Below are 72,089 nucleotides of genomic sequence, written 5' to 3'. Positions count from 1 at the left end.
TTTAAGCAGCTGAAAAGGCTCTTCATTATTTACACACTTCCTTAGTCTCCTTATTTTAAAAAAAGTCCATATTAAAATGAGCTGATGGACTGTTCTTCCCAGAGGCAAGTGTTTTAAAATGTATTTCACTGCTAGAGGACACACACCAGTCTGGGCCCTGCTCTTCACCACATTTACCACTTTATTCACCAGACAGGTAAAGGTAAAAGTCAGCACGCACACACGTGCACACACACACACACTTCACCCCCAAGTTATTGGGCTGAAGTGAATGGGGGTGGGGTGAGGACCAGTCCATTCCTTAAAAACAGGGTAAGGGCACACGGCTGCCGTGCAGCTTCAACCCAGCCTCTACTGCAGCTAGTTGCACAGAGTGGTAGGGTTACTGGATGGGTCAGGTCATAAATCTGTGTCCACTCCCTTGGACCTAACACACATGACCATCTATGCAGACCTGCCTGTGGTTGGCTCAGGGGTGCTGTCTGCAGCACACAGCAGACTCTGGAGGACTTCCTAATGACAATAGTGGGGTTAATTATTTAAGGATAGCTTTTACACTTAGGGATGGTACCCGGTGGGTGGGGGGAGGCAGGGACAATGTAGAGCCAGTGTGTAATAATTCAGGCTTTTAGTATACAAGTGATCAAAATATCTTAACTGTGTTGAAAAGCTGTAGCCCCAGCTGGCTAGATTAAAGAAAGGTATGTGCGCTCCTCTGTTTGGATAATGAATTACTATTGATTTGCCTATAGGTCAGCATCTCTACAGTGGGCTATGGTGACATGTGTCCAGAAACTCACCTCGGGTGCCTGTTTGCTTTCCTCTGCATTGCTTTTGGAATAATTCTGAATGGAATGCCCATCTCCATCCTCTACAATAAATTCTCAGACTATTACAGCAAACTGAAGGCCTATGAATATACAGCTGTAAGGAAGGAAAGAGGCAAGATTAACTTTACACGAAGAGCCAGGAAGAAAATGTCCGAGTGCTATGGAGAAGGCCCAACCCATTATTTACCAAGGCCTAGATACAATTAATACTCCAGGGACTATAAAGGGACAGAGGAGCGCAAGGGGAAAGCCGAGAAAACACTATCACAACGGATCACCCAAGTCAAATAAAGATAAAGCCACAGCTCTAAAAGGAATAAGAAAATACTGAAAATGAATCTCAAGCTTTTGTCTTTTAAAAAAATTACAGATTTTACTACAGTTTCTTCTCAGCTTCTTTTTGCTTATGCTCATTATTACAGCAGCAATGCACCTGGTTTCTATGTGTGATGCCAGTATCGATGGCGCTCGCTGAATTAGCCAGTCAGAGACTCTAAGTTGTACAGCTGACTCAGGGCTGTAATGCCATGCCCGATACACATCCTACAATAATGACCCACCATGGCCAAACCAAAGGCAACTGAGTCTGTTCCCATGCAGTGGCTGCTACTCAGCAATAGGCAGGATGACTCTTGCCTCAAAAATTAAACAGCTGTAGAAGGGGGAAAAGGCAATATATTTGCTGTGCAGAAATAGGTTAGGTATTAGGTTTTTAAACATGGAGCGGACACAGATAGTATGTACCCGCTATAGCTACATCAGTTGCTTTCACATATAAACAATGTCTTGCTTAGGTTTTTGGACATTATTTGTGCTATAACACATAGTTCATGGTTCGATTTGCCAATATTATTTTGTAATGCAGCCTTGCAAAATTGTACTTGCTCAGAGCGAGTAACTTTAGGCGTGAGAAAAATGTTGACTTTATTCTTTTTGGTTTTGTTTTTTCCATTAATATCCTCCATAATGGCAAAGAACTGGTGAGTAAGTTTGGGTAAATGTTTGTGATAGATTTCCAAGCTCATTTTAATGCAAAAATCTGCTTAAGAATGAAGCTGTAAACTAAATGTATTTTATATGAACAACAGTGTTTAATGTGAATATCTTCTATTAGTGTGTTAAGAACAATATGGGTTAGTTGTGGTTCAGATCTAAGTTCAAATAAAGTTCTGAAAAACAGCCAAAATGGAGTGAGAGGAACATAAGAACGGCCATACTGGGTCAGACCAAAGGTCCATCTAGCCCAGTAGCCGGTCTTCTGACAGTGGCCAACGCTAGGTGCTTCCGCAGGAATGAACAGGTAATCATCAAGTGAGCCATCCATTGGTGCCCATTCCCAGCCTCTGGCAAACAGAGGCTAAGAACACCATCCCTGCCCATGAGAAGGGAAAGGACATGGTTAGCTAACAGGGCATGTTCATCCTCAGGATTTTATCAACAGGTCTTCCAGTAGTTTTGAAAATATAATAGTAAGACAAGAAGCATTTGAATTTGTTTCAATATTGATAAAATCATAATAAATGGAGATATGAGTATACATTGATCCTCTTGATAGAATTATGTACATACTGAGGATCTAATTCTGTCACCCCAGGTCACATTCAGTAGTATTTTATTCCATGAGAACATCATTTGAAATCAGTGGGATTATTTGCATAACAAGGTCTATCTAATGCCCAGTGGTTTGAGCATTGGCCTGCTAAACCCAGGGTTGTGAGTTCAATCCTTGAGGGGGCCACTTAGGGATCTGGGGCAAAAATTGGTCCTGCTAGTGAAGGCAGGGGGCTGGACACAATGACCTTTCAAGGTCCCTTCCAGTTCTAGGAGATTGGTATATCTCCATTTATTACCTTTATTAGTAAGCATAGCAGAGTCTGACTCTAAATTAGCTATAGCCAAAAATCAAGTGGTTTCATTGTTTTAGTTCACTGGGAACATAATTTTCTACATAAGAAAAGCAGGGGGGCGCTCTGCCTGCGGGAGGTCCGCAGACAAACCCCCGGAGGCAGCCTGCCTGCCGTGCTTGGGGCGGCAAAATCCCTAGAGTCGCCCCTGCTCATGTCCTCCCGGCCATTGTGTGTAAGCTCATCGATAAGGGCCAATTCGGTAGGTGAGCTCTGAGCACACTTTCTGGATCAGATTCAGGCTCCACGGGTAGAGCCCTGCAAATCCGCAGGTATCTGCTTTATATCCGTGAACTGTTTCTGCAGATACCACCAGTGCAGATGCGGCTTCAAATTTTGTATCCCTGCAGGGGTCTGATGGTAAGAGCCAGGCGGGCAGCTGTGAAGAACCATGGCGCAGATCCTCCACCTGCCCTCAGCAGAGGGCCTGTGGGAGGCAGGGACACAGGCCGGGGGCTGCTCGAGCTCTCCACCCAGGACAGGGGGAGGGGCCCCACCAGCTCCACACAGCTGCCCACCCACCCACCTCTTATCATGGCCAGGCTCTGGCTCTGAGTCTCTTCCCCACCCTGGCTGGAGCCCAGTAGGGGAGGGCTGCGCTGGCAGCTGTGGGGAGCCTGGATCCCTCCACTTGTCCTGGGTGGGGGGACAGGGACACAGGCTGGGACCTGCTCAGGCCCATCGCCCAGGCAGGTGGAGGATCCTCCACGGGCACAGCTCCCCACCCGGCTCTTATCATGGCCAGACTGTGGCACTGAGCCACCCCCCCGGAGCCGGGTTGGGGAAAGCCATGTGGGGAACCTGGGTCCCTTGCCCTAGGTGGGATGGGGCTGAGGAGCAGCAACACTAGGCGGGGAGGCTAGGGGCAGGGATAGGGGTCAGGGGCCGCTCCCCACCCCCACCCCCCACCCAAGGCAGGCGGGTCTACCACAGCTCCCTACAGCTGCCGGTGCATCTCTCCCTGACCAGGCTCCAGGGAGGGGGGATGCCTCAGAGCCTCAATCTGGCCCCGGTGTAGAGCCCTGCAAATCAGCGGCAATCCACATATGCAGATATCTGCAGATAATTTTTGCGGATCGAATGTGGATACACAGGCTAATTAGGCAGAGGAATTAGCACTTAGGCGCTTAAATCCTTGTGTGAATCTAGCCCTAGGTGCATACATATAAAAAGTCTTCATTATTCTTACCTCCTCTTCCACGTTCACAAAGGCTTCCATGTGTGTCCTCAGTGCACTAAGCTTACTAAAATGGAAGTCAAGTACTGAATGTCAAGGATCTTAAAATCATCCAGTGCAGCCTTGGTTATTTAGACACCATGAGGATAATAGTAGTTGGATAACCAAAGGAATGTTCAATGCACGTACTAGACATGAGAGGAAATACTAGGAGGGGCAGAGCATAAGACCTTAGCTAGAAGTCCTTGTTTTGTGGAACAGGGAGTTTGGGATAGTTAAGGGTTTTTTTCATGGCATTGTGAAATTAAAATTCTGTCCTCTTAATGTGCCATGTTTGAGTTTCTTGCATTTTAAGCAATTACAGATACTAATGAGCCCTTGAGGGAGACCAAATATACATTCTTTCTGTATGTTTCAATGCAGGTTTAGTGAAGATCTTGACTCCAGTATTCAAGGGAGCAGTCAGTGTTCAAGATGGACTGGTCTCATCTATTAGAACAATTAATTATTGTTTCCCCCTCTCCCTTATTTTAGCCCTGCAGGATTAAAAGGCAAGGCAGATCTCCCAAGTATCAGCCCCCAACATTAAGGATTAAAAGAAAGCCGCATTGGAAAGAGCTTTTGCGAAGATGCTTGTCTAAAAAGATCATCATGCTGTAGATACAATTAAGCATCTAAGTTTATTTTTCTAATGTAGAAATATAGCTGTTGAAGGGTCAACCAAAGAATAATAATTTAATGGGAATCTGGTACTATTCCCGTGCCTCCAAGGCAAGTAGTAATTTTTATCTTAAACTAGGCAGTTTTAGGTTTAAGAATCATAAAAAAAGTTCTCTAATAAAGTTCAAATTTTTAAAAAATGAATGGACTTTATTAAAACCCAAGATAATGGAAACTGCTTCTGCTCACTTCAGATGGCTTTAAAAAGATCTTTAGCTGTTTTGATAACTGAGTTTGTCCTATTATTTGGTACCCTAAAATATCTATTAAGATAAGTATGCTTATCTGTTATTTACATAACCTTTCTTAACTTCCTTATTCAATTGTAGAGAAATTGCACAGTTTATAATAGTCATTCAGGACTTTAGCATGGATTGGTAAATGAACAGTCAGAGGCACTAGGTTGTTGTTTTTTTAAATGTATTTTGGAACATGTAATTTAAAATAATTTAATAAAAATAGTTTGAGTAACCTAAAAATAATCCAGGTGTCCTTAGATAGGGGATTACCAAACACCTCATTATAAAGCTACGACAGTTGATGTTCAGTTCCACTCCATAAAGTGATTTTGTAAGAACAGCAGTGTGAGGTTCCATATTTACTGCCTCAGTAAATTTCACATCTAGTTTGCTCAGTTTACAAGCAAAAGAATTTTTTCCTCCCTTAACTGCTGCCCATGCAAACCCAGGCTGGGATCTGAAAGTCAAGTTGTGTTCTTTCCTTCCCATCCATCGTTACCAGTAATAAAGATTCTGCACACTAAGTTTTCTCTTCATTGTGTAACCCTATGGCTTCATTGGTTTTGGTAGGTGAAACTGGCTGGAATATGTTCATTGCTAATTGACCCGCGGCCACTGGGAGCTGCAGGCGGCTGTGCCTGCAGACTGTCAATGTAAACAAACTGTCTCGTGTCCTGCTAGTGGATTACCGTGACAGGCCTCAGGTTGCCCACCACTGCTTTAAGGCAACAGCATATGCTGGAAGCAGGTTGAAACCATAACTAAGAGCACTGCACGGTTAACGCCCGATTTTAGCCTACCCCACTAATGTCCATTCAGAAAACCTTATGACCTGGGTTTGGAGATGCTTTAAGCCAAGGGTTTGCACAACAAACATTTTGGTGGCCTCAGAGTGTGGCCCCCAACTCTTGCTGGTGGCCACTATGATAATTTTTCCTAAAACACTTAATTAACTTTAGAAAAAACAAACATATACATGTCCAAATCATTGTAATCTATCTATGTAGGGGTTTTTTGCAGACTCAATAATAAAAATAATGTACAGTTGTCTCTGTTAGTTACTAGATCTAAACAGAATAGAAATGTAGATTAGGTGCTTTGCATGGTCTTGTCTTATTGTTTCTTTTGCTTTTATTGGTTGCATTTTTGTTTTAGACTTGCTAGCTAGTAAGTCTGCTTCTGTAAAAAATGATATATTTATGTTTATTAATATCATTTTTCACAGCAACAGACTTGTTAGCTAGCTGAGAGGCAATGAAATGTGATATTTACAAACATCACTTTTCACAGCAGACTTACTCAGCCCAGGCAAGCTGGGGCACAAATTAAGGGCTTGTCTACACTACCCGCTGGATCAGCAGGCAGCGATCAATCCAGTGGGGTCGATTTATTGCATCTAGTATAGACGCAATAAATCGATCACTCAGTGCTCTCCCGTCGACTCCGGTACTCCACCAGAACGAAGAGCTCAAGCAGAGTTGATGGGAGAGCGTCACCTGTCAATTTACAGCAGTGAAGACACCATGGTAAGTAGATCTAAGTACGTCAACTTTAGCTACACTATTCATGTAGCTGAAGTTGCGTATCTTAGATCAACCCTGTGCGGTAGTGTAGACAACCCCTAAGCCTTGAATGAGGAGGTAGGGAGGGAGGCAGTGGGGTCAGGGGTGATGGGGTGGACGGGGGATGGAGCCCACCTGGCCCTGCGGCTGGGAGCCCAAGCCTGTGGATTGAGCCTGCCTGGAGCCTGCTGCCTGCCACCTCCAGAGCTGAAGCCAGAAGTCAGAGCCCCATCGTCCCCAGAAAGGCAGGGAACTCACACCAGCTGTCTGCTGCTCTGGTGTTTATGGCTCCGGGATGGGGGGGACGGGCAATGCTGTCCTTCCCCCGAATCACTGACTCTGCTTTAACTTAGACTGGAACACACATGTTGCAGTGACGGCACAGGAGAAAATCCCTCTAGTGCTGATAGACCTCCAAAATCCTTCCAACAATTCCCCAATGAAAGGCAGAGACATTCTCCTGCAATTGGCACAACTGACTGGGAAAGAATCATAGAGCATCTCAGCATAAAGAACCATGGGATATGCCCACAGCTATGTGAGTGTGGGCAGAAACAGTGAGGACACAGGAACCAGGCAGGACTTTGCAGTGGAGACACTCACCACTGGGCTAGGGCTAGCCCAGGTGCCAATCACTCAAGTTAACTGTGGAGTGTAGATATAACCAAAGAGTCAGATCCTGCAACAGAATCGATATGAGCATATCCCTGTGCCTGCCTGGAGCCCCACTGAAGTCAAGGGGACTCCATGCGGGGGCAAGAGTCTGCTCAGGTAGATCTAGTGCCTGGATCCTGTCCTCAGTGCTTAAAACATAGCAGCCTTTTAAAATATTTTTTTATATACTGGATAAACAAAAGAAAAAATGTTCTGACAGGTCAGGAAGATTTGCTTTATACAATATCTTATGATCATGTACACTTAGCTATAACACTGACTGTACTGGCATGGGGATGCTGTCCCCATCTTATTGCACAGGGCTAGGGCAGGAGTTCCTGGAGGATATTATTTAGGCAAAGTATTTTGTGTTGAGAACAGTGGACAACTGTCATCAAAAGCTTAATGGGCGAGAGTGTCTGATTTCCCTCTTCTGCCACTACGCCTGTCCTGCTAAAACAGAAGACAAATACATGAGCCGAGTAGAACTGCTTGCTTACTTTACTAATAAATACTTCAGTAATAAGACTATGTATCAACTTACAAGAGACACATTTACCAGCAGCAGCTCCACTTAAAGTCCCTGTTCTGTAGTTATTCAATCAGTGGTGACACTACTAAAAAGTAACGTTTTAACCTGCATTGTGAAGTCCGCAGCGTTACCACACTGAACTAGATGAACCCTCAGTCTAATTCTATATACATTACACCAGAGATGAATTTCCCCATTCTTTTTACTTGCATAAGACAATGTCAATACTAAATACTTCCCACTGCACAAACAGCACTGATTCTAGGCACCGGTCCCAGGGAACTTCAGGGATTTGTTTAATATTCAGCTTGCATGTTTCAAAAAGACCAGTGAATGTTTTTACAATTTCACTGCCATTTTTCCCCTTTAAGGCCAGGGCCCACACATTCCAAGTTTAAAAGGAAGTGTAGATAAAATAAGAAAGTGCCAAAACCCAATTAACAAAACAAAAAACACCACCATCACCACAACTGACCAGTGAATGAGGGCACAAGCTAAAGTTACTTTAACGGTAGGTTGGACGTACTAAGCTTTAGACCAGCTTCACTAATCTTCATCTTTTTGCTGATGGGATTAACAGGCAGCGAACAATGCACATTCTCAAAATCACAAACATGTGTTTCTCTGCTTTAAAACAAGATATGGCTGGAGCCAAATGGCAAGCTCAGGAGCTGTAATGGAATGGTGGATCAGAAAGCCAAAATGAGCTGGCTTTCTGGATAAATTCTTATTTCGCTGCATGGGGGCTATATGAATTTGTAAGTCTCCATGCTCTGGAACCAGTACAAAATCCTTTATGACAGTGTTGATTTAATGTAAAATCTCTTATCTGCTCTCCCAAGCACCCAGCATGCAAAATGCAGTGCTTTTAGCATCCATTGCTCAGACAAATTATGCCTCTCTGAACACTTTCGATGGCTACCTCGTCTTCTGCGTCAAGCTCAGCCTTCTCATCCTCCCCTTCAGAGTTCTGACCCGCTACATCTCTGCTCTCTTGTCCCCTTTGCTACCATTCTACCACATCACTCCCTTGCCTCTGTGCTGCCTTCCGTGCTGCTTTCTGTGCCTGAAATGACATCCCTGACCCAAAGCGCCAGGTGCCAACTCCTCTCCTCATTCAAACCCCTCCTTAAAGTTCACCTCATTCACAAAGCCCACCAATGCTAATGTCAATAACAATGCTGACAAGCAACCTAAAAACATGGCTCTCTAAACTAGAACCATCCCCTAGACCAGTGGTTTTCAAACTTTTTTCCTGCAGATCCAGCTGAAGAAAATTGTTGACACCCATGACCCAACGGAGCTGGGGATGAGGGGTTTGGGGTGTGGGAGGGCTCAGGGCTGGGATGCAGGGGTGAGGGCTGTGGAGTGGTGCCAGGAATGAGGGGTTCAGAGTGTGGGAGAGGGCTCTGGGCTGGAGGTGCAGGCTCTGGGGTGGGACTGGGGATGAGGATGAGGAGTTTGGGGTGCAGGAAGGGGTTCCAGGTTTGGGGGGGCTCAGGGCTGGGGTAGGGGATTGGGGCATGGACTTACCTCGGGTGGCTCCCAGTCAGCGGCGCAGCCGGGGTGCAGAGGCAGGCTTCCTGCCTGTCCTGGCACTGCAGACTGGGCTGCACTCCAGAAGCAGCCAGCAGCAGGTCCAGCTCTTGCTTGCAGACACCACCCCCCCATTTCCCATTGGCCGGGTGCTCGGGCGAGGGCAACACATGGACTTGTGCCCCCCCCCCCGACCTAGAAGCCGCTTCTGGGGCATGGAATGGTATTGAGAAAAGTAGGCACTAGCCTGCCTTAGCTGGGTAGCACTGCCGATGGGACTTTTAACGTCCCGGTCAATGGTGCTGACTAGAGCGACCCAGTGCCTGACATGTGGCGATCCAGTCCTGGGTCACGACCCTGCTCACTTTGGGTGTGATTTATGTTTTCGTTTGTTTAGGCTCTCAAGCTATTTCATATTAGGGACTACATTTTAAGATACAGACCCCTGCATGGACCTTGCCTATACTGGGAAAAACACCATGTTAAAATTAGGGCTGTCAAGGGATTAAAACAATTAATTGTGATTAATCGCATTGTTAAACAATAATAAAATAGCATTTATTTAAATATTTTGGATGTTTTCTACATTTTCAATTATATTGATTTCAATTACAACACAGAACACAAAGTGTACAATGCTCACTTTATATTTATTTTTTATTACAAATATTTGTGTTATAAAAAACAAAATAGTACTTTTCAATTCACCTCCTACAAGTAATGTAATACAATAACCTTATCATGAAAGTTGAACTTACAAATGTTGAATTATGTACAAAAAATAACTGCATTCAGAAATGAAACAAACAATGTAAAATTTCAAAGCCTACAAGTCCACTCAGTCCTACTTCTTGTTCAGTCAAATCGCTAAGACAAACAAGTTTTTTACATTTACAGGAGATATTGCTGCCTGCTTCTTGTTTACAAGGTCACCTGAAAGTGAGAACAGGCATTCCCATGGGACTTTTGTAGCCCGTATTGCAAGGTATTTATGTGCCAGATATTCTAAACATTCGTATGCTCCTTCATGCTTCAGCCACCATTCCAGAGGACATGCATCCATGCTCGTTAAAAAATGTGTTAATTAAATTTGTGATGGAACTCCTTGGGAGATAATTGTATGTCCCCTGCTCTGTTTTACCCACATTCTGCCATATATTTCATGTTATAGAAGTCTCGGATGATGACTCAGCACATTTTAAGAACATTTTCACTGCAGATTGACAAAATGCAAAGACGGTACCAATGTGAGATTTCTAAAGATAGCTACAGCACTTGACCCAAGGTTTAAGAATCTGAAGTGCCTTCCAAAATCTGAGAGGGATGAGGTGTGGATCATGCTTTCAGAAGTCTTAAAAGATCAACACTCCAATGTGGAAACTACAGAATCCGAACCACCAAAAAAGAAAAACAACCTTCTGCTGGTGGCATTTCTCACTTTCTGGTGATACTGTAAATAAGTGGGCAGCATTATCTCCTGTAAATGTAAACAAACTTGTTTGTCATAGCAATTTGGCTGAACAAGAAGTAGGACTGAGTGGACTTGTAGGCGCTGAAGTTTTACATTGTTTGGTTTTGAGAGCAGTTATGTAACAAACAAACAAAAAAATCTACATTTGTAAGTTGCACTTTCATGATAGATTGCACTACTGATTATAACTGAAATCAATATATTTGAAAATGAGTAGAAATACATCCAAAAATACTTAATAAATTTCAATTGGTATTCTATTAACAACGCGATTAAAACTGAGATTAATTGCGATTAATTTTTTAAATCGCGATTCATTTTTTGAGTTAATCACGTGAGTTAACTGTGATTATCAACAACCCTAATATAAAACTAAATATTTTCCCCACTATACTGTTTAAATCTGAATGTATAGTACTATAGTAAATGAAACAATGAATTCATACTAGTCTTTTGGGTAATGTTGATCAGTAGCTTGGCTCTTGAATCACTGAGGTCTGAGTATCACTGAACTAGAAGGAGAATCATTTTTCCTCTGGCTAGGTGTTTTAACACAAATAAGAGCTCTAAATTCCTGAAATATTCTTGTGAGTTATACATTTTCTACTGTATTAGAAAAACAATAGTTAACCGTACACACTGAATATTGGCAATATTGTAAGTTACATTATTTAACATATGTAATATGAGTGGCTTACCAGGTACAATATTTCAGAGAGGGAAGAACAAGGAAATACTATCAAAATCCTTTTTATACTCAAGGTCTTTTAATCACCATGTCTATCAATCTCCATCTCCACACAAAGGAGGTCCCACAGCAGATGAGGAAATTAACAACATGGTGTCTGTTAAATTAGTTTCACCAGGGATCAGGAAAAATTATTCCCCCCCCCATGTCAAATACTTTTTCTTTATAAGTAATTTATTATTTACATATTCCATATGACTAGTTCCTTAACCCTCAAAAAAGACTTTCATAACAGATGTGAAAATCTTCCTCCCCATCTCAGACAGTCATGAGGCCTGGTCTACACTGGGGGGTGGGGGTGGGGGGAGAATCGATCTAAGATACACAACTTCAGCTATGAGAATAGCGTAGCTGAAGTCGACGTATCTTAGATCGACTTAGAATCACTTATTCTACGTCCTCGCAGTGTGGGATCGACGGCCGCTGCGCCCCCGTCGACTTTGCTTCCACCTCTTGCAGAGCTGGAGTTCAGCAGTCAACGGGAGAGCCATCGGGGATCAATTTATCGCGTCTATACGACACATGATAAATCGATCCCCGATAGATCGATCACTACTCGCCAATCGGCGGGTAGTGTAGATGTACCCTCAGTTTTCAGAGGTGTTGTGTGACATTAACAGAAGTTTGACCTGTTTCTTTTGTGAAAACAGTAGAAATTTTAGCATAATCATAACATTTTATTGCAGTGCCCAGAGGCCCCTTCATGTTAGCTGCTGCAAACACATGGTAAGAGACAGTCCTTGTTCCAAAGAGCTTGCACTCCAACTTTACTTGGTAGCTGCCAGTAGACGTTCTAATAAAAACCAAACCCTCAAAAACAAAAACAAACTTCAAGCCATGTGGTCATATTTGCATGGGATACAAATGGAGGAATAACCTAATAGGAATTCAGGAGAAAGAATTGAGTGAAAGAATTGTGTTTCACAGAGAAACAAGATATGAGAAATATATAATCAAATTATGAATCAAATAACAGCAATCCGTTTTAGCGGCATTAGGATAATTTTGAGGCGGGGGAGAAAAATATAGGGGGATGTTCAGGCAGAGGTACTGGTATATGGAAGTGAAGAAAGTAAAGACCAGCCAGGATATTGTAAGCAAATATTCGTATACAACTTTGCAATTCAACCTACCAGCAGTTATCTTTAGTGGTATCTTATTTTCTCTAATGCCTGTAAGTTCTCTGTACAGAGAAATATTCATATATGCCAGAAACTTTTCTTTGATTGTGAGGCTGTTGAGGAAAGTAGCTAACGATCAATCTGACTGAAGGAGCCTTTTCTATTATTCCATCATTGCTATCATTAGCACTCCATCACAAATGCTGCTACATGTTTCCATCAGGTTTGTTATTTAGGGCAGTAACTAAGACTTTGGAAACACTTCATTGCAGTTTAAATTCATTATCTGACGCTAATTAAAATTATCTGTTTCACTGTCACAAGAGAAAATCCAGTTAGAGAAACTGATGAGTTGCAACAGTCCTTCAATAGCTGATCCTGGAGTGGATATGTGTCTACAAGTATGAACATTTTATGTTACTGCCAACTAGGTCTAATTGGGATTAACCTTTAAGTGTTTCCTACCATTTATAAGATTAAGTGGGATCAGAAAGAAGCATAGTCAGCACAGTACAGCCACATCAGTAGATATGAACTGAGATAATGGTGGAATCTCTTTGCTTTAATTGTGACATGCAAGTGTGCACTTCCAGGTTTAATTAACCTAATTATTGGGTAGGACTTGTGGTTTTTTTGTTTACATATTCACATCACAACAGAGTTCTTCACAAAGAAACTCCTCACTTAATATCATCCCAGTTAATGTTTCATTATGTTGCTGATCAATTAGAGAACATGCCAGTTTAAAACTGCGCAATGATCCCTTAAGTTGTTTGACAGCCGCCTGCTTTGTCCACTGATTGCAGAAAGAGCAGCCTGTTGGAGCTAGGTGGTGGGGGCTTGGAGCCAGGGTGGACTGACAGCCGTGCTATCAGCTCCCCTAAGTTCCCTGTGCAGCAGCCAGGTAGCAGGATACCAATTGCAGGCAGTTCTGCTGGCCAACCCCCACTGCCCTGTGCTGCTCCTGCCCTCTGCCTTGGAGCTGCTCCCGGGAGCCTCCTGCTTGCTGTGCTGGGTGGGGGAGAGGAAAAGGGGTGCTAATGTCAGGGTCTCCCCCTGCCCCCGCTCCTTTATCCCATTTCCACGGAGCAGGGCATGGGGGGGGGGGAAACACGACAGGGCTCAGGACAGAGGGAGCTTGCTGGCAGCAGCTGCTGTCTCAACTTGTTGATCTACTTAAAGTGGGGTCAGTGTACTTAAAGGAGGGTCAGTGTACATAAAGGGGCAATGCACATCTCTCTCACACACATACACATACGGTGTGTGTCTCTGTATCTTTCTGCCTTGCTGTCTCCCCTCCCTCCATTCGTGCTGCCTTGTAGAATGTGAGGCTATATTAACAATGTGTTAACCCTTGAGGGCTCAGCCGAGCGCTAGATCATTTAGCAGTAAGGCATTTCCTGGAAAATATCCCACCCTCTAACTCCATCACCTCAACCAAGCTTCACAATAATCATCATTTCCCTGGAACCTAACCCCCCGGTTTACATTAATTCTTACAGGGAAATTGGATGCGCTTAACATTATTTCACTTAAAGTCACATTTTTCAGGAACATAACTACAACGTTAAGCAAGGAGTTACTACATAGCGTGTTAATCTGTGAACAGGATAGTTGGAAAGCAAGAAAGATTTGCTTCTCATGAAGATTAAACAATATGTTTCATTTGTTTTAGGATGTGTGTATTAAACATAAAACTAGAAATTAATGCAGGGGTCGGCAACCTTTCAGAAGTGGTGTGCCGAGTCTTCATTTATTCACTCTAATTTAAGGTTTTGTGTGCCAGTAATACATTTTAACATTTTTAGAAGGTCTCTTTCTATAAATAAGGTACAAGTCGCTCTTTTACCAGAGAAATAATCTTTGTCTAGATCAGGGGTGGACTAACTTTTTGACCCAAGGGCCACATCTGGAAATAGAAATTGTATGGCGGGCCATGAATGCTCACAGAATTGGGGCTGGGGTGCGAGAGGGGGTGAGGGCTCTGGTTGGGGGTGCTGGCTCCAAGGTGGGGCCAGAAATGAGGAGTTCAGAGTGTGGGAGGGGACTCCGGGCTAGGGCAGAGGAGTATGGTGCAGGGGTTCAGGCTCCGGCTGGGGGTGCAGGCTCTGGCGTGGGGCTCAGGAGTTAGGGGTGCAGGAGGGTGCTCCAGGCTAGGAATGAGGGGTTCAGAGGACAGGAGGGAGATCAGGGCTGGGGCAGGAGATTGGGGAGCAGGGAGAGGCTCAGGGGTGCAGGCTCCGGGCGGAGCTTCTCTCAAACTAATTTGTCATGCATTTCAATTCAGTAACAGCTATACAATTTACAATCAATGTTATATTATTCATTATCTGAAACCAAAGGAAGTTATATTTTACCAGAAAACAATGGCTAAATATTTGCAGTTATAAATATAGCACATTTTTAATATACAGCCCTTCAACATTGCCGAAAGTTACAAGCCATTTCTGAGCCTGCACTACTGACTTATACGTTTAATATAAATACTTGCAGATACTATGTTACATTTCCTGAGTTATACGTTCATGTAATTAAAAGCTGCAATATTGCACAAGTATAGGAGGTTAAAAAAAAACCTGTCACAATGCAAATCTTAACCCTGAGTTTCCTCATTTTGGGGAGATTAAAACCTCAACAGTATTGCACTAACTATGGGCCCAGTGCTGCTCTCAGAAAAGTAAGTTACCATATTCCACAAATTTACTAGGAGCATGGATGGGCTCAAACACTAGGGCTTGGATCCTGCATGCCTTACTCTCAATGACTTCACTGAGACTGCTCACGAGAGCAAGTGCTCAAATACTAGCCAAGGATATATCCTATAAGGAAATGAATTAATCCTGTGCCAGATGTGATTACCCTGTGTTTTATGTCATATTTCTACATTCTGCTGTGCCAAAAGATTATATGCCTGTTGTGGTTGGCAGCACTGTACCTTTCTATTTTCTCAAGGCTAGTTAAAATTCATCAGCCAACAGTAATTGTAAGTAAATTAAATGTGTTCATTAAATTCATTTTTGTTTCCACTAAAAGGAGGAGACAAACAGAAAATTCCATTTGCTGAATACCTCAAATGTTAAGCTAAAAAAGCCTATGCTTAGTGGAGGAGTGAAGAAAAAGCATCTTGCTGGTAAGAAATCTGCATAACCCATTACAAATAACTATTGACCCCTTTCAGATCTATTTGAAAAGCCAAAGCAATTTTTGAGAACTACTATCAGGAGCTCTCTAACTGTGCGTGTCACATCCATCTCTGTTCAACAGGACAGGGCGGGATTTTGTTTTTGGTTTGTTTTTTTTTAAACAAGGCCAGCCAGATGGAGAAGATCATTATTAAGAACAGATGGATTTGTCCAGTAAATAAGAATATCTCCAGAAGAGATGTTTCAGTTTATACAGTAATTAGGTGATCACTTTTAAAAGAAGTAAATATAATTATTAGCAGTATAAATAGATTTTATACAAGATAATGGGAAAAACAAGCAGAGATTTAAATTTTTAGCTAGATGTTCAGATGTCTTTATAAGCTGTTATTAGTTTGCCGGAGCTTAAAATCCCCTGATGATGGATTCAGTGTCATTCAGGTTCTGAAACTAGAGACAACTGGATTTATGAGCAGAACAGCCAAATCATTTTAGAAACAGTTTAATTTACAAATACACTTTTACAAAGGATATTACAAAAATAATCAAACACTGTGCAAAACGTCCACTGACTTGTATTTGGTTACAATGACAGGAAACTGGTCTTTCTGAAACTCATTTAAATTAGGAAGTTAACGTCTCTAGCAGAGCCTCTATTCCTTTTACATTTTTATTGCATTTCAATTGCGGAATGAGGCTTTTTAGTCCTCCTTTGACTTTATTTGCCACTTCTTGATCTGTGCTTCGGAGAAGGCTACAAGAAAGGGGGAGAAAACATTATATTTCAAAGGTCAACTTTTAGGTCAAACAAAAATAATGTCGGACAGTACAAATAAAATCAGTAACTATTTAAAAAGAAACCCACTTCCGGCCAGGTACTGATTTTCTCTCTCTCACAAAGAGAGAGAGACACAAAAATATGGAAGCGATTCCACCAGGCAAACACAGCAAATGATGGCATAGCTCTATAGCGGATCTAGTTATCTCTACTTGATGCTCTGGGATTCCTATACTTCAGGACCATAGAACTTTACATGGTTTATTTTTATTCTGTTACTCTGGAAAGCCAGCTTCCTTGCTGAAAAGTAGCATTATTTCAGCAGTGATAAGGATGTATAACTAATAGGAATAGGATGAAAGAAAACATTTAGGATGATCATCAGGAAAAAAGCTTCCCAGCAGTGAGGTTAGTCTACAGAACTTCTTCACCTAGGTAAGCAGCAGTAGGATGCCCTGTTGCTTAGGACTTTACACTATGAGGAACAAGCATCCATTGGCGGGGAGATGGCCTGAATGACAACGGATCTTTAACATCTCCAACTTCTATGGTTTTTACCATGAACTTGCGATTAGCCAACTATAACCTCTTGTTAATTTGTTAGATTCTTACCAAGGATAAATAGACCAAGCTGCATGGAATGTGAAAAGAGGAATTAATAAAGCTTGTTTATATACAAATCTGTCTTCTCCCTATGACCTAAAATCCCGCTGAGGCTGATAGTACAAGAGGCAGGAAGCCATGCCACATCCAATAAAGAGCAGGTCTATTTTCAGTTACACTATTCTGAGATGTAATTATTTGACTATGGACTTATAAGTCCTACTGGGAATTTCTGTTAAGCTTTTAGTTATAACTAGAAGTTCTCTTACAATCTAAGGAGGAGCTTTGTTTCTTTAAAAAAAAAACCAACACAGAGATAGGCCATATGAATATGACCTATCTACAAGCACCACAAACTAGTAAGGAGCAAGAGAAGCAGGATACTGACAAAACATGCCAAGTATGTAGAAAATTAACACATTCTATAGGGTGAATAGCAAGGAGAAACTGGTATGGTTTACCTTTGGGACAAAGAGCATATTACAATGTAATCCACTCTGGACTGCTTCTTATAAGTTTCTAATTACAAATTTTATTTATCAACTGTTTATATGAGCCAAGTTTTGTATAGCAGTTTGCAAGCTTTTTGAATTAACACACTGAAAAGGAATTTCTGGTCCCCATATTGTTTAAAGAGAATAATTGCTGAATATTTGCAATTATGTACTCCAAAGGGGCAAAATATATGTTGTCTTCTTTGACTCATAAGACCTCTTACTGGCATAAAAAGCTATGTGTTTTGTCTATACAATATACAGGAATTCTAAAAGCTATGCCTTTTATTCTTGCCATCATTTGTTGATACACATTTTTTTCCATGAACTCTCAATACTGGATGTAATCCTTACGGCCAGGTTATAGGCATTCAAATACCATGGCGATGGTAGAAGTATAAGAACAATATCACTCATGTAGTGGTTCCATATCATTTTAATTCTGAGCGAGTTGCCGATAGGAAGTTGCACTCTATGTGCACAAGTGAACTGGATTCTGATCTTACACTAGCTAAACACTCATATAGCTCCATTTACACTTCAAGAGAGCTACGCCTAATTTACACCAGGAGACCTCTGATTCTCCATTATAAAATCCAGTTCATCAAGAGTGACAAAAATATCGGAAGTGTTCAGCACATGCTATGGTGATTAACAGAATGCACATCTGACCCACAAAATAGGGCAGCAATTTAAGCTTCTATAAATATCAAAACCAAGACCTTCAAGTGAATTGGATTGGTAAAGCAGAGATTTAGATAGGCATATGAATAGATGCTTCTATAAACCAACAAAAAATGAAGAAAAATCAACTTCTACAGGCAGAAAGGCACTTTTAAAACAGGAACAAATAGAAATCCTATAAAATCCTACAGCCATTTGGGCTCCCTTACTGGCAAAAGAAGAAATTGACAGAAATATCAGGGGCATCTTTTATATGTACATCTTTGTTTTGCTTTTTGTATTTCTATAACATTTTAAATATTTTATATAAAAAAATGTGCAGTCATTACCTGTATCTGATTAAGGTACTTTTTGAACTCAACAGTGCTGTATAATTTAGGCAGCATCTTTAGTCTAAAAGCATGCAATTAAGCATGGATAAGATTAATTGTTGCATATTACGGAAGTTAAATGAATGCCACACAAAATGGCAGGAAAAAAGCAGCTTGTCAAGTTGCTCTGAGCATCCTACAATAACAACAACAACAACAAAAGTATGAAGAGCTAATAAAAACCTGAAAGTTGTAATTTATTAATTAACAAACAAATGTGAAGCACTTAAAAGAATTCCTATCTACAAGGATTAATTTGTGATGAAAGCTAGAAATTCTAGTACAAGAGGAAACTACATACTTATAACCAGTGTGTATGTGTCCCCCTCTCCTTTGGGGAGGGGTCAGATTTTAGTATTGCTGAAAGATGTTGGATTGGCAATCTTGGAAAATGAATTCCTCTCTGTAGCCACAGAGCAGCAGTAATCCAGGCTTCCCAAACAACCTTCCTCAATCATGACCCAAATTACCAGCTCTTGGGGTAGGTAAGGTCTCCATTCACATTCTGTCCTTGATCTCTCCACTGAGATTGCTACCAAGCACGTCACAGTTAGCACTAACTGTTGTGAGGTTTGAGGGGTGGACGCTTGTCTACTAGGAAATTAACCAAAACTACAAACTGTTAGGACACCAATCAATGTTTCAATCACTATTGACCTGAACTGGTAACCCAGCAATTAAAAGGTCCCATATCCATTACAAATTCTGTGATTTATCCAGTTTCTCTTAACACTAGTGACAAGGCCTGGTAATTTTCCAGAGAAGTCAGAGAAGGAAATGTGTCAGTCTACAAATTATTAAATCAAAGTCAATTATGTATATTTTGATGGAACACACGTACAGTCATATGATTTTAGACACAGTACCTATAAAAGGGTTGCGGGGGCCCTGCAGCTCCCAGATATCCAGCCCCTTGCCATTTTCTCATGGATATTTTTAGTAAAAGTCAGGGACAGGTCACGGGCTTCCATGAATTTTTCTTTATTGCCCGTGACCTGTCCGTGACTTTTACTAAAAATATCCATGAGAAAATCTTAGCCTTAATCATTAAAATGTGAAGGGTGAAGATAGACATTAATTTCTTGAACGCTCTAATGTGTAGGATCAAAATAATTCAATAGAGGGTACATATATAAAGAAAACTGCCAATGGCACCAAGGATGAGTTAATCTTTTAAACAAATCTCAAAGCCCTAAGTTAAGGACAAATGTTAAGTAACAACATACTGTCAATGTACAAATCATTCTACACAAATCCTACTGAATATCTGTGTGCAGGATTAGGGAATTTAAAGGAATTAAATGTGCTCATCTAACATTAGGGGTCTGTTTATAAAAGCTAAGGAAAAAAAGATGTGAAAACTCTCTTTGTAAGTCAAACAATTTTATCACAATGCAGAGTTTACTAAATTTGTTTGTACGCAAATAGTATGTTACACTATCAATTCCTATCAACAGCAACCCTACTGAAGTTTGCAAAACAGAATTAACACTGAACTTGGATCACAATAAATTACATTTTCATCACTTAAACCATTTCTAATTATCTACAGAATCAGTCTGAGCAAACTATCCTTACCCTACAGCAATAGGAATTAGAGTTGTAAAGCAAAGAGACAAGAGATTCAACCAAAAGATTTTATTTTTTTTAAATTTACAAAGGATATGTTGTCTACTTACGAGTTACTAGGTGTGTTTGACTCAGTTCTGTCAGATACTTATGAATTAGGTAATTTTGTTATCTCTGCTGAACTGAAGGCTTTGAAACTTCACAGATTAGATGTTTAGGGTTTATTAAGACAACAATTTCCAGATTTCCCTGATGTCACACTGAAAGTTTCTATTACAAAGTGAAACTGACACCTATTTACTAACTGCCAACAAATGTATTAATAAGCAAAGTAGGATGCTTGGTGTGATAGTCTCATCCTGGGGAGGTGAGAAAGACAGTGACCTTTGTAGCTCATGACTTTATTACAGAGAGCAGGTTGGCACATAATATACCTCTGCATGGCTTACTCTAAGAACCACCACCCCTCCAGCCCAGGAAGTACAAGATAAACATATCTCCAATACCACAGGAAAGGCCTTGAGAGACAGCCTGTATAACAGATAAACTGAATAACATTTTACAGAAGATGCCCGAATACCTGTTTGCTACCTTTGAATACAGGTACATACAAGAACAAAACATATTTAGTATATACTGGCATATTGTTTCAGATTTTCATACATGTGGTAGGGACACTGGTGGGCACAGTGTTATAAATAAATATGTTTTTCAGCCTCTAGAAGGCTTTTTCAGCACAAAGCTATTTCACAGCAGTACCAAAGCCTGAGCTCAGGGAAATAATAGGTTTGGTCTGTGCTTGCATGTGCCAAGTGTTATTCTCTACAGAAGATGTGGGCAACCTGTGGGCTGCACACAGCCCATCAGGGTAATTGGCAGGCCGCGAGACAGTGTTTACATTGACCATCCGCAGGCACGGCTGCCCACAGCTCCCAGTGGCCATGGCTCACCGTTCCTGGCCAATGGGAGCTGCGGGAAGCAGTGCAGACCACGGAGACGTGCTGGTCGCCACTTCCCACAGTTCTCATTGACTGGGAAGGCAAACTGCGGCCACTGGGAGCTGTGGGTCCCTGTGCCTGCGGATGGTCAATATAAACACTGTCTCACAGCCTGCCAGTGGATTACCCTGATGGGCCGCGTGCAGCATGCGGGATGCAGGTTGCCCACCACTGCTCTACAGCCTGCTTGTAAACACCACAATTAAAAGCAAGTACATAAGTGCGTGAAAACTACCTTATTTTGGCTGAAAACTTGAATGGCATTCTCTGTATAAGAATTAAACAATGGTACCCAATTAGAAGCAGACACGTGTCTTACATACCAACATAGAATCATGGCACCTCGATTTACTTCTGCCCAGGACTTCATATTCTTAAGGCTGACACATTCCACCAACGTTCTTGCAAAACATCCTATTAGAGGGGAAAAAAGAGCAAGGCGAAATGACGCAACGTGGCCTATTCAAAAGTCCTCTGTAACAGTGATTTAATCAAACATTTTAATCCACTCTATATTTAGAAGCTCTTGCTTACTCTCCAAATAATTGACTATTCAATACAGTCAATACCTTTGCAAACATAAGATTAATTCTAAACAATGTGTAGAACTAATTAGACAACAGCAACACTGAATTGTATGAAAACTCACTGGTATAAAGGCAGACACACATTTGCTTCTTTCTACTATTTAACTGTTTAACAGAGTACCAAAAGGTATTCATGTTTAAAAGTATGTTTCTACACTGAAAAGGAACTTGGTAAAGGATGCCTTGCTAGTGAAAAGATCTGCTTCTTGGGTGCATTCAATCATCGTCACTTACTTACATGACCAAAACAAGCCCATCAAGTTTTGCATCTGTTATCCCTGCTATCAGCATGGCTAAGAGTAAGAAGGTTCTATCCCTTCTCATGCATCGCCAACAGAATTATTTAAATTTATTCCAATTATGGGCCTTCATGCCTCTGTTCAATCCCACTGAAGCAATAGTTTACACACGTGTCCCCGAGGGCACAACTGGTCCTGCAGAACCATTGCTACTGGTGATGTGTAAGAAGGGAAGAGCGCAGTGTGACTTTCAGATCCCAAAGCTGAGTTTGCACAAGTGGCCTTTAGAAAAACATTTAACTTGTAAAATTATCAAATTTGATCTTGAAACTGAGAAACTATAAACACTGAATTCCATTTTAAAGTCACTTTACAGAGTAGAACTGCACATTAAGGACTGATCAACTACCAATTATCTAAATTAGGCTGGTAAATAAAAAGATATTCAGACAAAATTCCCCCTTTTGAATGTGACAAAAAGTTCTAATATGGAATTAAAACTGTGCCAACCCAAACTCTGGCAGGGAAGAGTAGATATCAGAACTATAGCATGACCCCAAAAATAAAAAAATAAAAAGTATTAAACATAGACCAATATAATTAATGCACAAAAAAAGCCTAGTAACGTCCACTCCATATCCACCTGAACTCCTATCTCAGCTTTTATATCAGCATTAGAAGCAGGCATCTGGTAAAAACTGTGAACCCATACTAATAGGGATTTCTATATATTGCCTTTGGAAAAAAATTGTAGCAGGGATTCAACGAAGTTGCATGAAAATTGTCGCAAATAAGACAATTAAACATTGCAAAAAAAATTTGAGCTGTCAGTAGGACAACTGTTTCACAGCAACTTTTGAAATTTGTTTTAGTTCTGCATTGGTTTGCAGACTGGAAACCTGAGAGCTTGTGTGCATATTTTTTCGCTCAATCCTTCCGTAGGAAAATGTAGTCAAAACCAATACATTTCCACCTGTTCCATGAAGTAACATATTTCCTCAAAAATATTCCAACTAGCTCTAATAAAAAACAGGCACACTACATAATCTGTTTTCCAAAGTTGCATTTGAAATACCTAGTGGTGCCAGCCTCACCGTAAAAAAAAATAAGAATACATACAAGTTTTGCAAAAAAAGATATCTTTCTACCATCTTAGTAAAATTAATCTTAGGCTAGGTTGAAAAAAATCCACAGGGTGCTAGATTTTGTTGCTCTGTAACAAAAAGCTGAATTAATTTTTTAAAGATTACATTCCGGATGACAACATCTGTGCCATAAAAATAGCAGAGATGTCCTATATTTGAAGTGAAATTTTATAATGAAAGTGGTAATCCAGCAGCAGTAACTAGTAATTACAGGTCTGCTTAGCTGGTGATCACAATATTCATAAACTGGAATAAAACATCAAATCTTCTAATCAGAAAGATGCCATCTTCAATCTTGTCTACGTTTTTAAATGCTAGATACCTTTAACATGCTAAAATTTATTAAATAAAATGGCAAAGGAATAGAATACACTCTTGATACCAGCAAAGCACATTTGGGATCTTATGTTTCTAAAAAAAAAGAGGTCAACCTGCTCTGATGGAAAAAGTGAGCTTAGCTTCCATCACTTCACTCATACAGCATCTCACAACTGCACAGAGACAAAATACTTTTTATGAACATCTAAAGTACATGTAAACCATTTATTGCCTATTCGCCACCTTTTAAATATTCTGATATATCTAAAAATTTACACAACAATCTTTTGTTTGAACTTACAAAATGAGTTTAATTATGCTGAAAGCTGACAGATGGTCTATTAAAGATGAATTTCCCAGCCTACCTTCTCTTCCATTCTCTCTCATTTTTTCATCTTGCTCTATTAACCATTTCAGAACCAGATGGCCTGCTGGATGCTCTGCGATGTGAAGCTTTAAACAAATCAATGATTAACTGTTAGATTCAGGAGTCTTTCACACATGTATTGGTGTGTTTATACTTGAAACGCAAAGTACATTGTCAGATGATTTTATAAAAAACATTCCAACTTGCTCTCCCCCCCCCCAACACATCATATTGTGCTATTTGATCATTATTAACGATGAGCAAATATCAAAACAGATGAGGATGCAAGTGTTTGGATGCTTATTCAAACATTAACTTATGGAGGTGCAACCCATTCCTCATTTCAGACTCTCAGTGCACAGACCACATCCTCTGCTCCTCACTAGCCAACCCTTTCCCCTGGCCCGCAAACACACCTTCAGCTTCCCATTAACACATAAGTGTAGTTTCCTGGTCTAGCTGCCTCTATGCAAGTCTGTGGCTCTTCCAAATTTTCACCAGCTGACATGCACTGAAGAATGGCTTACATGGAAATCCAGAGCTTGTTGAATAAGAGGTCCATGTGGAATCTAGCACAGACTGGTCATAAAATGGTGGCAATGGGGGTCATGTGCAAAGAGAAGGATATCAGAGATATGGGCTGTGAGAGAAATCAACTAGAAAAGGTAAGTCAGTGAGGTGCTTTCGTGGCAGTCTGGACATCACAGGGCAAGGAACACTGGTGGGCCTGAACTTTTATAAGTTGGTTCTATTTCAGCTTGGAACAGACAGGAGGTTTAAAACAGCTCTTATTTGATAAAGAACTATATTTCACTTCCATCCCTAAACATTAAACCAACTTGCTGTCTCCATCTTCAACAGAAGCTTGCAAGTGATCTAGTATCTCACAGCTCATATGCACAGAATCATAGACATGTACAGCTGGAAGGGCCATCAAGAAGAGCTCCCCTAGTCCAGCTCCCTGTGCTGAGCCATTCAATGTGTATGCGAAAACATGGGAAGATAGAAGGGTGGTTTTTGATGGGGTACCATGAATACATGAACAACATGCAGCTTTTCATCTCAAATCTGAACAATGAAGTACCTTTGCTTTCCCAAAATCAGGCTAACTTGGGGAACAGGGTGAGAGCAATTTGACAAACGTCATTCAAGTAAGACAGAGGGAATCAGGACTGTAAATGCTTGCCCAATCACACAGTATGGTGAGGATGACATTTGCATTGTGACTGAAGGGTCTATTGAGAGGGTTGCGTGTTGTGACTGAGGGGTTTATCAATAAAGCTTGTAATCTTGGGATACTTTTAGATTCCAGCTCTTCCTGGGGTCCCACAGGATTGTGGACACCACACATGAGTGTCTGAAGGCACAATCTGACTTTAGCTTACTGATGAAGTTAGCAATATTACAATAAACTGCTATAGGAATCCAATCGTCTTTCCTTGTCAGAAAGTTAAGAAGTTGGATCTTGGTGCCCCTTTCCTGTGTGCAGTGTGTGCTTATTTAGTAGCACACACCCATTGAACTGCCTCACATAAAGATAATAGCTTCATTGTGAGCAGCAATTCTTTATAGTCTCATTTAACTGCTACCACTACAACTCTGGAGAGATTCTGTATAATATACATTTCTGCTACCCACAAAAAGTGTAAATCCACTGTCATAGAAAGACTTTTTACACACTAGTCTGGCAGATTCAAGACCACAAAAACTAAGTACCCAATTCAGAGAGACAAATGAAATGCTTAGTTAAGCCATCATTATTTCCAATGCATAAGACATGGCCAGAAAATGCAGCAGAAAGTGCAGATTCCCATTATCAGGGAACGTTTCAGAGTGCAGCCAGTAAAGCATATGTTAGGTAACTGTAGTAAATCTTATTTAAATGATTCAATGAAAACAAATTCACAGCAATATCTCTACTGCTTGCCCTGGGTTAGATGCATTACCTACCTGCCCATCTTTACCACCTGGAACCAGCTCCTCTGCTGCCAAACTAGCAATTGCATTCATGGCAGGCTGGACATCACCAAGAGCAGATCCTAAAATATCAGCCACCAAGATGCATGTAGTTTTGTCCATCACCACTTCTTGGGCATGTTCTTGCAGATAACCTAGCAAGGCTGGGGAAATGGCTTCTAAAAGTTCGCAACGGCGGACATCTGAATCTTTTTTACTGGTGAAATAATATACACAATATGGTGGTCTAATTATTGCAGAAAACTTGTTTTGTATAAAAGATCAAGTAAAAATAAATTCAATCCATGTTTGCTATTTAGACAGATGATGTCCTCATTAAAAGGTCAAATTAAAACACAGTCCCTTTTCTGTATTCCACAGCAAATCAGGTTTAATACGGTCTTTGGACAACCATCAGAGGTTTTAAAAATAGCCAGAATGAGAAAAGTGTCCAATCAGGTGACACTACAGTCTTTAACTTCAAGATGATTGCCAATGTGCCATACACACCAATTCCACCCTTTCATTTTAATTCTTATTTGTCCTGCCATTATCAACTCAAAGCTCTGACAGAGATTGTGTAAGGAAAACTGTTCACAGATCCTTTTGAAATTGCCATCTCTTCAGTATTTAACATGCATCAGTATCAGTTAAACTAGCAGAATGCGAAAATAAATATCCGTCAAAATCCCACAGTTTATCTTGGGCCTGCCAGACTGGTTTATTATGGTCTCAGATAAGGCATCACATAAAGAAAGGCTGCTTATGCACGAAGGAAAAATATAGATAAGTGACCAATGCATTAATTATTCAAGAAAAACTCAGTTCAGTTTTTTAAACAATTATCTAAATTAGACCATATGGGGGGCTGAATTAGAACTAAAATATTCCATTTTTACTGCTAGATTTCAAGTTTACTCTTGTACAACTTAGAGCCCCAATAATGGATGTCCTCCTCCCCCCCCCCACAAAAAAAAGCCTTTAAATCTGTTTTGAGACTTAAACAAGTTTAGCAATGGGTAAAATCTGTCCTCTCCTTCTCACAGTTGAAATACTGTTGCAACCCAAATACAGTCATTATGTGCATATATTAGGTATATATCTACGCAGAAATCACATCACAACTGTTACCATTTCTGTCAGATAGCTGACACATTTATTTGATTTTGGTGTTTTGATTTGTATGTGGGTTTATAGACTGAGACGAAATAAAATGTTACAGAAACGGCAAAATATTAACTCTCAGCAAAATTAATGACATTTGGAAACCAAGAATTGTGGTAACTGATCTCCATAAAGAAACTGTCACTGCCATTAAACCAAAAAACCAAAAACAATGACTAAGTGTCCTGTTCAAAAAGCTGGAATAGGGAAAATGTGTGTGGACTGTTTCAGCCTGCCAGTTATGCATTTCTTAGTTACCTGTAAGCATTTCCATCTCCCTGTTGCAGAATTTTGACGATTTCTGGTAAGAAATGTGCAGGATCCCTTGGACTTAGCAAGTACAACAGGACCTTCCGTCCATATTTGTTGTTTATAATATTGGGCAAAGAACCACTGATCTCCTGTAAACATACACAAACATCAATAACACACGGCTGTAAGAATACTTTTCAGCAACAAGCCTAGGCTGAATATTTTCAGATTGAAAGCTGGGGAAAAGGGAGATGGGTGCCATAATTTATAGTTACATAATCCAATTCAAAACCCTAAGCAGTGGGTTTGTCTATGTATAGTGCTGAATGAGATCAAGTTTTGATATTCAGTTTTTGTTTGTAAAATGCTCTGATATCCTTGGATGGAAGATACAACAGAAGTACAAATTATTATTTGCATTACCATAGTGTTCAGACATCCTGAAATCAGGGCCCCATTATGTGAGGTTCTGTACATACACATAGTAAGAGACAGACTTCATCCCAAAGAAGTTACATCCCAACAGACAAAAGGTGGAAGGGAACATATTATCACAGCACCCAGGTATAGCCAACACTGCATGGGTAATCAGGTGTGATTATCAACTAATTGTACATCTGTGCAGCAGCCAGCACGCAGAGGACAGTTGAGGATGGGGAAGAAGACAAAAAAGTTATCCTGAATTCAGCTAGGCAGAGAACATCCAGCAGCAATAATTAATTGTAAGTAACAAAGTAAGCCACACTTCTGCTGGGAGGATAACCATTATCACTTGTAGTTTACTGAAGCATTAGCAACAAATATAGCAGGCATTTCCTAGGGATTAATGGCTGGCTAGGAAAAATCATTACGTAAACAAGAATGCTGGTGCCCAATGCTCATGTGTCCTTAGAGGAATGTCAAAAAAACCTCATTGATATGCCAGGATTTTTTGTTTTGTTTTGCTTTGCTTATTGAAGAGTGCCTCACTGAAGAAGTATCTATTACCAGCAGTACGTCTTCTGTGTGCTCATGTTCTGTTCTTTCTGCTTTGTGTGTACCCTTTTTTTTTTAAGTTAGCAATATGATTTTGCCTTCTAAGTGCCGGACACTGCTGGAGAATTAATACCCTGTACGTTAGCTAAAGAATTTTCAAAAACTGTTACAGCAGACTTATGGTAAATATTAATGCACATTTCAGTTATATTTTCTGAAACAAAAGGGATGGTGTTATGGAGCTCTGGGCAATTTTAGTATATTTTACAGTCCATACTGTTTGTAAGTAACCCTTCTTTTCTTTTAAAATCCCTTAAAATCCCTTGTTTCCACCAAGGAAATCCTTCCAACAACAGCTGGTAAAAGATGAAGTGAACAATTGAACCAGTACCTCTTCATCTTTTGTCTCCCAAAAAACATGCTAATAAAGATTATGCTGGGGGTGGTGGTGCAGGGGGAGGGACTGGGCAGAAGACAGCAAGGCTCTTGTTATTACATAAAAATATGAAGAAAATGCACAAAAATCAGGTAAAATTTTATTTAGTGGAAAAATGTGGACATTTTACACACATTGTTTTAGGATATCCAAAGTATTAATCTGGCACTGGATTAGTTAATGTGCTTTTCATTTCTGTAGTCTTCACACTTCTGGCCTTATCCAGAGAAAGAAAAAGGTTGAGAACCCTTGCTCTAGGGGGTAAATATGACAAATAAGACACCGGGAAGCTCAATAGACTATACTGAAAATTTGTGAGAGAAAGTATGGACTTTGGGGGTAATAAGTTTTCAGTTGATTTCCTGTGGAATTCTTAGGGAGAATTAAAGCAAATTCCCCAACTCGAGTTATGCAAAAAAACAGTCTTTTGAAGCTATGCACTGAGGAGAGGGTCATTGCCAGCTGACTATTACAGAAGGCCAAGATCAGTAAAGAAACAGCTGATCTGCCCAGTCTCTGTTCTGGAGCTAAGAGAGATGAACTTGTATCCAAAGGGGAAAAGCCAGTTGTGGGTTTTGAAGAACTGAAACCTACCAGAGGCCAGGGTTGGAGTTTGGGGTGACCTCTGGTAAGCTTTTTCACGTGCGAGTAGGTTCCTTTATTGTTTTTATGTTTTCTCTGTAATGCTTCTACCTTAGGAATAAATGTATTTGCTTAGAAGGAGCTGTGAGGTAACCTATACTTGTGGGCAATACACTGGTCATAGCTCTCAGAGAGAAAGCAAACCACAGGCACTGGCCTTTTCAGGCAGGCTGGCTAGCTGGGGATATCATAATGTAAGGCAGGGAGCTGTGCAGCATCCGGTCAGGAGGAGTACAACACGCATCACCACCCAACTGAGGTGATAAGTGGGAACTAAAAGCATAAAGTTGGTTGCCATTGGTGGGCCAGGGAGCAGGAATACAGGTGCACTTGCCCTGAAACTGTAATATTCTTTTGCCAATTTTAAATTTGACTTTTACATGTCAAACCTCATTGCCTACTCTCTGGTATATAGTGCCAACTCTCTAATAGCCATTGGTCTTCATTTTTAATCAGAAGAGCTGAATTAGTCCTAACTGATAATCTGACATTTCTATTTCCTTCTTTTCTTACTTTGTTCAGCTAGTTTAACCTACTTAATCGATACTTCAAATCTCGTGGGCATTATCTCGGATTAGCAGTTTGATCACCTGAACCAAAAATCTTTGAATTTTTTTTGTTAAAAACAAAAAACAAAAAAAACCACCACAACAATAAATCTCCCCACACCTATACCTTTCCCAGGCATTTGGCCAGGTTTCTTCAACTTCTTTTGGCAGTTTAATACAAATCTCTTTCACTTTGAGAAATCCGAACTTAACGTTATTTTTCAATTTGCACTACATTTCTACCAAAGACAATCTTCATTACAATAGAATGTTGCGTAGTCAGAAACTACAGCAGGGGTGGGCAAACTTTTTGGCCCAAGGGCCACATCTGGGTGGGGAAATTGCATGCAGGGCCATGAATGTAGGGCTGGGGCAGGGGGATGGGGTGTGGGATGGAGTGTCGTGTGCAGGAAGGGGCTCAGGGCAAGAGGCTGGGGTGGAGGAGGGGTTCAGGGTTACGAGGGGGCTCAGGGCAGGAGGGCTGTGGCAGGGAGCTCAGGGCAGTGGTTCAGGGTGCAGGGTAGCAGGAGGGGTTTTGGGTGTGGGCTCCGCTTACCTGGAACGGCTCTGTGGTGGCAGCGGTGCTGCTAAGGCAGACTCTCTGCCTGCCCTGGCCGCGCCACTCCCAGAAGTGGCTGGCACCATGTCCCTGCGGCCCCTAGAGTGGGGGTGGGTAGAGGGGGAGAAAGAGTGCTCTGCACACTGCCCTGGGTTCCACACCCAAAGCTCCCATTGGCCACGATTCCCCGTTCCCAGCCAATAGGAGCTTTGGGTGTGGAACCCACAGGTGAGGGCAGCATGCGGAGCCCTCTGCCCCTACTCGTCCCCCAGGGGCCGCAGGGACGTGATGCCGGCCACTTCCAGGAGCGGCGCGGCACCACGGGGTGGCAATCCCGCGGGCCAGATCCAAAGCCCTGAGGGGCCGGATCCGGCCCACGAGCTGTAGTCTGCCCACCCCTGAACAACATAGTGCTCAGGTGTGATCCTTAGATGGGTCAAATGAAATATCTGTTCTACGAGTCTTCTAGCACTGAAGAAACTTAGTTGAACTAGTGAGAGTTCTCCAAGTTGTCTATTACTTCCAGTCTATTTTGAAGAATTTCAGTTAAGAGAAAGTCCAGAATTTTGTAAAGTCAATAAATGAAATAAAGTTCAATATACTTTAAATTTCTAGTACAACTAGTCCCTAGCTAGGTCAACAGAAGTACAAAGTAGGGTTTCCAGTAGATTTTAGAACTAGTATGAAGACTGTAGTAAAGGGGATATAAATTACATAAACATTCAAACCTTCATCAAGGTCTCCTCATGCTAAGAAAAATCATAATAGTTACTGTATGCATTGAAATGAAGACAGAGAGAGAACTCAAGACAAACAATAGTTTGAAAACCTGGCTAGAAGTCATATATTAGTATCCTAAGTATGAATGACCTCTTTTGTTAATTGCACTGGTAACATTTAATAGAATATTTTAGGAAAATTCAACTACTTACAGATATGATTAACTGTTTCATGAGCTTGGTATCATCAATGCAATCAAACGCTGCCAGCAAGACCAAGTGAGAGAATTCACCCTGTAAGTGCAAGGCATCAAGAAGGTTTAGAGACATGCAATGCTGCCCTACATACATATCATTTCCTAAATGTTAGCTGTGATGAAAACTTGCCCAAATTGTGAAAAACTACACTAAGATCTGATGAATGATTTCCTCTAATATGAATGGCTGAAGTTGTCCTACAACATACAATTATTTTCTGGAGGCAACGTTTGTAATAAAAGCATCTTGTTTAAAACAAAATTGATAAAAATCGGAGCTGTCTCTATAAACTGATGAATTTCCCTGTCTAGACAGCTGTGCAGCATGCTGCACTTTCAATAATTGCCAACTGGATTCTATGAATACGCATCCATGTGAGGACAAAGATTTGCTTTACAGAATAAAAAGTAAAATCTTATTTCTCCAGTAGCTTTACCTTACAGTCAACATCTCTCACCAGATTTCTGGAGAGCAACTCTCAGTGAAATCCAAACCTACAGGATAAGGGCAAGATCCAACTCCCATAGATGTCAATGAGATACTTTCCACCAACTTTCCTAAGAGCACAACCAGAAGGTCTTGACACAGTTCTTAACTCTTAGCTACCTGTTGTCTCTCTCAAAGTGATTCATACTATAGATTTTTTTCTATTTAACAAAACAGGAGCTGATATACTGAAACAGACCAACAAGTCATTTCCATTAGTGGCCAAAGCTGGATGCTTCAAATAAAAGCTATTATTCCAATAATTCTCCAAACTGAACAATATGATACTGTGGAAGAAGGCAGATGGAGAAGGAAAGATTTCTTCATGGTTCCAGATGGCAGCTAGCTTTTGCTTTGAAGCATGTGTCATAATAGCTAGTGAAAAAGAGCAGCAAACAGGGGTGTTCTAAGAAGATGATCTTCAGGTGAAGCCGGTGTGACTACATGACCGTTGGGCTAAGTTTGTTATCTGTTCGTTTGCTTGCTGTGTGCCTGCTTGAATTAAGCTTATAGTGTGGTCTGTTTGGGGGACCATGTGCTGAGCTTAATGGCCTGGTAGGCAAGGCTGAGAGTATTTTAACGAGACTTTGATCCCTAGTCCCTTTAGGATCCATTAACCAGCGGGCAGGGCTACTTGGGGAGAACAGGGGTTTAAAAAGCCAGTTCCTAAGTGACCAGAGGAGCTAGTGAACAGGAGCAGCAAACCTGGGAATTTTGCAAGGGAGTGTGAGAGCCAGACACACCTAACATTCTCTAAACTTAGGCCACACACACAACCCCAACAAAAAAGAGGCAACCTGTGGAACTTGTTGCCAGGGGATGTTGCGAAGGCCAAAACTATAACTGGGTTCAATAAAGAATTGGATAAGTGTTTAATAAAGATTCAGATAAAGTCATGGATGAAAGGTCCATCCATGGCTACTAGCCAAGATGGTCAGGGATTCAACCCCATGTTCTGGGTGTCCCTAAGCTCTGACTGTGAGATGCTGAGATTGCACGAGAAGGGATGGATCATGTGATAATTGCTCTGTTTTGCTTGTTACCTCTGAAGCATCTGGCAGTGGCCACTGTTGGAAGACAGGATACTGGGCTAGATGTATAATAATTCTATTCCTTAAAGAAGAGGCAACCAAGATTCCCTGCAATATGAGGATGTACCACTGTAGCTTTGGTATCCTTCCCTACTTCCTTCTTAATACAGTTCATCTTATTTTCCCTTTAGAATGCTACTGGGCACTGTGGAAACAGACATCTTCAATTATTTATTCACGATACCTAGATATGTTTCCTGAGACGTTACAGTCCAATTCCAAGTCTTTTTTTCTTGTTTTAGTGAGATAGAAAACTTATGTATAAACAAAAAAATGTATTTGTTGTTTTTTTTTGTCTGTATTATTGCTAGAAATTGTCTGTAAAATAGGTATTGCTTGCTGATTTTTTTTTACCAGTTGAGAGAGTGTCCAGGACCCTGTGTCCTATGGCCTCTCTCCCTCCATGGTAATACTGGAGAAATATAAAGTATTTGATTTTGCTGCATCCAACAAAAAGTGAGAACTGAGTTTTGCTGCCTGGGTCTAGGTGTGTGAACCATCTTCCTCCCCCTCCTTGTGAGTCTCTCCTGTGTGAGGTGGAAAAATGGTAAGGGACAGTCTAAATATTCTAAAATTTAAAATGATGGAATCTGTATACGTTGAAAATTCATTAAAACAATGCCCATAGAAAGGTACTTCAAATCTAATAAGATCATATATCTCAGTGGGAGCTTATTCACAAAGAAAAACCTAGCCCTAAAGAAGTTGTTTTGTTTGTCTCAAGCGATGAATTAGGCGGACTATAGCTAGTTCTCTAAGTAAAACTGCAGCAGCCCCAACTGGTTGTAAAAAAAAAAAAAAAAAAAAAAAAAAAAGCAGTAAGTTAAAAAAAACTGAGATTGCATTTAAAAGCTAACGGTTCAGTGAGATCCAACAGTTTACAGGCTGAGAATCTCTGAGCAGGAATCTCCAGGGAGATTCAGGGTGGGAGGAACAGCCATCAAAGAGATCAGCCATGTGTTGGATGCTGGGGACAAGCTGTATACATAGATAATCTCTATCCATCTCTATTTATTTTCTCTCTGAACAATACACAGACATGCCAGTCTGGTGATGTATAAGTATTAAAGTGGCTGCTTGGGGTAGGCATATTTTTTTTTCCGAGATGTGTGGGAGCATTCAACACTCTCCATTGTTGTTTTATTATTTTAATGAAGTTTGATTATATCTGTCAGTTTGATCACCTGACATGAGGATAAATTAATAATAATAATTTATCACAATTTGGTGAGCAATTGCATTTACACCATCTATCTCTTCTTTTTTTGTTGTGTTAGTTTTTGTTTTTTTTTGGTGGTACTGGGTTTGTTTTGTGTTAAGAATATGATTATAGGTGAGCTCTAATAGAATAAGGAAACACTATTTGGTTTTGGTGCACTATTTAGCTTTGGCTCTTTTTTTTTTTAACGGTTACTGATTTTTTTCTGCTGTGTCATTTGGGCGTTAGGTGTGGGACCTCTTTTTTGATAATCAAAAGAACATTAAATTAAGCTGCCAGCTACACATTCAATATACTATGATTTATCAGCAGTCATTATTATGTTCTGTGTTCTGTGTGTTGTTTTGTGGTGTTTTAAAAAAAATTGTTGTGTTTAATATTTTCATGAGATGTGTTGCATTATACTACTTGTTGTACTTGTTTAGAGTAACTTAGAGTGGTTACATCAGAAAAAAAAAAAAATGTGATATCTAATACATTTTTTTTTTTTAAGAAAAAGAAACTACATTGGCCAAATCTTCTAATTTGAGAATTGTTGTTAAAAAATTATACTGACAGTCTCTTTGGAAGCAAGGACATGAACAGTTAAGTACAGACTTAGCCAGAGGGCTGGGCTGGGGATGGTGGGATGGACTAGAAGTTATATTTATTAGTTATATTAAGTGAGTTCAAAGTGGGTGTTGCTTGTCCTGGCTGTTCTTTCCAAAGTTCTGTATTATTTTATTTTTTAGTGAGGCATACAATACACACAATGAATGATAATACTACTGTGTAACGTATGTGTTTATTTATGTTCATGGGTGAAAAAAAGGTGTAAGAAAAAAAAAAAAAGTTTTTTGTGTAGGTTAAATGAAAAAAAAAAAGCCAAGTAGAGAATGGCTAACATGCGCTGGCCCCAGACCAATTGGAAGCTTTTCCCAGGGCAGCAGGTGTCAGACTGTTGTGACATTTTTTTTAAAGATTTTTTTGTGCGTTTTGCCATCCTGTAGGTGTATATCAAGTGTGTGGGAATTTTTTTTTACTGACAGATTGTAAAGGAGTTATATGCAACTCACTGCCCTCACCACCCAGAATGGCCTCACATAAAAGATCCTCAGCGAAAGACTGCTCTGGGCTCCATGCTGGGCCCCCCAGTCAGTCCTGCTGACTACACACTGCTGTGAAAGTGCCACAAACTGCTGCTTTGGACCACAGGATTCACTGCAAAAAAGACCCTCCACATCAGAAGAATTTTCCTATTGATGATTAGCCTGTACTTCAAAAAGCTCCCTTGAAGACTGAGAGACCCTGTGCCTTTAGACTTTTCTAGAAAAGAGCACACATTACAGGGGGTGATATGTGCTGAAAACCTCCTGTAGGATGCTAAACCTCTAAACCTTTTTTGGAAAAAAGAAGAACACACACACTCCCACTGACATTGCCAAAGTCCAGGAATCCTGACTGAAAAGGACACTGAGAACTGACCCTGGTGAAGAAACAGAACTTTTGCTTGGGACTGTGGACTTAATTGGATTTTGGGGTTTTTTTTTATTTCTACAGGCTCTGTGTTCTCTGGATAAATATCACTGTGTATATGTATCCCCCTCCTATTTTTTTTTACACATTGCCCTTATCCAGTTTTTTACATACCCAGATTGCTCACAAGGGGCTACCATTAGATTAGCACAACAAGCTGTGTGTGAAGACATACTTGGACACTTTCTGGATGGAAGTGTGGACATTCACAGTGTCCTTCCAAGCATATGGACCGGTTAGGTCCATGGGGAGGATGCCTGTGGGACTAATTGTTTTTTCGAGACATCTGGGGAAATAGAGACCACCTGGTCTCTCAACTGATTTCTAGACAGTACCCTGGAATGACACCTGACATTTTGCTTTGTTACCAAAGGTTCAAAGAATTCTGAATTGCAAGGGCAATTCCCCATTTTTAGAATGTATATCAAGCTGGAAGAGAATGCCTTCATACAGCTTATAGAGTGTTTACTTTATGTACTGATGTTTTGTGCTTTGTGTTTGATTGTACACAACCCATTTATATTATATTATTATTATATTATTATTATTTGTAGTGTTGTTAGTTATTATATTATATATTTGTTGTTGTTGTGTAAATATAATAAAGAATAGCAATACCTTTTCATGTCGTGCTGATCATGCATTGTCACCTGAGGAAGCAAGAAGCAAGAAAGATAAGAATTGTGTGTGTGAAAGTTGTTGACCTTACATGTGCAGTGCTGCAGTGCAGTTTTCTTTTCTTTTTAAGATAAAAGGAAATTAAAAATGTAAAAAATGTTTTGTTTTTTTTTTTTACTGTTATTATTATTGCTAGAAATGTAAAAAAAAGGTATAAAGTTTGCTGTGTTTGTTTTGTTTGTGAGAGACCTGTCCAGGACCCTGTGTCCTATGGCACTCTCTCCCTCCATGGTAATTACTGGAGAAATAATAAAGTATTTGATTTTGCTGCATCCAAACAAAAAGTGAGAACTGAGTTTTTCTTCGACACCATCAATGTGCCCGCTTAATCAAATAGACACTCCTGTTTGAAGTTTTTTTAACCTTTCATTGTGGTGATACTTACAATTACTATAACATAAAGAAACCGAGAAAAATGATCTTTCCCCCCATTTCTTTACTTTGTGACAGTACGACGTGTAAAATCAGTATCAATCTGAGCTTCCCATTTTGTTTCTGAGTATTTCACACAGTAACAAGGAAGAGAAAAATATTTTGAAAAAAAATTAGAAAGATAACAGATGTACAGCATCTGCACAAGGTGCAGGAAACACAGCATACTGGGTACTTGTAAGATATTTTACTAGCACGAAATACAACCCCAGTTAGTGAGTTTTTAATTCTTGCAAGGCTCTTTCCACAAAAATGTATATTAACATTTGATACAGTTAAGCATCAGTATTTTAAGTCTAAGTTTACTATCAAGACTGCAGTTTCACATTTTGTTCTAACTTCAGAGTAAATTCAAATTCATATTTTGTAAATTGGGAAAATGCTTCAGTGACTACTTCAATATAAGGTTTATAAACACTCACAGTAGCTATTTTTTCAACATATGTCTTCATGGTTTTCATAATGATTTTTCTGTCCTATCCAAAGAAGAGGGAGAAACATTAGTAAGCCTTTGTCAACAATTTAATAACTAAGTTGCTATTTGTAGCTTCTTTATATGAATTTAATTTCAGCTCATTTCTTAAAAAGAAGAAATTACTATTATAAGCATTACTTTTCCAACTGAGACTGTGAAATGTAAGACCCAAATTCTGTGGCAAGATTTGGCACAGTAGAGAAACCCTGGGGCCTTCTGCAAGATTGGGCTGGCTTGGGGGAGAACTGAGAAAGAGCAGCTGTTATCAAATTTAATATATTTTAAAGGTAAAGGCTGTTTGCCTAATGGACATCCCCTAGCTGCTGATTTCCTGCTGTGTGCAGGAGGTGGTCAGTCTGCCAACCCCACCCATGCCCAGACAATCAGTTCATTGTGGCACAACTCCTACAGAAAACAAGAGGGAACTTTTATCTCACATACCTCAACTCCTCCTCTAGGGCAGACATCTGCTCAGCAAGACTCCTAAACTATGCATCAGCAGGGGCTCTGTTCTCAAGAGGCTTCACTAGGAGTATATCCTCCAAAAGACTTCCTCTCCGGCCTTCATTTTTGGCCCTTCAGACACTGCTCTGTCCCTTTTTATCATTCTACTTAAGGGCCATGCCCTATCAAGGTAGGTAGACTTAAATTACAAGTTCATTAAAAAAAAAATACATGTAACTATTTCTTTTCACGTACGGTATGTCTACGTAGCAGCTGGGAGCATGCTTTCCAGCACGGATAGTGCACTCAGCCTTGGCAGCATCTCAGGCTAACCATCCAAGTATGTACCTGGGTGGTCGAGTGGGCTTGTACTTGGGCAGCTAGCCGGAGCCAGTGCAGCTACACTGCTATTTTAGTGCACTAACTCAAGCAGAGCTAGTGTATGTCCATTTACCTGTGCTGGAAAGCACACTCCCCGCTTCGATGTAGACATATCCTTACGTGGAAGGGTCCATGTAGTTTCTGAAAGTGCTCCTGACACCCTTAACACCTAAAGCAGAGTGGGTAACTGCTATCCCTTACATGGCTTGACATAGCATCAACTCATGAAGGAGAAACCCTAAACACAAGTTTTGGCAAACAGAGAAGCCTTTAAATTTATTTATAATTTTAAGTTTTTAAAGTTTTTACATTCTGAAGTTAAAAATGTTCTACATTATGAGCTTCTTTACCATTCTTTCCCCATCTCCAAATTTCTTCCAGCTACAGGAAATCTAAGGGATAGATACTGAGGAAATTGTAACACATTCAAAAAGTTAAAAGCACTATCTGGTGGCCTCCATAATTTTTTTTTTTAAAAGGAGTTTTTCCATTGTAAAAAATTATGTGTGGCCATTTCCACCCTCAAATACAGAGATTATATTTGCTAATAGGTCAGGGCCATGGTTTGGTGCATTTTCATGCATGCCCTGACAAAGTAATCTATACAGGGTAATTGCATTAGTGCAAAGATCACTGGAAAAAGCAATACAAACAGTCTGAGCCTCAAACAAAATCAAAGTTTCCAATGACAGCAGAGCCAACTAGGAACCTATTGCATAGGGGTGAGTAGGCTAAAGTGCATACTGTACCTTGGGTGTACCATGCCATAAAGCATGCATGGCTACTCGGGCTCCGTCATGTGTATGTGCCAGGTAGATTACTGCTTCTCTGATTGCTTCAATCATTTCCTGAGGAAGAAAAGATAACTGGGGGATTATTTTTTGACAAGAGTCTTAGAGAAAAGATACATATTTTACCTGTAACCCTCTGAAGAGTATCACTGCGCCTAAATCCACACTCTTGTATTGTGCCGGCCTATGCAATTGGCATCAAAAGGGTCCTAAAGCCATAGAAATGTCTTTGACCTACTCTACACATAAAAGTAAAAAGTTGACCTAGTTACATCGCTCAAGGCTGTGAAAAATTTTGAGCCCTGTGCAACATAGTTCATTCGACTTACCCCCACCATAGATGAAGGTAGGCTGACAGAAGAATTCTTCCATCAACCTAGTTACCATTTCTTGGAGATGGTTTACCTACATCAATGGAAAAAACATTTCCATCAACATAGGAAGCATCTGCACTACAGTGGCATTGCTGAAGCCCCGTAGCTGTGTCAATGCAGCGTAGACATATGCTTAGACTTCCCCTCTCAAAACTGTAATCACAAGCATGGTGACTGGGAAAGAGTTACTGTGTTAGAACCTCTGTAGGTTCTTAAGTCAAGAGTCTAAACATCCTGATATAGCCTGTGAAAGAAATTTCGAAGGAAGGATGGGCAGGTGGGCAAGCAGCCATTTACATAGTATGGCCCTGCTCCTGCACCAATAAAGTCTTTGCCACAGACTCCAGAGTGTAAAATCAAGACCTATTGTCACTTTCAGAGAACCAGCACTGCAAGTAAGTTACCTTTGGACAGACTGTTAAAGAATCACTGCACATTTTCAAAAAGACATATTCGTTGCAGTTATTATGGGAACTGTTTTTCAGTTATTGCAAAATGTATTGTGAAGTCTCATTAAAAACATTTGTTGTACACAATGGGACAAAATATTCTTTTATTGTGAGAATGCATAGTAACCATGAAACTACTAGAGAGACAAGGTGGGAAAGGTAATATTTTTTTTTTTTTTGGACCAACTTCTGTGGCTGAGACAGACAAGCTTTTGAGCTACCCAGAACTCTTCTTCAGGTAGAAGAGCTCGGTGTAGCTCGAAAGTGTGTCTCTTTCACCTGCAGAAGTTGGTCCATTAAAAGATATTACCTCCCCCACCTTGTCTCTATAATATCCTAGGACCACCAGAGCTACAAACATCAAGTTACTACACATTACTGACATATATCTCCATCTCCTAGCGCCTCCATAGGTAGAGAGAAACTTCCAATCAAGATGGCAATGCTCATTTACATGAAGGGACTTGAACTTAACTAGGTATATGTGTAATAATGAAGGACAAGAGCATTTCTTGTTGCTATAAAAATTGCAAAATAGTATATTTTTTTAATTATTAAAAGAATTTATTTGAGTAATGTTTGTTTTAAAGATAACCTGCAGCTAAATAAAAATGAGGGTACCCTACCAATAAGATCCTTGTTTAAGGTTGTCTCCTAAAACAAGATAAAGGGGCTTATCACCATAATTTTAATGTTGAATAACTTTTTGGTATTTGTTTCAGGTCTACAAAGCACAGAATCTTCAAGAGTAAGGGCTGGTGTTTCACAAGGAAGAAGTTGGTGAATTGCTACTTCAGGAAACCTAAACACAACACACACAAAACCCAGCAGAAACACTTGTGTGCTGAATATCCCACCTAGTTCACTATCTGGGGCATTTAACAAAACTCTAGTTAGTTCATAAAAATTACTGCAAGAAATTAAAACATTTATACTTAAGTCATTTTAGAAATACTTACAGATCTTTGTTTTGGGAGAGCATGGATGAAAAAGTCCAAAAATACTTTATGTACCAGTGAGTGCTTTATCACAGCCTCTCTGTATGTGGGGGGGAAGGGGGGGGGAGGGAAAAGACAAGAAAGTCACACACTCTTTCAAACACACAATTCCATTTCCTCTGGTCTAACTGTAGCCTACAGTTATCTGTCTTATGATGCTGAAAATATTAGGATACTCTTTCAGTTCAGGAAGTCAGTCATAGTAAGGAAGAGAAGTTACAACCAGCAGCCCTAATGAGGCACAAGCGAAGTGTCATAGACAAAGTATTCTTAAAGGAAACAACAAAAAACGTTCTTTTAAAGTAGGGGCGGGCAAATTTTTTGGCCCGAGGCCTGTATCAGGTTTCCGAAATTATATGAAGGGCCGGTTAGGGGAGGGGGTCATGGGCCGGTCTTCTCCCTGCCCCCGCCCCAGGACTCCTGCCCCATCCAACCCCCACCTCCGCTCCCTGACAGCCCCCTCTCCTCCCCCAGGACCCCTGCCCCATCCATCCGCCCACTGCTCCCTGTCCCCTGACTGCCCCCCGGCACCCCATCCAACCCCTCCTCATTCCTGATGGCTCCATCCAACCACCCCTTCTCCCTGTCCCCTGACTGCCTCTGGAACCTGACTGCCCCCTGGGACTCCTGCCCTCATTCAACACCCCTATTCCCTGCCCTCTGACCGCCCTGACCCCTATCCCCACCCCAAACTCCCCTGCCCTCTAGCCAACAACCCGCCCCGCCCCCTTACCACGCTGCCTGTAGCGCTGATGGCTGGCAGTGCTACAGCCACGCTGCCCGGCTGGAGCCAGCCATGCCACCGTGCAGCACAGAGCACCGGGTCAGGCTGGGCTCTGCAGCTGCACTGCCCCAGAAGCTCGCAGCCCCGCCACCCACAGTGGAGCAAGCTGAGGCTGTGGGGAAGGGGGAACAGCGGGGGAGGAGCAGGGGGTAGCCTCTGGGCCAGGAGCTCAGGGGCTGGACAGGATGGTCCTGTGGGCCGTAGTTTGCCCACCTCTGTTTTAAAGTGTGAAAAAGTCAATCAAGAACTGCACTTTTGCACACCTTGCAGGATGTTTTTCCAAGAGACCATTGGGTCAGTCTGCCTGAGTCTCATTTATAAAGAAATACACGGCTGCTTAATTCTGTAGGGTTTTTTTTTGTTTTGTTTTGTTTTTTAAAGGCTGTAGTATAATACACCTGGAATTTTTAATACGAACTGCATGAATTGTCTTTTGATATCCTAGTATGCGAGAAATATGCCATACACTGATTTAGAATTCCTAGTGAGTGGAATTACAGTTAGTCACTATGGCTGCAGTAGTAAATGTGGCTGAACAGGAAAGAAAACAGTACTTTTTGCAGTGTGACCACAATATCCCCCACCCCACACACAATTGTCATGTCTCTGTCATGTCTTGTCTTCAAAAAGTTATTTTTGCCCTTACTTTTGTGCCATTGGGGTAAGAATCTGTTTCATTTCATCCATAATGGCCTCTTGCTTTTCAGGATGAGCCTCTAATACTTTGTCCAGTGTAGGGTGAACTGGGGACTGAAATGAAAACACCCCACACAAGGTTTAATTATTACTGCTGCTTTTCAGGTTCTAAAAAAAAGTTTTCTTCAACATCCATTCACAATTTGAGAAGGAAAAACACCCCACAGTATATGCAACAACCTTCATATCTTAATTTAGTTTTGTAGGGGTTTAAACAAAATTAAGTTACATCATTTTAAAGATGTCAAAAACAGTTACAATTTAAAATGAAACAAATGTATACAAATTAAACTAAAGCAAACAAACCGATCTACACTTCTACACTAACATATATTCCCAGGTATTCATAACATCGTCAGGCATTACATGGAGAAATAAGGGAATCAGCCAAAGGCAACATGCTAAGTACATATATTGATGTGCCTCTCTCCCTGTAAGTTTTCAAAGCATCAGGGCTAGGCATGGCAACACGTCAGTTGGATAATAAATTACTATCCAATAGAACAGAAAGAGGAAACCTTCTGGAATTTTCCTATCCAAGACTATGCTGGTCAATCAAATACGAGAGCCCCTTTTGGGGTTCAGCCCATCAAGTCACACTGGTAACTATTCCAAGAATCATAGAATATCAGAGTTGGATGAGATCTCAGTAGGTCATCTAGTCCAACCCCCTGCTCAAAGCAGGACCAATCCCCAACTAAATCATCCCAGCCAGGGCTTTGTCAAGCCTGACCTTAAAAACTTCTAAGGAAGGAGTTTCCACCACCTCCCTAGGTAACCCATTCCAGTGCTTCACCACCCTCCTAGTGAAAAAGTTTTTCCTAATATCCAACCTAAACCTCCCCCACTGCAACTTGAGACCATTACGCCTTGTTCTGTCATCAGCTACCACTGAGAACAGTCTAGATCCATCCTCTTTGGAACCCCCTTTCAGGTAGTTGAAAGCAGCTATCAAATCCCCCCCTTATTCTTCTCTTCTGCAGACTAAACAATCCCAGTTCCCTCAGCCTCTCCTTGTAGGTCATGTGCTCCAGCCCCCTAATCATTTTTGTTGCCCTCCGCTGGACTCTTTCCAATTTTTCCACATCCTTCTTGCAGTGTGGGGCCCAAAACTGGACACAGTACTCCAGATGAGGCCTCACCAATGTCGAATAGAGGGGAATGATCAAGTCCCTCGATCTGCTGGCAATACCCCTACTTATTCAGCCTAAAATGCCATTAGCCTTCTTGGCAACAAGGGCACACTGTCGACTCATATCCAGCTTCTCGTCCATTGTAACCCCTAGGTCCTTTTCTGCAGAACTGCTGCCCCAAGCCATTCGGTCCCTAGTCTGTAACAGTGAATGGGATTCTTCCGTCCTGTCCTTATTGAACCTCATCAGGTTTCTTTTGGCCCAATCCTCTAATTTGTCTAGGTCCCTCTGTACTCTCTCTCTACCCTCCAGCGTATCTAGTACTCCTCCCAGTTTAGTGTCACCTGCAGAGAGAGAAGCTGCTCTTAGCAGAGCCAGCTGATAAGACAGGATGTTCCAGTGACCAGCATCTCATTAAAAGGAAGGGGAAAAAAGAGCTGGAAGTCATTATTAAGGAGTATGCTATAAATCATTATAAAACCAAAGCTTTGAAGAACTAAGGTCTTGCAATATTAGGATTCTTGGCGTTAGAAGAAAGTGAAATGATTTTCCTGGTCAATTGTTAAATCTGGTGTCTTTATAGAGAATTGACTCCCACACTCTTAAGTCTGGAAACCTTAGAATTCCTAATAAACCTTTTTTCCAGTGCTCCTTCTCTAACATGTACATGTGTTACTTTTGTTTCCACATTAGGATAAAAAGAGTAATTATTGCAATTTGAAGACATGAGGGTAAACATACTGAATTTCAAACTAAGAACACACTCGCAACTGTTGCACAGGCAATTTGGGAGAGGAAGGGGGGACAAAAAAAGTACACTGTGTGTTTAATTTATATCTTTAGGGTTGTTTTATTCCCAGCTAACATTACGTATTCATAGCCAGGGGAAAATATGCACATCTCTGAGGATGACGCAAAAGATTTTAGTAACACAAATAAAAAGATGACTTGTCAAGGGAAAATAAATCCTATTGGCTCAGAAGACAAGTTTTTCTTAAATTTAAATATATCTGAATCAGAGTAGTAAATGCAAGTGGTAATTTTTCTTTATATATATCTAATAGATTTTGTGTCAGGAAGCAAAATTTCTCTCAAATGTTATTTTCTAAATGCTTGGCTAGTTTATGGTTGATTTTTTTCCGCTCCAGGTTAATTTACAAACTTCACATTGGACAAGTTAAAAGGTTACTTTTGTCACTTACATAATAGATTTGGTGTTGAATAGGATGATGGGGAAGTCAGTTAAGTCAACGAGGGATGAGATTTTTCAAAGGAGCCTGAGGGATTTGGGTGCCCAATTTACTTATGCTCCTTTGAAAAATCCCAGCCTAAGTTAAATGAAAGCAAAAACCCACCGATACATAATGGAAATGTGCTATTGAACATGAATCTGAAACACGAAAAACAAGTTTACAGGTGAGCCATCCTTCGGGACATAAATTAATTTAAGGCTAACAGATAAGGGAATGAAACAGTAACACCATGAATAAAATATCATAGACTAGAAGCGGAGGAAGGACCAAACATTACCTTGTAAACTTGGAATGTATTCCCATAGAGCTCTTCTGTTAGCATGTTCCTTTGCTCCAGAATGGCTTTATCATTGTATGCATACTCTACCACAGCAGATGCTTCAGAATGGCGGAGCATTTTTTTTACCTCACCTTTAAAGCTTTTAATTATTTCTGCAACTTGTGGTTTTGTTCTGTACCACGTGTAAAGATGGACACCAAAAGAGAGAGGAGATTAGGGAAAAGAGATGTTATTAGCTTTATTTTTGGAAATGTATATATTTAAGTGATTAAGTATTAGCACAATAAGACAACAAAGACAGGCATCTACACCTGGGACGTTAACTAAACACCTACTTTGAAAATACAGTTAGAAAAGCGAACAAAAAGCTCATGTCCATGGTGATAACAGTAGCACTGCAACTGAGTCCCCCTGAGCTTCTCACTAGCATCCACAGATACGAAAGGAGCCCACCATCAGCCAATGCTACTTCAAGCGCCATTAACTGCAACTTAAAGTCTCTGCTTGGAAGTGTGTGGACTGAATAGGTATGTTGATGGGGTGTGTTAACCATCTGAGTCATCTGGTGCCTTTTGGTGGCTGTGTCTTGGATCCATAGGCATTCTCATTCAACCTTTTTTTCCCTGTCAGCTCTGCAATAGTGTAGAAGCAGAGAGGGAAGGGTGAGGAGCACATGGGCCATACCTACACTACAGGTGCCACAGCTAGTCAGCATAACCCTGTGTGCAAATGCAGATTACAGAGACAGAAGGGGGTTTTCTGTCACTGTAGGAAACCTGCCCGAGTGATAGTAGATAAAGCAATGGAAGCATTCTTCCAGCAACCCAGCTGCATCTATACCAGGAGTTAGGTCTGCAGAGCTACATCGCTCAGGGGGTGGATTTTTCACACCCATCAGCCCCGTAGCTATGTGAACCTAAGTTTTAAGTCTAGACCAGGCCACAGCTAAGCTCCATAAACCTAGCTGATCTAGCTGAAGGAAACAGAAGAAGAAAATGATCGGTGACAGTCTGTCTACCAGGGAAAAGGCAGAGCAAGCTAAGGATAAACAGAAAGCTCCTTGTTTCACAGTAGGGGTGCACATTTATTTTAGGAGACTTTGGATAAACTCTGCAGGAGGAGCCGACACATTTTTCTGCACTACTGTAACCTTGACAAAGGGAAGGGTATTTCTTTGTAGGACTTTATTATACATTAAACAAGGGAAGGTTTTGAGTGTGTTTTTTCCCCCTCTCTTTTGCACTTGTAGTCTGGATTTTTATTTGCTGTTCAGAATTTCTGAGAAGAGAAAGCCTACCCTGTGACAAGGAGACTGTATTATACACAGCAGGTAGTTTGCAATCCTTATGCCCAAATACACTACCAAGATAATTTCACATGGAGGGGACAGCCTGGGCCAAAGCCATTATTCACGATACACAGATTAATAATAAAGAAGTGCATTCACATTCCAAAATTAACAATATATGTAAGAAAAAAAAATATATAAAAACTGGTTTACTTCTTCATACCCACCCATACATAAGAAACTTCTTTACAATATTTCTGGAATATTTGGATTTGCTCAATTCTAGTAGGCTATCTGGGGAGGAAAAGAAAAAGAGCAGTTAGTTTTTATCACCCCTTGTAATTGCATGTTTGTTTACTTTCCTACAAAACAAAACTAAAAGCCATTGCTCGGTGACCTTTTGCACTCAAGCAGGAATTAATTTATCAGAAAGTGACACCTAAAGAGAAAAAAGTAACTCAAACATGTGTAGCAATAGAGTTTTGGGAGCAAAGAAATACATTGAGAGCTACATTATACAAAACAGTGCCAATTTCCAAAGCAAATACAATATAAAAAGGAAAAAATACCTTTTAATTCTTCAAATGTCTCTTGCCTTTGCTTGTCATTGCCATACTGAATGAAACATTGGATAACTCGTGTTGAGTCATGTGCAAATGCCATCTGTAAGATAAACATTTTTATTATCCCAGCCTTCTGCGTGACATTGCATGGCAAAAGTTTATTTTAACACATTTACTCTATTAAGAGTATAGTTTTATGCAGCAGGTAGGACGCCATGGCAAATAGATGCTATATAAATATAATACATTATAAAGAAACAAACAAGTTTTAAACTAAGTGTAGTTTTAACAGTTTTCATTGCTCCAGTATTTCTTTACCAAACAGAGATTACAATCAATACCTGCTACAGCAGGCAAAGGAACGTTTTGCCATCATCTGTAAATATGTACCAAAAATATTGAGTATTTTATTGACTGGAACAGCCCCGTGAGATGCACATCCTGTTTTCTCGAGACTCTCACAGGGACAACAGTCACACAGTCTCACCCTAGCACAAGACAATATGATCAGGATGCTCAATCTAACAAAGTAGGCAGCATCGAGCAGCCACAATTTCAATTCACTTTAAAACCCAACAGTTGACTATGCTTCACTACAATACACAGTGAACATACACACCTAAAAAGTGAAGTAAAAATAATGAAACTGTTAGTATTTAAAATGTAATGGTAGAAATGTGCACCAGAGCATTAACTTTGGTGTAGGGTTTTTAAGAGAATCAATCGCAAAAATCCACTACAAGTACAACTCTTACTGAAACTGCAAGTTAACCAAAGTTCACTTATATCCAATGAGAATTTTAGAGATTAGAATGCTGGCTGCTAACAAGTCCACTTTAAAGCAACCTGATCAGCAAAGTTTTCCTGGCACTATTATCCTAAAAGACTGGGAGCAGAGAGTGCAATCTTTTCAAACCCAATTTCTTCATTCGCTGAAACCTTGTTCTATCTGGATATTTTCAATGTCCCCTGTAGCTTCTAGATAAATAGGGTTGTACTGTATGGTTCACAAGGTCATTTAGTGCAACACGCTTTTTCATTATTCAAAAAAAGGGGTTTATCAACTTGCACACTTTGAGTTTTAATTACGTTTGTTACTGTATTTTTCTTACAGTTTTAATTTTCCCCTGAAGCAGTTTCTGTAGTTCATTTATTAGCTTCTCTCGCTTCTCCTTGTCACAGTTTTTCCTACAAACAAAAACAGACAAGCAGGAGAATCTTAGATGAAAAAGCAGCTTTTGGAAATACAAAAATAACTGGAAGTCATGAGCTAGAAAGCAAGGCAGACAAAATGTTTTGTTTTAAAATGAGCTCCCACAAGTCCACCTTTAGGTACCCATTTATGAAAGTCCTGGCCAGAAGCATAAGTATATTTCACTCCCTAAGGGTAAGGGCAGATCATAAAATTTCAAAGAGCCTCAGCCAGTGGGACAATAAGGTCCTGAGCATTTTACAGGATCAGGCCTCAAATTATCTTAATCTAAATGATCTCCCCTGAATTTATGCCCACTTATTATTATTATTTTTGTAGATTTTTACCAAGATCAACCCAGGTGCCTCACGACTATTTCTACCGTCAGCCATCAAAATTTAACTTGAGACCGTCAGAGAATTCTAATTCAAGCTAATTAGATTATAATCTATTCATGGAATTTACTTGGAGAAATACAAGCATACCCATTCATGAAGGTATCAAGACAGAATGAGCAATGCATCACCACTGCATGAGTAGTAATTAAAAAGAACTGTATGAAAAAAACCATAATAGAGCCATTATTACCTTCTCACACTTTCCCATATCTGTTTTGATTTGATGATTACGTCATAATTTGTTTTGTCATTTAATTGTCTGCTCTGCTTTAATTCCTTCTTTTTCTTTTTAAAATCATTCCATTTAGGCTTCTTAGGTGCTGACCCTGATGATAAAAACAAAACATTGTTTATTACACAGTAATAGTCTTCTACTGGAGATTGGGAGGCAGCTCCTCAACTGGTGTCCAATGAAGTCAACAGAGCTCTGGCAATTTACATGAGCTGAGGATCTACCATGACTGCCTAGCTAGCTAATCTGAAAGGGTGAATACATACTCAACACTTGGGGTGGGATTCACAGGGGGATTCGAGTACTGAACTGCACTCTTTAGTTGTCTAAGACCAACATTTAGGTGCCAATGGCATTCACAAAACCGCTGCTCAGCTGCCATCTAACTGTAGAAGCCTATGTCACTTTTAATCAGTGGAAACAATCATGCCTAATCCCTGGTGGGATGGGGATTCACAACCTTCACCTACAGGTACTGATCCAATAAATGTGCTCAGGGGCTGCTTTAAAGCACATCTATCTGATGGGGCTCCACACAAAATGAAGGATGTAGTGATGGTCGTCAGTATTCACTAGAGCAGGGAAGGTACCTTGTCTCCCACTTCCCAGGTATAGTCTGCAGCTCTCTGAATATCGAAGCATTCATACAAAGTGGAACATCTTCAGCAGGAGAGGTTGAGAGAGATCCACTGCACAATATCCCAAAACCCATTGATTAGGGAACTCACCTGGGAGGTGGGAGACCTGGGTTTAAGTCCCTACTCCAACTCAGCCAGAGTTGAGATTGAACCCTGGGCAAGTGGAGATTGTCTCCCACATCCTGGGCATGCGTTCTAGCCACCAGGCTATTGGGCTCTTCTTGAGCCATGGCTTAAGTGCCTACTCCAGGAGAGTTCACTGCTATGAATCATGAGTGGAAGGAGGTGCCATCCTCTGGCCTGGATTTAAGCACCTAACTCCTTTTGAGGAGCAGGGCTTAGACCAAACCCTGTCCTCTGCATTTCCTATTGACTAACTTAGGCAGCTCCACCCTCAGCATGACGACTTTTGTGAATCCCTCTTTTTAGGCACCTAACTTTCCCTATGCATTGTATAAGGAACCTGGCTACCTAATTTTGGGTTGTGAATTCCACAAGGCAGGTAGTCTAATAGTCAGGCACTGTAATGCTCAGTTGTAGCCCCCTTTGTGAACTGCATCGTTGGTGACTTGCTAGGACTGGCAGCTTCTGCCTGGGAGATATCAGATATTGGAAGAGCAAGACAACTGCCATGTTATTCTGAAAGCTTTGACAAAGGATAGAGGTAAGTTAAAGTCTTAATGGGATGAATTCTGACCCAAAATACACCTACCACCCCTCTAGTGACTTTACTTCAGAATATGGCTCAACATATCCCCCGTTCTCACCTCACTTCCCATCCCTAAAAAGTGGGAGAAACTTAAATCACCATTTTTTTGTGAGATCTTAGATAACAAGGAGTATATGCCCACAAAAATTAAACTTGGTGGGGTTCTTGCCTTTCACATCCTTGAGATAAACTGTCAGAATTCAAAAATGTTGTGCTAGAAAATAATTCATATTCAACTGTGAACACTACACCTACCTCTGATCATTACCACTGGCACCCTCCTTTTATGAAGGAATGTAGATAAAAAATAAATATTCAAAAGAGAAAAAATGTGAAACTAAAGGGCACAATCAGTTTATGATCTACTGCCCTCTAATAAATGACAACTCTTCTTATATACAGATTTTGTCTCTTTTAAAATTTGTTCCTATTAACATGTTAATGTCTTTAGCTGGGATCTGTTCAAGATGTTTTCAAGTATGTAAAGCACTGGAGGGGAACAAAAAAAGATTCTCGACAGATGAGTTCATTTATAGATTTAAGTATACCAGCTCTAACAATTACCCACTGCGACTTTATATGTAAAGCCTTCTTGCATGCTTAATCCTTTCATTCAGTGGAATTCATTAGGAGCTTTTACTATACAGTGGCTAAAGACTGCTGCACAGCAAGATTATTACTTTAAAAGGATTCTTCATATGAGATGTCATAAATGAACTTCAAGGTACAGAGAAAGTTGACTAATGTTTGCTTTTAGCTTTAACCATCTCGTAGCAAAATTAATCACTATATACAATACAGATTCCCAGAAGTGAAAAGTCAGGGGGCAAGGCATGCTAACTAGCACTGTTCAACTGAAGCCCAACAAAATGGATGAATCAAACGCTCACTCTCTTAACAATAAACTGTTTAACAGTTTAGCACCACACACTTCATTTTTCTCCAAAATACCAAGTCTTCCCTTTTTTAAAAGGACTGCAATTTACGCAAGGTATTTTAGGCCACATCTACACTACCCGCAGCATTGGCGGGTAGTAATCGATCTATTGGGGAGCGATTTATCACATCTCGTCTAGACGCGATAAATCGATCCCTGAATCGACACCCATACTCCACCTCAGTAGGAGGAGTAAGCGGAGTTGACAGGGGAGCCACGGCAGTCGACTTGCCGCCATGAGGACGGCCAGGTAAGTCGAACTAAGATACTTCAACTTCAGCTACGCAAATAGCGTAGCTGAAGTTGCCTATCTTAGATCGACCCTCCCCTCCCCAGTGTAGACCAGCCCCGAGAATCAGTTTATGCCTCAAAATAAATCACTATTTTTTTAAAAAACAGAAGTGAGCAAATAAGAGAAAAGTTAATAGAAAACTGTCAGTCTCTTGATATAGTTAGTGACAATTGAAGTGTTGCTTGAAATTCGAATGAGCAAGACTGAAGGCTTACAGTTGTTTTAAGATAAAATCCATTAAAAAAAATGAATGCAACTCTGATTTAATTCAACCACCACCTCTATTTCTATAGTTTTTAAAAAAATAGGAGTATTCCCCAAACTAAATCAAAATTAAAACAGTGAAAAAACGTATAAAACAGAACTTTAATGTTATTGTATGAGCCTCCAGTTTCCCTCAATTATTAAGCCACACTTCATTTGTGACAGCCCTTTACATGCAGAACTGTACGCCTGTGGGAAGCAGCAATCAAATAACAGCTCTCATTAAGAGACACCAGAACCAGAGAGTTATGAAACTATTAAAATAGTGACAGAACTAAATATTTACTAAAAAGTGTCTGTGTTTGCACATACACAGAAAAATACATTTACAAAAATGCAGAAACATCCAGTATAAAACACTGATTGAACTGGTGAATAAATGCTATAGGCCTACAGACCAACAGTACAAATGGAGAAGAAAAGCCCTTGTTCTTCAAGTTTTGGCTACGATTGTTAGAAGCACGATACAAGACAAAACTCATGACTTTTACATTTTGACACCAACACCAGTGGTTAGTCAGCAGCTGGTGCTCTTGTATTAAGGCGGGGGGCGGGTCTTTCCTCAAAAGGAGACCATCTCCAAATGGCCTTTATCAAATCTGTGTAAAAATAATCAGTAAGGCTGAAAGGCAGATGATAGAAATAGTCACAGCTTTAGTTTAGTCATTTATTACTTGAAGTTCTCTTTGTCACTACAAACTATTATGCATCAGTTTATGCCAGGGCTGGGCAATCTTTTTGGCCCGAGGGCCACATCTGGGTATGGAAATTGTATGGCAGGCCATGAATGCTCACAAAATTAGGTGTTAGGGTGCGGGCTCTGGGGTGAGGCCAGAAATGAGGAGTTCAGGGTATGGGAGGGTGCTCCAGACTGGGACTGAGGGGTTCAGAGGGCGGGAGGGGGATCAGGGCTGGGGCAGGAGGTTTGCGCATGGGAGAGGATTGGGGTGGACGCTCCAGGCAGCACTTACCTCAAGCAGCTCCTAGAAGCAGCGGCATGTTCCCGCTCTGGCTCCTAGCGGAGGCACGAGCAGGTGGTTCCGTGCGCTGCCCTGTCCGCAGGCGCCGCCGCAGGTTCCCGGCCAATGGGAGCTGTGGGTGCAGCGCTTGGGGTGGGGGCAGCGTGCGGCGCTCCCTGGCTGCCCCTACGCGTAGGAGCCAGAAGGGAGACATGCCGCTGCTTTCGGGAGCCACACAGAGTGGGGCAAGCCCCTGACTCTACTCCCTAGCTGGAGTGCCGGAGCAGGGCAAGCCCCGGACCCGCTCCCCTGGAGGGCCGGATGTGACCCCTAGGCTGTAGTTTGCCCACCCCTGGTTTATGCCATCATACCAAGAAATTAGCCGATAAGTTTAGTTTACTGGTGGACTGCCTATGTTAAACTGGAATTTTCACTGCCACAGGCTGTGGGTCATGTGACTTGTATAGTAATCAGTTTAAATTGGCTGAAATAACATTTTCCATGGGAAGTCCAATACAGTGCTACAGAGAAGCATAGTTTATAGTTAGAGTTTTATTAGTATTAGAAATACTGTGGAAGTTGGTGATAATCTAGGAGTGTACTGAAGAGTAAGAGTAAGACAATCCCCTTCTCCCACTATATTTCCAGTGCAAGCAGCTTGGTTCCTCATATATTTGTGATCATGCCTATCTCAAATTTCTACTATGGGGTTCTCAGGATAACAGGGGCACAGGCATGACCTAATTACTTACGTCTCTGGTGATTACAACAGAGAACAGTCAACTCGTACAGTTAAAAAGCCTATTATACAATCTCACACAATTCAAGGCAATTATAGCATAGCCCTGATCCCAATTAAATCTATTAACATATTTTAGAATATATATTGTTGAAAGAAAATACGCTTCCATTTTATTGTAAGAGTATACTTTACAGATGATATATCACTTCAAAAGAAAAAAAAAAACAACAATAATATACTCACCCCCCTCATTATCCTCCTGGAGTTTTCTCTTCCTAGTGAACTTTTCTGGTTGCTGCTTACTCTTGAATTGTTTCACACTTGCCTTACCAAGTTTTTTGTTTCCTTTCTCAGACTTCTTGGGTCTGAACTTAGGCTTTCCTTCTTCACCTCCTTTGCTGTGAAACTTCTTTGGTGGACCAGACTCTATGCACAACAAAAAAGAATTACCATATATACTCGTTCATTGGCTCGTTCATTTATAGGCCGACCCCCTAAAATGGATAGGTAAAAATAGCAAAAACTGTATGACCCTTTCATAAGCCGACCCTAGATTTCAGGGGTTGGAAAACTTTGGCTCCCAGCCTATCAGAGTTGGGATGTTTTGTTTACCTGGAGCATTCACAGGCACAGAGCCCCTCAGCTCTCAGTGGCCGTGATTTGCACATCCCGCAGCTCCCATTGGTTGGGAACGGCAAACTGCAGCCACAGGGAGCTGAGGGGCTCCATGCCTGCAGACGCTCCAGGTAAACAAAACGACAATGTAATATTCAATTCAATGATTCCATAGAGTTTAAAATCATCAAATTTTGGTGTATATCCATTTATAAGCTGACCTCCACTCTTTGATGCATCACTTTTTTTATCAAAAATATTCAGCTTATGAACGAGTATATACGGTAGATAGGATTGTGTCCTTTTCAAGGACTGATATTATTTTCCAAGTTTCTTTCACTATTAAATGTTTTAATAATTATTTTGTAACAATTAGATTGTGCATAATACACCAAAATCCATGCATGCGGACACAGAATATTAAAAAAAAAAAAAAAAATCAGATCCTGAAAAGCCCCCAGCTTTCTTACTAATCTATAACAATTTTATATCCCACCCACCTAGCCTTTTCATCATAGCTTTATGATCCTTCTACTTTTGCCCTAAATCCTTCATATAGATGCAATGCAATACCAAAGGTGAACAGAGGATAATTCTAAAGGAACAAAGCTGCCTTATTGGTAGTAAGACTTTCACTGCCTCTGAAATCTAAGACCCCAGTCCTGCAAACATCTATAAACAAACTATTTGAAGAACACAAGTAGTCTAATTGGTATAATGTGAATGGATGCAGGTTAGTTTATCTCTGGCTTGTATCTGGTGACTCTAGATACAAGGCATGGTAATTGCTCACTCTTGGATGCTCAGAAAACTTCTACCAATGAAAGCAACCAGGCACAAATGGCATAAAATGGCTAAATGTTTTGTGTGATGGTTGCAAAGCAAATTGTGGTAAATCTGCACACCTTCTAAAGGTCCAGTTTGACAGCAATGACAGCAAAATACAGGAACACAACATGTATACATTTCAACAGAGCAATTTCTCCTCTTTTCTGTTTATTAAAAGCCTCTATAAAAACTGTGGTATTCAGTTAAAAGACAGCAAAAATTGTGAGCAAGTAGGCACTTACAACATGGCAAGAAAGTACAGAGATCTTACATACAACTCATCCTCTCAGATGCACAATTAGGTTGTTTAAAAATTTTTTTAAAAAGAACAAAACCTAGGCTATGCCTACATTGTGTACCTTTGAGGTCTCCTGTGTAGCCACTCTCCTGCCAGCAAAATAAAATCACCCTCAACGAGTGGCAGTAGCTGACAAAGCTCTGTCCACACGGGCGCTTTTCATCAGTAAAACTTTTGTCAGTGAGGGGTGTGGGTTTTTTCACACCCCTGACCGACAAAAATTTTATTGACAAAAGTGCAATGTAGCCTTAGAGAAAATAACTGCCAATGGATTTTTTAGATTTATGCTTCCTGAACCTAATAAAGGACTCTGTTCTTGCTCGTATTAATTATTCACATTATTTTCACAGTGAAACAGCTTTATATCATTAATCTGCCATCTAGTGATAATGCTGAATATTTCCCCCCTTGCATTTAATAAAAATAGGCAATGCATGAATGTGAAAGTGAAGAGACAAACACTAGCTTGAGCTACAGTTCCCTAAAGTGCCTCAATCCTATCTTGTAGCAATTTTATTATTCCAGTTATGAGAGACTCTCTTAAGTAGAGAATGCAAAGCAACTACATTCTTCAGCATGGTTGGCAACTTGGGAAAATGTGGATTAAAATGAGAACATTTTCAATTTTAACCCAATATAGTATTTTGGATCAAAGTTGAAGGGTTTGCACATTTAGTCCACTTGCGCCATCTCAGCTCCTCATTTTCAATATTATATTTAATGTATTTTTCGTAAGATTAACCCACTTATGCAGATGAATTTGAGTTTGTTGTACCTGTTGCATTCTCCACCCTTCAATAAGAACAGTTTTATGAAATATTATTCTTTGCAGTCTTACCATTGTCTTTTTTAAATTTATGTTTTCTTTGTGGTGCTTTTCCATTTTTCCCCGTGAATCTCTTTTTACCTTTGGCTTCCATAGCAGTGACACTGAAATACAGAAAAAGAGGCACAACTTGTTGGGGACCATGAATGGATGTGTCTGTTTTAGTTCAAGAGCATAATGACTTCTCTAACTTTAAAAAAAAAATCCTTTGTCATAAGCTATATGATAGAACTGACAAAAGAAAACAAGTAGTAATAGACTGTGGCAATAATTTATAATTTTGTATCTCTAACTGGTACTTTTCTCATTATAAATTTAGTTTCCCATTTCTCTTTTAGTCATTTGTGCATCTGATTACCAAACCAGGTTAACTTATTACAGCTGCTTGCCTAAGTATCCCATAATGTTCACAGTCAATGGCATTCTCCCTCCCACCAAAAATTCTCCATGTTAAATACCTGTTTTTAACAGAAATGATAAAATGCTATAACTGAGTATTTTTGAAATTTTTTTTGTATAACATCAGGCTGAACACTAAATAAATGCTATGTTTTATCACTCGGAAGTTCTGTACTTCCATTTTTTAGGGAGACATCATCTATTTTCACTCCTAAAGGTCCAGATCCTGCAGTTAAAAGCAGGATGGGGGCAGAAGTAAAAGCAAACTGTATATAAAACCTTGTTTACTAAGCGTTTATTATTTGTACTGTGTCCAAGAGTACAGTAGGCACCTTAAGGTCTCTGCCCTGAAGAGCTCAGCATTAAGTTAAGACTGACGACTTAGAACAAATGCAAATAAGGAAGTGAGAATAGGACAAGGCTACATAAATAAAATCTCTCTAGCCTGCAATCATTAATGTGTGCGCTTAACTTTAAGCATGCAAGTAAGGTTAAGTACACAAATGTTTACAGGACTGGAGCCTAAAAAAGTACAATAAACTTATAATAGTAATGTGTACTTATTAGAAGCTCAAAAGTAATACACCCACTCCAGCCATTCATTGAATCTGTCCAAATTAATCCTGTTAGAGGCTGCTGCACAACGCACCGAGGAGGGATGTGAAGTAGGAGAAGGCAGAGCCCTGCTGGACAGGGGCAGGAGGCAGAAGCCAGACGTTTGTGGGCAAGGAAGCCAGGCACGCACGGCGCTGAGCGGGGTCTGAAATCAGGGGTGACAGACGCCAGCGATTAAGGGCTTTGCGAGCCACAGGAGTTCAGCGCACTCAGCACAGGCCACCGCGCGGTACCACCCGTCAGACGGGCCAGGCGCAGTGCGTGTCCCAGGAGTTTCTCAGCGGGCCCTGTCCCCTCACCCGCCCCCGCGAGACGGACACCGAGGGATCCCCACGGGCGACCCCAAGATCCCGCTGGCGCCGTGGAGCCGGACGGGACGGGACGAGCCGAGCCGGGCCTAGCAGGGAGGTTGCGGGGGCTGGGGGGACCCACCCCTCCCCGCACGCGACCCCCGCAACGCGCGGCTCCCCCCAGCGGCCTCCAGCCCCCACTCACCCGGCCACGTGCGCTGCTCCGGCAACCCCCGCACGCACCCCTGCTTTACGGCTACCGTGCTGGGGGAAGGGGAGAGGTCGCCGGGCCGTTCCCCATTGGCTAGCCAAGCAGAAGGGGCGCGACAGTGTCGGAGCAGGCTGCCGTAAAGCAGCAGAAAGGGGTGGGGTCATCACAGCGGGGTGGGTGTTCTGCTTGGTGCGTCCACGCGCGCACACCCTCCCTGGCACAGCCTGGCGACGGGATCGCGTCTCCCCGAGCCCCTCCGGCTGCCGCAGGGCCGGGCCGAGCCGAGCCGAGCCGAGCCGCGGGGCGGTCGGTCGGTCGGTCCCTCCCTCCCTCCGCCCATAGCCCCGACACGGACGGAGCCAGGCGGGAGTCGGAGCTGCCCCGCTGGAGGTGCCGCCGCCGCGGCGGCAGGGCGGTGAGCGAGGCCCGCAGCGCACCTGCGGACTCCGGGCGGGGTGTGAGTTCCCGGCCGGGCAGGTGCAGGTTCTCAGCGGGGGCTCTTGGCTTCCCCCAAAACCTGCCTCTTGAGGACACGCTGGGGCCCAGCTGCTGGACTTGGGGGGCTGCTGCCTGCACCCCTCCCCCCGGGATAAAGTAGTAAAACAACCCAACGACATGGCGTCCGCCTTCAGCACCCCCACTGTAAAAACTATACCAGCATCACTGTGCTGGGAGCCTGTTTGTCTCACCGGCTCCCAGCTTCCCACCTATGCAAAGATACAGTCTCTGGCTTGATTTTGTGACTTTGGTTATTGCCCGTCTGGTTCCACTGGTTTGGTTATTGCCCGTCTGGTGCCCCTGCACCCTCACTTCCATCCCATGTGTCACTTTGGGCCTATCCGGGAGCTGACCTGAGGCTGTCTTTCTGCCCTGGCTGGTTCAAAGAACCCTTTAAACATTGCCATTTAACTGCACAGTGTTTTCCTGTTGCAAGGTGTGCCATGCTGCTCTGGTCTGTGATGGGCAGTGTTGGCCTATGTGTAAAATCTAAGGAGTTTAATGTCCTCCCTTTTGACTTAAGGTTCTTTTTGTCTAGATTTCTCTTTTAAAAATAAATCCGCTGCTAAAGATCACTGTTTGAAAGTGCTCAGGTCCGGTACAACTCTTCCCATGACAGTGCTGAAGTTAATTATACTGTCGTCTATGTTCTGTAGTGGGTCAACTCAGGTCTTGAACCACCTATTGCATGTTACTTAAAGTGAGAGTAGGCACGCCCCTTGGGTGTTCCAAAGTTAGTGAAAAGTTGCTTCTTTAAAACATGTCCCATATATAATATATAGGAAGATAAAGTCACTCATACAGTTTTAGTTTTTAGCTGCTGCTTTGATTTCCCTGAACCTTATATACTTAGTATCCTTTGACTGATCAGGAGGTCACTGCTATAACTATCAGTATATCTGAATTATGATGCAGGGATTTTTATTTATATAGATAGGTTTTGAGCTATAAAGCCTTCAATAGGCTTAAACAGGGCCTGCATCTCTAAGGCCATTCCCCACCCGCTTTGTACCATACTGCCACAGTTACAGTAAGTGACCCCTTGGTTTAAAACAGGGGTCTCAAACTCAAATGACCCCGAGGGCCACATGAGGACTAGTGCATTGGCCCGAGGGCCGCATCACTGACACGCCCCCTTGCTGCCCCTGGCCCCACCCCCAATCCACCCCTTCCATGAGGCCCCGCCCCTGCCCTGTCTCTTCTCCACCTCCTCCCCTAAGCGCGCGGCTCCCCGCTCCTCCCCCCTCCCTCCTGGAAAGTGCTAAGCGCCACCAACAGCTGTTTGGCGGCGGGAAGCACCTGGAGGTAGGCAGAAAAAAAATGAAGAGTAATGTAGTATAGTATTAAAATATAGTATGCTATTAAAAGTCAATTTATTAACTTTTTTATTAACTTCTTTAACTGTAATGTGAAACGTCAGTGCTAATTTTGACAGTCATTTCATTTTTGGCCACTTAGCTGGCAGCGTTTTGCATCAACCAGAGCATCAATATTAGGTTTGATATCCTGAGACGAAACCAATCTCAGTGTTGCTTGCAAATGTTCATCAGTGAGCCTTGACCTTAACACAGATTTGTTAATCTTCATGGAAGAGAAAAACTGTTCACATATATATGTACTTCCAAACATTGCCATTATCCTTGCAGAAGCAGAGAATAACATGGAAATCTTTCTTGTGAAAGAAACCTGTAGAATTCTGGAATTCCAACATCTGTATACTTCTGCTTCAAAATCGTGTCACACTGAAGCTCCACTAACTCCATCTGCATTTCCTCTGCAACATTGTCAATTTCAACAGCAAATGGTGTGGAAAAAAGTTGAAAATGTGGTTCAAGTGCCTTGAAATCTTTAAACCGCACATCAAACTGTTTGTGTAAGTTAGAAATGATCTCTGCATATTCTTTCAAGGATTTGGGTTAAACTTTTCCTAAGGAATTCAGAGTTGAGAAATGGACCAAATTGCCAGCAGTCAGCTGTTTCCCCCATAAAGTAAGCTTGACTTTGAACGACTTAATACTGTCATACATCTGTGTTAACACCTGTTTTCTACCCTGAAGTTTCAAGTTCAGTGCATTCAGGTGATCAGTTACATCTGTTAGAAAAGCAAGGTTGCAGATAAAAGTGGAATCAGCAAGCTGTGGAACCTCCTTGTTTTTCATTTTCATGAAGGAATCAATCTCCTCTTTAAGTGCAAAAAAATGCTTCAAAACATTTCCACGACTCAGCCATCTAACTTGAGTGTGATACAGAAGTTCCCCATATTCACTGTCCATACTTGCTAGAAAAGAAGTGAACTGTCTGTGATTCAGCCCTCGTGCATGTATAAAATTAACAGTTTTAACAACTACATCCATAACTTCTTTCATTTGTAGACTTTTACTACACAGGGCTTCTTGGTGCAAAATACAATGTATACTGGTGAAGCTAATTCCTGGTATATTGAGGCTGTTCAGTTTGGTCTTCAATAATCCAACCACACCAATGTTTTCAGAGCACATTGATGGTGCACCGTCCGTAGCCAAAGATACGAGTTTGTTCCATGGCAGCGCAGCTTTTTCAATGCACTCTTCCAATCCTTGAAATATGTCACGTCCCGTTGTGATACCCTTCAGTGGCATTAAGTCTAGCAATTCTTCAGTTATATTCAAATTGCAGTCCACACCTCTAATGAACACTGCACACTGTGCGGTATCTGATACATCTGTACTCTCATCAAGAGCAATTGAAAATACTTCAAAGTTTTTTGCCATTTGAATCAAGTGTTTTTGCACATTATCAGCTAAATCCGTTATCCTGCAGGCAACTGTATTTGCAGACAAGCTTATGCCTTCAAAAGCTTTCTTCCTATCAGGACATAAAATTTCACTGGCCTTCATAAGACATTCTTTTATGAATAAGCCTTCTGTAAAAGGTCGCAATGATTTAGCTATCATTTCGCTTATCACAAAACTTGCTCTTACTGAATCTTCGCTAGACTTATCAGAGGGGTAGCCGTGTTAGTCTGGTTCTGTAGAAGCAGCAAAGAATCCTGTGGCACCTTATAGACTAAGTCTATAAGGTGCCACAGGATTCTTTGCTGCTTCGCTAGACTTGTTAATCCCTGAAAATAAATTTCTTTGCTTGGCAAATGCTGCTTTAAGTTGCTGAACTTTTTCCTCTCGGATTTTTCCGGTGAATGCATCATATTTTTCACGGTGCATCGTGTCATAGTGCCGACGCACGTTATACTCCTTGGGAACAGCAATCGTTTGCTGACAAATAAGGCATTGAATTTTATCTTTTACCTCTGTGAAAAAATATAAATTCTCCCATTTGTCTTGGAAAACTCTCTTTTCTTCCATGAGTGTTCTTTTTTTTGACGAAGTCATTTCCAAGCAGTTTTAATAAATATATACACTCAGTAATGCACCTCACTCAAAGGACAAAACACGCACTAAGGGCTTGGCTACACTTACAAATTTGCAGCGCTGCAGCAGGGTGTGAAAACACACCCTCTCCAGCGCTGCAAATTGCGGCGCTGCAAAGCGCCAGTGTGGTCAAAGCTCCCAGCGCTGTCCGTTATTCCCCACAGGGAGGTGGAGTACAGACAGCGCTGGGAGAGCTCTCTCCCAGCGCTGGCGCTTTGACTACACTTAGCACTTCAAAGCGCTGCCGCGGCAGCGCTACCGCAGCAGCGCTTTGAAGTGCTAAGTGTAGCCACAGGCTTAGATTTACTGCCTAAGGCTCTGGGAGGGAGTTTGGGTGGGGGAGGGGGTCTGGAGTACAGGCCCAGAAAATAACTCGGGGAGGGGGGCGGGGGTGAGGGGAGTTTGGCGGCAACAGGAAGTAACTGGGGGAGCTCTGCGGGCCACAGGGAAGAGCTCCGAGGGCCGCATGCGGCCCGCGGGCCGCATGTTTGAGACCCCTGGTTTAAAAGAAAGAGTTGCTAGCAGGGCATTCTCCTGATCTTTAGAATTCACTCACCCACTTAAGGCTAGAATAAATCTTCAGCCCCAGCTCCAGCTAGTTTATGTTGCAAAGCAGTTAGTAAGCTACCTTAAAGATGTAATTAAGGATTCCCCTACACCAGGGGTCTGCAACCCGCGGCTCCGGAGCCGCATGCGGCTCTTCAACCTCCTTGTTGTGGCTCCCTTCGGCCTTGACAAAAGAAAAAAAAAAGAATAACGGTTATTTATTAATTTAATTTTTATTTATATATTATTTTATTTTTGTTTATTTTGTTGCACAGTTATCTTGGAGTTCAAGGTGATACTTTAACATCGAATTTTTAAAAGTTTTTCTAATTTGTCAATTAAAATATGCGTCACATCCACGTCTATAGCCCTCGCCTTTACCTGCAGGCGGCTTCTTGAGTGTGCGACCCCCGCGGTAAGCTAACCATGAATACATCCCAAAAAAGAAAAATCTCAGAAGAAAATAGAGAGAGTTTAATTCTGCATGGACAGATTCCTTTGCCTTCACTGCCAATGACGCTGGCTTACCTGTGTGCTTGATATGTGGCGAGAAATTAGCAAACAACAAAAAATGTAACGTTGAAAGACATTATCAAAACAAGCACTCAGCATTTTCTGAAAAGTACCCAACTGAAGATGGGCGAAAGAGAGCGATTTTGGAACTACTATGGAAAGTTGAGCAGAGCAAACATACTTTCAAGAAGTGGATCAACTCTCCAAACTCAACTACAGCTGCTAGTTTTGTGGCAGCTCATGAGATCGTAAGGAGGGGGAAGCCGTTCACAGATGGAGAATACATGAAAGAATCGTCCATAAAAATATCAGAGCATCTATTCTCCAAATTCAAAAACAAACAGGAAATCATTCAGAAAATTAAAGAAATGCCTCTCTCTGCAAAGACCGTCAAGGACAGGACCATTAAAATGGCAACAAACATCACCAGTAAGCAAATTGATGACATCAATTCAGCTCAAGCATATTCAATTGCCTGTGATGAGTCAAGTGATGTAAACGATATTGAGCAGACAGCACTGTTATGCAGATATGTGAACTCTGATGGGCCGCAGGAAGAACTGATTGAACTCATACCGCTAAAGGGCCAAACGGAGGGACAGGACGTTTGTGGGGCTGTTTTGAGTTGTCTAAAAGCCAAAGGAATAAATACTACTCACCTGGTGTCAGTGTCTACTGATGGTGCACCCAGTATGAGAGGAGCACAGAAGGGCTTTGTGAATTTACTTCAAAAGTCGCTGGATCGAGAGCTGATGACGTTTCACTGCATCTTGCACCAAGAAACACTGTGCGCTCAAACATTCCCCCCTGAATGTGTGGAAGTGATGAACCTCGTTATTAAGATAGTGAACAAAATAATTGCAAACGGGTTAAACCACCGACAGTTTTGTTCATGGTTAGATGAAGTTGAGAGCGCATATTTGGATCTCCTGCTGCACAACAGAGTTCGGTGGCTGTCAAGGGGAGACGTGCTGAAACGCTTCGCTGCTTGTCTGGAACATGTGAAAACCTTCTTGGAAAGCAAAGGCCTCAGCTATCCCAAACTGGGAGACCTTGATTGGCTGGAAAAGTTTTATTTCATGGTGGATATGACAAGTCACTTAAACACGCTGAATAAAAATCTCCAGGGAACGGAAGCATGGCCCTGCAGTTGCTGGAGGATGTTCTGGCATTTGAGCGCAAGATGACAGTGTTTGCCAGAGATGTACAGAGAGGTACGCGCTCTCACTTCCCCTCCCTGAGAGAGTTCAAAGAAGAGAACAATCACATAAATTGTGATTATTTACACCGTGCAATTATGGCAATGCAAGCTGCATTTGGAGAAAGATTCAGCGAGTTCAGAAAGGAGAAAAACACTCTGTCCTTCCCTGTCACACCACTGGACATCGACCCATCCCTGCTGAACATATCCGCATTCACAGGGATAAGTCAGCCCGATCTTGAAATTGAACTGGCCGACATAGCGGATAAAGACTTATGGGTGTCCAAGTTCAAAAGCCTGACAGCGGATCTCGAAGAAGTCGCCCGTCAGAAGGCCACTCTCGCTAAAGAGCACAAATGGAATGATATTGAAAACCTCCCCAAACCCGACAAACTTGTTTTTGAAACATGAAAAAGTATGCATTTGGAGTCCTGTCCATCTTTGGCTCAACATACTTATGCGAGCAAGTTTTCTCGAGCATGAACTTCATAAAGTCCAAATATCGCTCCCGCCTCACAAATGAGAGCCTACAGTCCTGTGTGAAGATCAAAGTCACATCTTACAGCCCTGACATAGGGAAGATCAGCATCGAGCTTCAGAAACAGAAGTCACATTAAACAGGTGAGAACACTAGCATTTAATAGGCTATTATTATTCAGAAAAAAACATTTATTTCAGACACGGAGCTGATGTAGTTTTTTATTGTATGTTCAGGTGCTTCGGTTGATTGCTGTCCGAGAAAGAAACCCGAAGAGAATGAGAGCACACTGAAATGGACTTGTCAAAAAACGTTCCTAATTTTATGTTTACTTTTTTAAAACTGCTAAGCTGCAACTATATGTTTTTTTATATTAAAGTGGGCTACGTTTTATTTTAATTTTACACAAATACGGGAAGGACTCAAAAAGGCCTGCATAGTTCAGTGCTTAATTTATTTCAAAGTAGGCCTACACATGCACACTGCACTTCTGTTTGTTGTATTCTGTTGTTGTAACAGGTAAAATTAAAAAAAGATTAAAACTTTTAAAAGTTTATAAGCAGTGTTATGTTTTGCGGCTCCAGACTATTTTTCTTTAGTGGAAGAGGGGGCAAAATGGCTCTTTTGATAGTAAAGGTTGCCGACCCCTGCCCTACACCATCCTATCACCATGAACATGTAGAGATGGGGAAAGTATGTGAGTGAGAGAGATTTTGGTCCCTGGTTGTCTCAGGGTGGGATGGAAAGGTGGCTTAGAGTTACCTTCCCCCACGTCAGCTGTGTCATGCTTAGCTAGGGTGACTAGATGGCCCATTTTTAAAGGAACAGTCCCATTTTGGGGGACTTTTTCATATATAGGCACCTATTACCCCCCACCCCCAGTTCTGTTTTTTCACAGTTGCTATCTGGTAACCCTATTCTTAGTACAACTCAGGATTTAGCTCTCAGTCCAAAATAGCCCAGATCTGTTGGCCGAAAGGACACATTGAAAAGTTTATCTTCCCTCTTTCCCCAAGGCTGGGATTGCGCACTGAGGTTTGGGAATTGTGGCTGGAGGAGAAGGTTTTATTCTCTTCCTAATTTTAGGGAGGCTTCTGCCTTTATTTTTGTTTGTATTACTTTGTTTATATTTTTAATATATGTCAAAGGCATCTAGAGCTCCTCTTTGGAGGAGGCTGTAGCTCTTCACCTCAGTGAATTATTGCAACAGCCTTGACTTGTGAACTAGTCATTTGTACAGATATTACTAAATCATGGTAATTAGTGTAACTAAATATTATCCAGGATGAAAGTAGGTGATTAAAGAAATGCATCCCACACTTAAGAGAAGAAGAAAATACGTTGTACAGCAAGCAGACATTTTCCCCAGTTATACTGAATTTTTTTGTTTTACAGATTCACCTATATTTTCATTTAAAAAATAGATTTCCAGTCCAAAGGTAAGAGAAATTAATAGAGGAGGTAGTGATGGGACTAGGGGTCCAGTTCTCTTCCTTCTGAAATCAATGGCCAAAAAACACCAAACCCACCATTTAATTCAAGGGCTGCAGGATTGGGGCTATAGCAGTAGTTAAGTACTGTATAACTTTAGAAGTGGATGTACTGTAAAATGATTAGTAGTAGTTATGTAGTATCATAGATGTGCATACCCCACTTTACAAAACAGAACTGTCTTGCAATCCACGGACCTGTGAAGCAAGTAATTTTTTTTCACTGAACATTTGCTTCAAAAGTGTATTCTTCTGTCTCTAAAATTAAAAAGTGTGTAGTCTCTGGATACTCCCAGTTGAGTGCTCCCCTCTCAGCTGTTCACTAGACTTTTGTGAGGGGAATCCAAACCTCTGGACTGCTAGCTGTATGAAGTCTCCAGAGCCTGACTGGATCCCAATCACTGCCCTAGTCTTGTAGTCTCTAGATATACTCTCAGGGCACAGAGCCTCTGTCTTCCACCCCCCTGGCAGGGCCAGCTCCAGGGGTTTTGCCGCCCCAAGCAGCCAAAAAAAACCCAAAACACGATCGCGATCTGCGGCAATTCAGCGGGAGGTCCGTCGAATTGCCGCCCAATACCTGAAAGTGCCGCCCCGCTCAGGATTGGCTGCCCCAAGCACCTGCTTGATAAGCTAGTGCCTGGAGCCGGCCCTGCCCCCTGGAGAGCTGGAATCTGTTCCTATGGCTCAGCGCTGACCTTGCAGCCTCCCTCATAGCTTAAATACACCCTTTCCCAGAATTCTACCCAAAGATGTGAGCCTTGTGGGTTACAGTTTAACTCTCGTGGGAGGCATATGGTAGTTGTGAAGTTTTGTAGTGTTGTGCTGCGGGGCGGGGGACCTTTGTCAAGTGACATCCTACTCAATCTCCTCAGGTGATCACTGATCCTTGCCAGGTGCCTTTCTCAGTTAGCCAAAGTGACCTCTCCCCTGACAAACCAGTTCTGGAAAGAAGCCAGCTTTTGTCTAGAGTGCTTCCTTCTTGACTAGAGAACAATCAAGATTTAACAATCCTGTATTGCTAGGCCTTTGACACTACCCCTATTGGAATTTCAGTCCATAATTGAGGCAAAAGAATAACAGATAAGACAAAAGGCTGTAACTTCAAAATGTGGTTTGCAGCTTCATAAGGATACATACAGAGTTTGTAATCTGAGACAGAATTTGTAAATTGTATAGCTGGAATCCCCAGATGACCACATATATACCCATCACTACAAAGCAGACCAAGAGTGCTTTAGAGAATGTATAAATGTTCATGACCAAACTAAATACGGCATGAGGTTTTTGGTCACAATTTCAGGGGGTGCGATCCACAAAAGAACTTTAGCATTTCAACACCGAATTTTGCAGTATCTAATTTTTAGGTGCCTAGATAATCACAGGAACAACACTGTGACCTACAAAGACTGAGTTAGGCACCCAGGCTACTATACAATGAATGGGGAGAAATAGGTACCTTAGATGGTGATCCACAAAACCAGCATGCTAGGCAGGCAGCTGCCTAAGCTAGCCAATGAGTGATGCTGATGAGAGGGGTGTGTGCTAAGCCACATCCTTCTCACAGGAATAGGCTTGGCTACACTTGCGAGTTAGAGCACATTAAAGCAGCCCCGGGCACCCTAACTCATGATGCGTCCACACTGGCAAGGCACGTAGAGCGCTCGGAATCCGCAGCTGGAGCGCTCCTGGTAATCCACCTCTATGAGAAGTATAACGCTTGCTGTGCTCCCCGGCTGGCAAACACAGATTTCTACTAACATTAGAACCAGTGCACTTCACTCCCGTGCAGGGCGCCAGACATTACAGGTGGCTTTCAGCCTCAGATTGCTCCCTCAAGGCATCCCTAATCCTTGCAGCCCCCATACTGGGCCCCTCTAATAGCCCTGCTCTCTGGTTGTTCAAATTCAGCCTCCAGCATAGGCGTGCGCAGCACATTTCATTTGGGTGTGCACGCAGGGAATTTTATGTATTTTTTTTTTAAAGACGAACATTTATTGAATACTCAATCATAAAGGACATTATTTTTATTCATCAAACAAACTAAAGAAACTAAAATTTAACTAAACTTAATTTTTTTTAAAAATTAATAACTAAACTTAACTTAAAAAATGAGACACAAAATACCAAATTTTTGCTGTAGAGAACCAGGTGTATACAAAGATACAATCAATTTTCATGATCTTTATCTTTAACCAGATAATGAGCTAACCCAAATTGACCAAAACAGCTTAAGGTTTCTTCATCTTCCTGTCCTAGAGAATGAGACGTCGCTCACCAGGTGTTATGGACTTAAATTCCTCAGTCACATCATTATAATTAACTGACGAAGCCAATTGTTCAATGAACAAAATCATGAGTGAGTCGAGGCGCTGTTGGGACATTGTATTTCTTTGTTTTTTTACATGTGCTAGTTTTGAAAAGGCTCTTTCACATGAACAGCTTGTAACGGGTAAGACTGCAAAGCATTGAATAGATTTGTAAAAGGCCTGGAACATGGAAGTCCGATCCGATTCCTTTAGGCAATCAAGCCACTCTCTGGTGGTGTCCGTAGTGCTGCCTCTAGGAACAGATCCATCATAACCTCAAAGCAATCCGACTTCAGCTTCCAGCTCATCTAAGGACATTTTAAATTTGTTGGCAATGATTCTCATATCGTCCCTGCCAATGTCTAAGCTCAGCAGTTTTCCCATTGCAGTCACAATGTTACAAGTCTCCTGTTCAAATCACTGCTGCAAATGTGGCCACACCAGTGCACTTGCAGCTGACAGTGTGAACACAGTGCAGCGCTTTCCCTGCTGCGGTCTCTGAGGGCTGGTTTAACTCACAGCGCTCCACATCTGCAAGTGTAGCCAGGCCCTAATATGGGCTGCAGGGAAGAGCCTATCCCTGCTCGCAATTCACAGACTGGAGAAGATAGGCGTTCGGCCACTGAAGTCACATGTGTAGCCCAAACCAAAATGGAGGTTCTCTGTTATAGCCTTTAGCCTAGTGGATAGGGAACTCACTGTTAGGATAATCAGGCCAACAAATTTATCCTAATTTTGAGTTCCACTGTATAAAGTATGTTAAAGTTCATAACCTATAAATAATACATATTGATGGGAAAAGGTACAAAAGGGAGACAAAGATTGAATTAGTCTAAACAGAAAGGGCTAACTCAACAACTACGTTAAGATCATCATAGAATCATAGAATTCAAGATCAGAAGGGACCATTATGATCATCTAGTCTGACCTCCTGCAAGATGCAGGCCACATGCCCCATGCCCTCCAGGGCCATTGCCAATCTTCCCTGGAGGAAAATTCCTTCCGACCCCAAATATGGCGGTCAGCTGAACGAGCATGCGGGCAAGACTCTCCAGCCAAACCCTCTGGAAAAGGTTATATCATACCATTGACCCATTGTACTATTTACCAGTGTGGCACTTAATTGACCTATTGACTAAGCCCGTTATCCTATCATACCATCCCCTCCATAAACTTATCTAGCTTAATCTTAAAGTCATGGAGGTCCTTCGCCCCACTGTTTCGGCTGTTCCAGTATTGCACTCCCTGATGGTTAGAAACCTAATTTCAAGCCTGAATTTCCTGACTGACAGTTTATATCCGTTTGTCCTCGTGTCCACATTAGCACTGAGCTGAAATAATTCTTCTCCTTCCCTGGTATTTATCCCTCTGATATATTTAAAGAGTGTAATCATATCTCCTCTTATCCTTCTTTTGGTTAAGGAAAACAAACCGAGCTCCTCAAGTCTCCTTTCATACGAAAGGCCTTCCATTCCTCGGATCATTCTAGTGGCCCTTCTTTGTACCCGTTCTAGTTTGAATTCATCCTTCTTAAACATGGGAGACCAAAACTGCACACAATACTCCAAATGAGGTCTCATATATAACGGGACTAGCACCTCCTTATCCCTACTAGAAATACCTCGCCTAATGCAACCCAAGACCGCATTAGCTTTTTAACGGCCACATCACATTGCCTACTCATAGTCATCCTGCGATCAACCAGGACTCCTAGGTCCTTCTCCTCCTCCGTTACTTCCAACTGGTGAGCTTATAACTAAAGTTCTTGTTAGACATCCCTAAATGCATAACCTTACACTTCTCACTATTGAATTTCATCCTGTTACTAATACTCCAGTTTACAAGGTCATCTAAATCTCCCTGGAGAATATCCCGATCCTCTTCAACTTGGTGTCATCCGCAAACTTTATCAGCCCACTCCTACTCTTGGTTCCCAGGTCAGCAATAAATAGATTGAATAAAATAGCCTTGAGGAACTCCACTGGTAACCCTCCAACCGGACAGTTCCCCTTCAATACTACCCTCTGCAGTCTCCTTTAACCAGCTCCTTATCCACCTCTGGATTTTCATTTCGATCCCCATCTTTTCCAATTTAACCAGTAATTCTTCATGATCAAACGCCTTACTGAAATCCAGATATATTAGATCCACCGCATTTCCCTTGTCTAAAAATCTGTTACTTTCTCAAAGAAGGAGATCAAGTTGGTTTGGCACAATCTACCTAATCCATGCTGTAATCTATCCCAGTTGCCAACCACTCTCTCTTTTAAGATTTTTCCATGACTTTGCATACTACAGATGTTAGACTAACAGGCCTATAATTTTCTTGAATATAGGAACTACATTAGCTAATCTCCAGTCAGTAATTTAGGATTTATTAAAGATTATCGCAATATCCTCGCCAATTCCCTTAATATTCTAGGATGAAGATTATCGCTGTTCAAGTTTGGCTTCTACCTCAGATACCGTAATGTCTACCCCATATCTTCATTCCCATCGGTCCTCTATCACTATTCCTTAGCCCTTCATTAGCCTCATTAAAGACCGAGGCAAAGTATCAGATATTGTGCCATTCCAAGATTATCCCTAATCTCACTTCTTCTTTCTTGGTTTTCTTCCTATTTATATGGCTAAAAACCGTTTGCTATTGGTTTTAATCCAGGTCCATCTCCACTCGTCGCTTTGCCTTTCTCACAGCTTCCTGCACCCTCTGACCTCAATAAGGTAGGTTTCTTTGCTGATCCCTCCCATTTTCCACTCCTGGTACGCTTTCTGTTTTTCTTAATGACCCTCTAAGACGCTTGCTCATCCAGCTCGGTCTAAAACTGCTACCTATGAGCTTCTCGGGATACATGCCTCTGACAACTCCTGCAACTTCAACCTGAAGTAACCCCAGGCGTCATCTGCCCTTAGATCCCTAAATATGTTAGCCCAGTCCACTTCCCTAACTAGTCGCCTTAATTTAGTAAAATTAGCCCTTTTGAAATCATACACCCTAGTCTCAGATGCACTATTGATTATCCTCCCATTTATTTGGAAACGAATTAGCTCATGATCACAAGGTTGTCCCCTACAACAATGTCCTCAACAAGGTCCTTCACCAAAATCAAATCTAAAATGGCATCCCCCCTCGTCGGTTCAGCAACCACTTGATGAAGGAATTCATTAGCTATCACGTCTAGGAAAAGCTGAGCCCTATTATTATTACTGGCATTTGTTTCCCAATCTATATCCGGGAAGTTAAAGTCCCCCATGATCAAGCAGTTCCTATTAGTGTTTACCTCCTTAAAAACATGTTTGATAAACAAGAAAATGTGGGTCTATAAATCAGTGAACCAAAATTGGTGTGTCAGAAAATAGCCCTAATTGGACAAAATAACGAGGATATGGGCTAGTCCACCCATCAATCCCTTTTTGGGTCCTTACAGAAACAGATTTTGCGGGGGAGGGAAATATGGAAGAACAGAGATGCTACTGGAGTGAGGTTCACCATTGTGGGGGCCATGGGCAGTAGGTATAAGAGGCCAGGGGAGGCTAAGTCTCCCTAAACAGGATGTGGGGCACCTCCCTTTGGAGGCGCGCCGGCCTTCCTTGGAGTGCCACTGCCGAAAGGGCTCCATCGCACCTGCCCCCCACCCCTGGGAGCCGTGGCCCCACTCCTGGCCCCAGCTCCCGATTGCATCTCCTGGGAGGGAAGGGGGTTATGACATGAAAAGTTTGTGGACCACTGTGTTAAATTTTCAAACAAGCTCCTCTGTGCTTTATCTCATAGTGTCCCTCACACTTGGAAGGACCTCCCCACAAATATCTGCAAAATTAAAGCATTATCCCCCTTCAAATCTGTCCTTAAAACTCTCCTTTTCTAGCTACAAAAACCTTGACAATGGTTATAGGCTGCTGGTGTGCTGAGACCACTGCCTCTCATGCTGACCCATATTGTCTCATTGTTTTCTTTTACGCCCCTGTTTCTGTGTATGACTCTCTTGTCTCTTATTTAGTTTGTAAGCTCCTTGGGGTAGGGACCTTCTTTTAATGCTGTGTTTATACAGCACTTAGCAAAATGGGGTCCTGGTCTATGACTCGAGCACCTATAGAAATACAAAAAATAAATCCTAATAATAAATACGACATGCCACCAGATGGCACCATTATCTCTAAAATAATATACAGATGGTGGGCTCTGAAATGTCAAAGTCAAGATCTGTTTCAGTTGATAGGAGGAGTTAGACATAGCTATGTCAGTTCCAAATGTAAAAGGATCCCATAGTCATACATGCGACTGTCATCATTCTTGCTTCATCATGGTAGCTATGAAGTAAAAACAGAGTTTCACAAATACTTCTGCAATATGACTTATAAATATAACTGACTACAGAAGTGATACAAAGTGACAAACAGACAGAAATACTAACGTAATCGGGAAAAATTATTCTGTTACTGTTGCCAATATTGGTGTTTTTTCTTTTGCTATTATTTTTGTCACCAAGAAACAATTTGCAAAACATTATTCCTTTTGAGGAACTGTTTGAGCTGTAAAAAACCTACATGTTAGGTGAAGTCATTCTCTTTTTTTAGA

General features: G+C 41.4%; 2 protein-coding genes across 4 annotated transcripts in view; one reads left to right on the top strand and one right to left on the bottom strand.

The window, feature by feature from the left end:
* Positions 1–1,039, top strand: part of KCNV2 (potassium voltage-gated channel modifier subfamily V member 2) — a 5,523-nt gene extending 4,484 nt beyond the window's left edge. Inside the window, exon 2 of the mRNA XM_039545916.1 lies at positions 753–1,039. Coding sequence (XP_039401850.1) covers positions 753–1,037 — 285 coding nt within the window. The 3' untranslated portion in view covers positions 1,038–1,039. The remainder of the gene's footprint in view (positions 1–752) is intronic.
* A 15,084-nt stretch (positions 1,040–16,123) lies between these two features.
* Positions 16,124–57,237, bottom strand: PUM3 (pumilio RNA binding family member 3). Of its 3 annotated transcripts, XM_039544273.1 has the most exons (19): positions 57,069–57,237; positions 56,608–56,718; positions 55,572–55,663; positions 53,236–53,418; positions 48,410–48,545; positions 47,742–47,817; positions 46,636–46,729; positions 46,294–46,360; positions 44,776–44,950; positions 42,063–42,166; positions 40,594–40,672; positions 38,770–38,868; positions 37,143–37,196; positions 31,255–31,335; positions 27,169–27,311; positions 25,741–25,963; positions 23,789–23,876; positions 21,458–21,548; positions 16,124–16,391 (listed from the first exon to the last, which is right to left on the bottom strand). In XM_039544273.1, exons 3-19 carry the CDS (start codon positions 55,651–55,653, stop codon positions 16,262–16,264), a joined length of 1,905 nt encoding a protein of 634 aa, XP_039400207.1. In that variant the 5' UTR covers positions 55,654–55,663; positions 56,608–56,718; positions 57,069–57,237; the 3' UTR covers positions 16,124–16,261. The 3 variants fall into 3 exon arrangements, with proteins under 3 accessions (XP_039400207.1, XP_039400208.1, XP_039400209.1); XM_039544274.1 differs by lacking the exon at positions 56,608–56,718 and having other exon boundaries at positions 57,069–57,236; XM_039544275.1 differs by lacking the exon at positions 57,069–57,237 and having other exon boundaries at positions 56,549–56,909.
* Between the last annotated feature and the right edge of the window lie 14,852 nt (positions 57,238–72,089).

The sequence above is a fragment of the Mauremys reevesii genome, linkage group 6 (genome assembly GCF_016161935.1).
Source record: "Mauremys reevesii isolate NIE-2019 linkage group 6, ASM1616193v1, whole genome shotgun sequence".
NCBI lineage: Eukaryota > Metazoa > Chordata > Testudines > Geoemydidae > Mauremys > Mauremys reevesii.
This window is presented reverse-complemented; position numbering and strand designations above follow the sequence as displayed.

Bases quoted from the DNA above. Each gene is read 5' to 3' on its own strand.
- PUM3 (XM_039544273.1), bottom strand. From the start codon at position 55,653: ATGGAAGCCAAAGGTAAAAAGAGATTCACGGGGAAAAATGGAAAAGCA. The intron at 42,167-44,775 runs GTAATGTTTGGT...TTTTCATTTCAG, and splicing joins ATACATTCCAAGTTTACAAG to TCCCCAGTTCACCCTACACT. The intron at 40,673-42,062 runs GTAAGGGCAAAA...CCCCACATACAG, and splicing joins CTTACCCCAATGGCACAAAA to AGAGGCTGTGATAAAGCACT.